Genomic DNA, 61,133 nt, shown 5'->3' with positions numbered 1-61,133 from the left:
GTTATGAGGCAGTTGACACAAATAGGTTCTATCTTGTGTTTCAAGATAAATACTGGCTCAAAATTTTCCAATCAAAATGCAGGCAGTGCCAAATTGGATACCTTGCAAAATAGTCAAGTATAGTGGTGCCTTGGCTCCTGAACTTAGCTTTTTGCTCTATTCTGATCACAGAATTGGACAAGAACTGAATCAAATTAAGTGCTTAGTTTCAATGTTGACTTTAGGGGCAACTTGATTGAATTCTTGTCCAATTTAGTTTGTGACCAGGATTGTGGAAAAAATTAAGCGTGTGAACTGAGGCACCACTTGTACCAGGGTATGACTGCACCCCTTTCATCAAGAAGGGGCAGAGACTTGTTCCCACTGCAATAAGCACACATTCTTATGTGGATTTGCCTCTTTGTCCATGATACTTCTGCTAGAACCACCGTCTAGAGATTCACCCAGTGCCTGACCCACCATCATGAGATTCCCATAGCAGTACTTCTGACCAGAGCACTCACACAAAACACAGCAGCAGGCTCGTGTTCATGCAAATGGTTCATTTAGCCACATACCCCATCACCTGAGCATAGTGGGCTCACCGAAAGGTGGAGCAGCTTACTGAAGGCTCAGTTTCTGTGTTATTTGGGATACAAGACCCTGAAAGGATGGGATTCTGTCTTGTCAGATTCGATGCAGTATATCCTCTGAATAATTATTTGGTGCTGTTGCCTGAATAAACCAGAACATATGGATTGAGAAATCAAGTGTAGAGGCGAAGTGACTCCATTTTCTGTTATACCCAATAACTCACTAGCAGAAATTTTTATTCCTGTCCCAATAATCTTGAGCTCTACAGATTTGGAAATCCTATTTTATAAGGTAATGGTGGGTGAAAAGAACATTTCAGTTAGAGGACATGGCAAGCATTGAATGAATTGAAAACTGGACTTTCCGCTGGGAATTTAGCTCAGTGGTATAAGCACCTGCCTTGCAAGCAGGTGGTTGTGAGTTTGATCCCCAGTACCATAAAAAATTAAAAAAAAAAAAAAAAGAAAGAAAGAAAAGAAAACTGGACTTTCCATCTTGGAGGTCCATGTTACCAAACTGAAAAACAGATTACTTTACTGGATTAAGCTATTGATACAGACTGTTGGGATATTGGGTTGCTACTTTATAGTGAGGTATATTTGCCTTCTGTTACCAAGTAACAAGTTACCACAAATTTAAAACAGCATATGTTATTATCTTCCAGTTTCTGTAGGCAGGAGACTGGTAGAGTTTATCTGGATTGTTTCTTTAGGATCTCACAAAGCAGCCATTAAGGTACTGGCCAGACTGCATCTTAGAGGTTGGAACCTTAAATTGGAAAAGAATTCTCTCCAAGCTAATTGGGATGCTGGCAGAATTCATTTTCCTTTTTATTTTTTTACTTTTTATTTTAAAGATAGTAAAATACAACAGAACAAGACAGAACAAAGCCAATCGAGACAATGCAGTGAAACTGGTACAGAATTTCAGAGCAGGTTACCGGGATAACAGTACTAGATGCCATAGTGAGATATCATTTATCTTCATGATAGTTGTCCATTCAATCAGGTATAGCAAAATCAAATAAAAAACAGAACATTATAAAACTTATCAAAACAGAACATTGAATAGAGCAAAACAGTTAATCAGAACAAAGCAAAACAGTGAAAACAGTATTTGCCTTCAAAGAAAAGATAGAAGGAAATGCCCTATATTTGCTATATTGCATAGTGTTGGGAGCCGCAGCCCCGAGCCCGGTCGCCTCACTTGGCGGACGTGAGGCCTGTAGTAAAGAGTAAAGCCTGAGGTAGATTACCCCTCCCATCGAGCACGTTAGTTTCCTGCTTACCGCGTAAGCAACCCGCTCAACAATATAGTCTGCCTGGCAACTGATGATGTTAGCCAATCAGCTTGCCTTGCTTACTTTAACATGATTGGGCACTGTATCTGTATATATACTGGTGCCACCCCTGGGGGGGAAGAAGAAGCCCGGAAGTAGAAGCCCAGAAGGAGCCGTGGGGAGCGGACCAAAGGAGGCTTCGGCTGGGAGCGATCCCAGGGCAGGCTGTACGGAGAAGGAAAATAAAAGAAAAGGTTGTCCACTGCCAGACTTTGTCGTGTGTCCTCCCTGCCGGCCGGGAGCGACATCGACATTTGGTGGCCCGCACGGGGACTGATCACCCCCGAGACGTGACAGCGGACAACGCTCCAGTACAGAGCTGCGAGACAGGTGAGTTGGGGATAAGCCTGGGCTCTGGGTGGCGCGCACCTACAGGGCTTTTAGACTCCCCTCAGGCTCACGTGTAAGTGGCGGATTCCTTGGGCCTCACGCGGTGAGTAACATTAAAAGATGGGAAACATGCTAGGTAGCAACACTAAGAGCGAGGGTGGTTGTGGAGAAAGCTCTCAAGAGCTTACAAAAGTACGCAGGGTATTTGAGCAGGCCCAGTCAGGGAGCTCCTGAGAGGGGCCCGTTAAGGGGAATAAAGATGCTAAGGAGAAGGACGGGGCTCTAGCCTCGGAGTCGTCTGACTCCGAGGACGAGGGAAAGTTGAATGGCAAGGAGGCCAAAGAGACCAGCTGTCAGGAGCCTAAGTCGCTCGATAAGGAGTCGCAGGGTTCTTTCCCAGCGTTGCGCCACGAATTGCGCTCCGCTCAACTTGGTCTGCGGAGGAGTAGAGAGCTCCTGAGCGCTCCCCGGCGCGAGAGGGAGGCGAAGCCTTCCGCCCCACCTTGGGGGCTGTTCCCGGAGGCGATCCCTCGCCGCGAGGCGGCCGCCCGGGAGCTCCCTTCCCCTTCGCCAGAACAGGAAGTGATGCACGGGCCCCCATTTTCCGCCCAATCATGGCCGCCGTCTTATGCTCCGCCGCCGGCGGGTCGGTATTTTTACAGGCGGCTTTGGCAGGGGGGACGTTTGTCTCATGAGGTACATCCACCACCTGAGATAGATAGTGGCCCCTACGGGATATTTCCTGTACAAGTAGCTATGGGCCAGGGACGTAATGCATGGGAGCCTTTTGAGATAAAGCAGATTAGAGAACTTAAAAATGCAGTTACAACCTTTGGGCCGACTGCGCCTTACACCATTGCCATGCTGGAGAACCTGTCTTCTGGGCCCCTCACCCCCGCGGACTGGGTTCAGCTGGCAAAGGCGTGTCTGCCCTCGGGTAGTTACCTGGATTGGCGAGCCTGGTACGCAGAGTTCTCTGCAGAGCAGGCTGAGAGAAACGCCAATCGGGGAAACCGGGGGTGGAACAAGGAAATGCTTATGGGAGAAGGTCGGCACGCTGATGATCAGACTCAGTTCCCCGGCGCTGTCTATGAACAAATCAATGCCATAGGGCTCCGCGCCTGGAAGCAGGTAAGTGGTGCCGGAACAGCCTCCTTGTGTCTTTCAAAAATAATTCAGGGTACCACAGAGCCATTTGTTGACTTTGTGGCCCGAATGCAAGATGCTGCCGATAAGATATTTTCTGATCCGGGAGTGGCTCGACCGCTGGTAAGGCAGCTGATTTTTGAGCAATGTACAAAGGAGTGCAAGGCAGCGATAGCTCCTCATAAGAACAAGGACCTCAACGCCTGGATTAGGATATGCAGAGAGATAGGGGGGCCGCTCTCCAACTCGGGAGTGGCTGCTCTCCTGGCCGCGGCTGTACAGCAGAGGGGACCCCGCGGGTTAGAAGGGGAATGTAAGGCTAAAGGGTGTTTTGCCTGTGGGGAGCCAGGACACATTAAACGTCATTGCCCAAACAATGCAGATGCTAGGCCTCGTCCTAGGAATGAAGAACCATATGTTTGTGGGCGATGCAAGAGGGGATCACACAAAGCTGAGGAGTGTAGGTCGGTCTTTGATGCTCAGGGCAACCGTATTTGTGGACGAGATGCTAGAGAGCCAAAAAACGGCCAGAGGGGGCCCCCTTCACAGGCGGGCCCCCGCCCCAGAGACAGGACAGCTCAGGATGGCAGCCTTCAACAAGGGCCACCCCTGGGTCAGCAGGTGTGGACCTCAGTGTCGCCTCCAGACTTATATTAGTGCCTGATATGGGTGTTCAAGTGGTTGAAACCACCTTTAAGGGACCGTTACCCAAAAATTCCGTGGGTCTGGTGATCAGGAGATCCTCCATGGCCCTTCGGGGTCTCATAGTAGTCCCGGGGGTCATAGACTCAGACTACACAGGACACATTAAAATTATGGTTCAATCTCTTGTGGGTACTATGGTAATCAATAAAAGAGACAAGATAGCGCAGCTCTTGCTGCTCCCCAGTCTCCACAAGAGATTCCCCTCAAAGCAGAAAATTAGAGAAAGTCAAGGTTTCGGTTCCTCAGGGGAAGTCTTCGAGGGACTCCATATAATACTTGATAAAAGGCCCATGCTCTCACTTAAGGTCAATGGCAAGAATATAACAGGGCTCCTAGACACAGGAGCTGACCGTTCCATTATCTCTAAAAAGGATTGGCCCTCCAACTCGCCCACCAACACTGCAGATAACACGCTGCAGGGCCTGGGGATGGTGTCAGCTCCTCAGGTTAGTGCTTCAACCCTGCTCTGGTGTGATGAGGAGGGTCATCAGGGCCATTTCCAACCATTTGTGTTACAGTTGCCAGTGTCTCTATGGGGAAGGGACATCCTCACTCAGATGGATGTCACGCTTACGTCAAACTGCTCCCCCCAGGCTAAGGATATACTCAGGAACCAGGGATATACCCCCGGCAAAGGCTTGGGCAATGCCCTACAGGGTCGGACATCCCCAATACCAGTAGAGAACAAAAAAGGTAGGCAAGGGCTGGGTTTTTCTTAGGGGCCGCTGAAGAAGCTCTCCTACCCACTTCGATCAAAATCACCTGGAGGTCAAATGATCCGGTTTGGGTACCTCAGTGGCCCCTGCCTAAGGAGAAGCTATTAGCCTTGTCAGAAATAGTCAGTACACAACTTAGATTAGGACACATTAAGCCGTCAACCTCCCCATGGAACACCCCCATTTTTATAATTAAGAAAAAGTCTGGCAAGTGGAGGCTGCTCCATGATCTAAGGACGGTCAACGCGCAGATGCAGTCCCTGGGGGCGGTCCAGAGGGGACTGCCAGCTCTCTCAGCCATCCCTCAGTCCTGGCCAGTTTATGTTATAGATCTTAGAGACTGTTTCTTCTCAATCCCCCTGCATCCAGAGGACACTCATAGGTTCGCCTTTACTTTACCCACCATTAACCAAAAAAGCCCTGATCTCAGATACGAGTGGATAACGCTGCCCCAAGGTATGGCCAACAGTCCCACTATGTGTCAGATTTACCTTGATTCCCTACTGGCCCCCCTACGGAAATCCTTTCCCAAGATAAGATGTGTGCATTACATGGACGACCTTTTACTCAGCGGCAGGGACCCAGACATGCTAAATAATATGCTCGGCCAGTTGGTCGAGGCCCTGAGACAAGCTAATCTGCATGTTGCCCCCGACAAGATTCAGGGAGGAGAAATGGTGACCTACTTAGGCGTGAAAATCTCCCCTATGCTAGTCTCTCCACAGAAGGTCACCATTAGGACGGATGGCGTTAGGACCCTAAATGACATGCAAAAGCTATTGAGAGACATTAATTGGATTAGGCCATATTTACATATACCAAATTCAGATCTCAAACCCCTGTTCGACCTTCTAAAGGGAGACCCAGATATAGCCTCCCACAGGAGGCTCACTCCTGAGGCAAGAGCTGCCTTACAGAGAGTGGAAAAAGCCTTAGGTGGGGCTACCTTACACAGAATTGAACCAGGGCGACCCTTTGATGTCTGTTTGCTACAGACTAGTCTACAGCCCACAGCGGTGATTTGGCAGAAAGGACCATTACTGTGGATACACCCTAAGGTCTCACCTGCAAAAGTCATAGAGCATTACCCGGAGGCAGTCGCTTCATTGGCCCTTGAAGCGCATGATAGAGCTGTCCAACATTTTGGCTCAGGACCACAAGCCATCCGAGTACCCTATACCGCCAGCCAGATCAAGACCCTGGCTGCCTGCATAGATACGTGGGCCATTCTGAGATGTGTTTTCCATGGGGATATAAACAATCAATACCCTAAAGACCCTATCTTGTCATTTGTCACTCAGCACCCTATAATTTTTCCAAAGGTTACTGCCTCTGAGCCATTAGTCCCAGCAACTACAATATACACAGATGGCTCCAAGACGGGGATAGGCGCCTATGTGATCCTAGGCAAGCCCCCGGTTACCATACAATTTAAACCTGATCAGCCTCAGGTGGTAAAACTGCAGATCGTTAAAATGATTCTTGAACGGTTCTCAGAAGCCATTAATATTGTCTCCGATTCTAGGTATGTGGTCAATGCTATGCAAGTGCTTGAGACTGCCGGTTTAATTAGATCCACTTCCACAGTGGCTGGGCTGTTCCTGTCTATCCAGACATTGCTTCAGAACAGACACCATAAGGTCTTCACCACCCACATAAGAGCACATACATCCCTGCCGGGGCCCATGGCACAGGGGAATGCGGCTGCTGATACTGCCACTCGCCCGTTATGGATTTTTACCTTACTAACACCAATCGAGCGAGCCCGTGCCTTCCATGATAAGTTTCATGTCAATGCCAGGACACTAGCAAACCATTTCCATGTTTCCAGAGCAGATGCACGAGATATCGTGCGACTATGTGACTCCTGTGCCACATACAAACCTGCCATACCGATGGGAGTAAACCCTCGAGGTTTGATCCCTGGTGATGTTTGGCAGATGGACATCACACATATACAGGAGTTTGGGACTCTTAAATATGTTCATGTTTCCACAGACACCTGTTCTCACGTCATATTCGCAACAGCAGAAACAGGTGAAAAAGTGTCTAATGTGATCAATCATTGCCTGGCGGCTTGGGCCGCATGGGGCAAACCAAAAATATTAAAAACTGATAATGGACCAGCCTATATAGGCAAAGCCTTCAATGAGTTCTGCAAAATGATGGAGGTTCAATTAAAACATGGTATCCCATACAATCCCCAAGGTCAAGGAATCATTGAGAGGGCTCATAGAAGCCTCAAAGAAATTTTACAAAAACAAAAAGGGGGAGTAGGCCAAGGCCTGGCCCCAAAGGCACGATTATCCATGGCACTATTCACACACAATTTTTTAAATTTAAATAATGATAATTGCTCCCCAGCCGTGGAGCACTGCAACCCTTCCCCCAACCATAAAGGGTGGGTGAAGTGGAAAGATGTCCTGACAGGACAATGGATGGGCCCGGATCCAGTGGTCAGCTGGAACCGAGGCGCGGTTTGTGTTTTCCCACAGGAATCGGGACGAGAACCACTGTGGGTACCGGAGAGACTGACACGGGCGACAAAGCCCTCGACTGAAGATCAGACCTGCCCTACCGGAGATCCATCACAGACCAACCAACAAGATGAATAGAAATAGCGGTAGCCCGAAATGGACAAGAAGATCCTCAGGCATATGCATGGCTCGCTCGCCTAGCCTACGACCGAGTCTAGGGACGGTGAGCTTCCCACACTCCTCCTCTAAAAAATTATGACATAGCTGGGTAGGAGAGTCAATGACGGGTAAGAGCGTACTCCCCCGGTGCGACTCAACCTAAGCCAGGCCCTACCCCATTCTGCACGTAAGCCGCTGGACTGTTAGATGCTGCCCAGGTCTAAATTTCTCTCCGAGGGGATTTCTTTACGGAGAGGAAATGAGTGCAAGCTTGTGTGCATCCAGGTTCCATCCAGTTTGTGCCTGGCCCTAGAAAAAGGACGAGGGCCTCAGGGCCTTGGCGGACCATGGGACGGCCGACCAGGGTCTAAGCCAAGGACCTACGGTGGGCCTACACGTAGGGCATAAGCCTCTGCACCCAGTCCAGGAAGGGCTACGATGCGCACATTCATAAAAAATAAAAAAGGGGGAGATGTTGGGAGCCGCAGCCCCGAGCCCGGTCGCCTCACTTGGCGGACGTGAGGCCTGTAGTAAAGAGTAAAGCCTGAGGTAGATTACCCCTCCCATCGAGCACGTTAGTTTCCTGCTTACCGCGTAAGCAACCCGCTCAACAATATAGTCTGCCTGGCAACTGATGATGTTAGCCAATCAGCTTGCCTTGCTTACTTTAACATGATTGGACACTGTATCCGTATATATACTGGTGCCACCCCTGGGGGGGAAGAAGAAGCCCGGAAGTAGAAGCCCAGAAGGAGCCGCGGGGAGCGGACCAAAGGAGGCTTCGGCTGGGAGCGATCCCAGGGCAGGCTGTACGGAGAAGGAAAATAAAAGAAAAGGTTGTCCACTGCCAGACTTTGTCGTGTGTCCTTCCTGCCGGCCGGGAGCGACATCGACAGCATAGGATCATCCTCCCAAGAGATGCTCAGACCTCTGGCTCCCCAGTTGTTAATGAGGGGTGGGGGTGGGGGCGGGGTGCTTTCTTGCTTAGCGCAGTTCCAACATGGCTGGATCTCCGGACATGATGACTGGTTCTCTTCTGGGCTTACCTGCTGCTCGCTTGTGAGAATTCATTTTCTTACAGCTGTAGGACTGAAGTTAGCTTTTTTTTTTTTTTTTTTTTTTTTTTTTTTGGCTAGCTGATGGCTGCCCTCAGCTCTGGGAGGCTGCCCATAGCTCCTAGAGTTTGCCACCATTCCTGCCACATGTGCTTCCCCAAGTGTACTCCATCAAGGCATCAAGGAGAGTCATTTTAAGCAAATTACTCAAAAAATGAAGTCTTCTACAATGCAGCATAGGGGCTGGGGATTTAGCTCAGTGGCATAAGTGCCTGCCTTGCAAGCGTGTGGTCATGAGTTTGATCCTCGGTACTGATTAAAAAAAAAAAACTCTACAATGTAGCATATGATGAACACTATTCCATCACCCTTGCCATAGTCTGAGCTTCTTTTGGTTAGAAATAACTCAAGGGGCAGGCATTACACAGAAGTGTGAATATTTGGAGGTAGACATCTTGGGGAGCCACCTTAGATTTTGCTTGCCATGTGTTAGTAAGGACTATGTCTAGAAACAGAGCATCTTCCAGGGTATCCAGTTATATCCCTGTACCTAGTAGTAAGCATTAGTGAGAAACCGCAGCACCCTGAAAGAGACACAACGACTGAACAGGTAAAAAACCCGGACCACCTGAGGTTTTGGATAAGACTAGGGAAAAAATGGAATAGGTGATGGAAGAAAGAGCTATGGATATTGACTATGGCTAGCCTTGTGACCAAGCATTAGCCTGGACTTGTGACCAGCCACCTGGGCTGTAGCGCTTTCACAGTATTTTTTCTTGTTTGTTTATATATAACGTTATGCATAGATGGTATTATTGTATTTGCCAGTTTTCTTAGTCCATCTGAACTGCTATAACAAAATATTATAGACTGGATAGCTTTTCAATAGTTTATTTCTCACAGCTTATTTCTCACAGTTCTAGAGGCTGGGAAGTCTAGGATCAAGGCCCTTGAGTATTTGTTGTATGGTGAGGTCCTGACTTCCTGGTTCGTAGGGGGCATCTTCTTTTTATGCCCTGATACGGCTGAAGGCTGGAGTCTTTCCTCCTCTCTCAGCCTCCCACAGTGCTGAGATTACAAGTATGCATCTCCACATCTGGCTTGGAACCTGCTATACAAGGGCCTTTATACAACTCATGAAGTATCAGCCCTAGTGACCTAAAACCCATCCCTCCAAAACCCATCTCCTAATACCATTATCTCCGGGGCTGAGAAATCAATATATGAATGGGGGCACATTCAGACTACACTAAGCCTTTTCTCTTTCTCCTTTATTTTTATTCTATATGAAAGCTGTTGACAGTTAATGCTACAATTAGTCCTTAGTTAACAGAATATTCTATGAAATTATGACAGTATGTTTTTTGGGTCTTGGTCATGCTGGGGATCAAATCAACTCAGACTTTTATTTATATTTTGCAAGTACTTGACTACTGAGTTTCCCCCCGCCAACCCACAAAGTCTGTAACATCACCAGTGATACAGTAGTTGTTGGGAATCTGTAGTTCTTCCTTTTGGAGACCAGGTAAGGACTTCTTGTAAGACGGCTGTACTTCTTTGGGTAGAAATACAGTTGTTCTGTTGTCATATGGAAGTTCTGAGTGCATATGGAAAGGTATATATGGAAACTCAGTCTCTAAAGGGGTTGATGTGCCAGTCACCAGTCTCTCACTTTGCAGGGGTAAATCAGTCTTTCACTGTGCTCTGTGACAATGGAGGCAGGCCTGTAAATATTTTTCTCTTCAGGCCAGCAGGGCTGAGTTCTGTCAGTAGAGAGGGCTGCAGGACATGGTGGGAGAGAGTTCTCTCTTGGATGCTGGTGCTCTGGCGCCCCAGGCAGCTGGCTGGCTCCTCCAAACCGCTCCTGGAGCTGCCGGCTCCTGCAGTGGAGCTCTATTTCTCTAAGAATCAGCTAATCCTGGAACACTTCATCCCTTTGCTAGTCTCAAGCTCCTAGGAGGTCAAGGCATCATAAAATAGAGAAAATATTAAAGCCACGATGATTACATAATCACTGGGACACAGCATAGAAGCAGTGGTTTGTTTCAGCGCCAAGGTGTCTGGACTTGAGGTGCAAAGTTTTGAGGCCTGAGACTGACTTGGAGTTTGGGGCCAGAATTTGAACGCTCATTTGTTCTACATCTGGGGCCTGGACTGGGGACTTGAAGGTTAGAACTGCTGGCTAGAGAGCTTCTTCTCAATGGCTTCTCATGTGGCCCGGTGCCCTCAGAGTAGGCAGACTTTCCTAAAGGTGGCTCAGGGCTACTAGTGTGATTTTAGGAAAAAGACAAAAGCTGTGCTGCTTTTTTGCAAAACCTCAAAGTCTCCTGGGGAACTGAACTCAGCGAACTCCAGGCAGAGGCTTCTCACAGGCCTGAGGACTGGAGGGCAGCAGGCCTTTGACGCTTTCCTTTCCTGGACAGAGGCTGAAGCCTGAGATACAAAGCTGCATTTGGAAACAAAATAGCTGAATTCCATTTCTGTCTCTACTAGATGTGTGGTGTTGGAGAATTCATGAAACCTCCTTGTGCCTCAGTCTCCTCACTCTAAAGTGGGGATGGTTTTAAGGGTTCTTACTGCACAGGGCTAATGTGGAAAGTAAATGAGACAAGGGCAGAAAGCAACGGCTCCGTGGCTGACACAGTGTTATTTCTGCTGAGCCACTTCCATCCCTCCCTGCTCCCCGCCCGACTGGCAGGGCGGTGGTAATTGCCATCTGTTTTGGTTGAGGGTCCCGACCACTCCTCCCCTCAACAGTTCATCCACTGGGCCCCCATCACAGCTTCAGCAGGAGGCCCCCTTAGCACCCCCTGGGGCTCCTCCCATTGGTCTCAGAGGCACAGGTTAGCGTCAGAGGACCCCTGTGGCTCCTGACCTGGTCCTGTCTGACCTCTTGGATGAGGGGTGGAGTTTGAGCTCTGCCAGTCAAAGGCTTTTTCCCCTTTCCCAGGCCCAGACTGCGGACCCTGGCCTCTGAATCTGCCAGAAACTGCCCAGGGTCCCCTGCTTCGTGGCCTCTTTGGGGCCTGAATTAATTAGTCTTAGAGCCACCAAGATTCCCATGTAGCACCTCCCCAGCGGGAGTTTACACACCCCCTAATTAGCCTCCTTTCCCTGGCTCCGCAGTACTTCCCTACTGAGTGCCCTGCCCAGAAGCTGTGTGGGTGCTGTGGCAGAGTGAGCAGCACTGGATTGAGAGTCAGGAGACCTAAAGTCTTTTTGTTGTTGTTGTTTTGTTTTGAGACAGGGTCTAACTATGTGGCCCAGGTTGGTCTTGAACTCATGGCGATCTTCTTGCCTCCCTAGTGCTGTTTACCTGTGTGTGCCACCACGCAAGAGATCTAGATTCTTTTTTTTTTTTTTTCTGAGACCAGTTTTCACTATGCTGTTGAACTCACTATGTAGCCCAGACTGGCTTTGAATACATAGCAATCCCTCTGCCTCAGCCTCCCAAATACTGGGATGATAGGTGTGCACCAGCAGGCTCGGCACAAGAGATTTAAATTCTAATTTGGCATTAACATGATCTAATCCCCATGTGACCTGGGCCAAGTCACTTCCCCTCTCTGGGCCTTTGTTACCTTCTCTGAAAATGAGAAACTTAGAATAAATGGCCTTTCAGGCTTCTTCCAGTTCAGGCATACATTGTAACACACTGCCATTCCACAGCAGATGTCCAGAGAATGTTTGTCTAGTAATTTAATTATAAGATTCAAGGTGGACTTCTGTAAGTCTTGGTACCCACCTGCTTTCCTTCAGCTGATTTGTGTGAAGTGCTTGCCCATGGCCTGATGCATCATGGGTGTTAAGCGTGAGCGGAGTCTGTAACTCTGTACCTGTGCAGTAGCCTGGAGACTGAAAGCAGAGCAGAGCCTCACTCTGAACAGGAAGCACTGGTCATGGGGTCTCAGTGTGAGCAATGTGTCCCTCCTTGCCACATGCATCTGGCTTTCCTTCCTGGCCACACTGAGAGTTACCGCACTGGGACTTGGAGCATCAACCAGCATTAGCCTTGTCCCCTGAGCCCTGCAGGCTTTGCTTTTGTTCAGACTGTTCCCTCTGTCTAGAACCACCAAGCAGCAGGAACCAGGATTTTATCCTACTGACAAGGGAGTAAGTCAGCCTAGTGCTATTGAATTGCTGCGGGTAGGTGACACAGGATTTCCGAGTCAGAGGCAAAACAGCAGACATCATAGTTATGCCTTTTCTTTGTCCTCAACCCTCCCAGGGCAACATAAGCCCAGACAGACATTGTACATACACTGTGAACTGGCTAAGAAGCACTGAATATGAGGAGTCTGCTACTCCTCCCACACCACCATTCCTATTGTAAGCAGCCCTGGTCTTTGCAGGAAAATCCTCCTTCAGCTCTCAAGGGTGCTGGCTGTGGGCACAGCCCTGAGGAGTGCTTGGGTAAAGAGCCATCATGGCCTTGCATCTTGGTGTACCCATCAATAGCCTTCAGGGATCGCTGCTCCCAGCAACAGCTATCTCGAACGTCTGTTCCTCCATCTCCTGTGCATCCCCCAATGACACCTGTGTTAATGATTTCCATACTCTTTCCCTCACAATGCTCTCTCCTTCCCTTTTCTTGGTTTCCTTATAACCATCATCTATGGTTCTTTTTTTGTCCACAACAGTGCCTCCACTTCAGCCGAATGCAAACCCAGGACTTTTAGATCCTCCTCATTTCTGCTTGCCACATGTAGGGGTTTGCAACTGGCAGGTGCTTACGTCAGTTGTTCAGTTGGACAGAATCAAGCTCTTTCTGCATGGTTATGTTTTTCCTAAGTCTGCTCCACCGCCCTTTGAAATGGTTCCAGGATTCCAGAGGCTAAAAATAACGCCCCAAAGCCACTACAGAGAACTTCCTTCTAAGGAGCGGCATGATTCCTGAGGCTCAAAGTTTATGTCCACCAGGTGGCGCCCTGACCCGCACATCTCCTGATACCTATTTTAGAAGATGGAAAGAATTCTCTCTCTTTTTTTTTTTTTTTATTTAAGAGGAAAAAGAGAAAAACACAAAACAAACCAAAGCGGCGTAAGGGTACACGCAATACAGAACTACAAAAACAAAACAAAACAAAACAAAACAAAACAAAAAAACATAACAGTAAGAAATCACCTGCTAGTAGATTACACACTATCTTCTTGAAAATAGTTCCTCAAATCACAGTATCAAAGAACACAAGGTGGACATTCAAACAGGGAGACTGCAAACAGCTGTGTTCAATGTTCCAAAAACATTGACAAAGTCAGCTATTTAACACCCCCAAACACACTTGCTGTTATATCCGTTAGAGCTCTTTTTCTTTTTTTTTTTTTCCCTCTCTTTTTTACAACAAAATTTACACATCTTGGATTTTATTACTCCTTAGTGCTTATTACTTTCTTTGGGGGGGGGAAGAATACAGTCAAATATGGCAAAACAAAGCTGTCAGTCAATACCAAGGATAGACATAGCACATGGTGTAGAACAGAGTACAAGGTTATCAACAATGGTTATCAACGTTGTCCCTTGTTTCCTTAAAAAGAATTGTCTATCTTATTAGATATTATAAAGTTGGACAAAACAGTAGAGAACAAGACCAATAAAACTTAGGCATTGTAAACATTACAGGACTTCCAAAGAAGACAATAGTCAAACCAGAATGGGTATCTTAGTGAATCTTATTGTCTTCAAAGTAGTTGCCTATGTCTTCAAACTTGATACTATCATATAGAATGGAACAGAGTCTAATCAGTCAAAACAAGATCGTGGGAGTACTACAGGACTTCAAAACAAGTTAATAGGAAATCAAAAAGAGTTACTATTTATATATCCTAATTTTTTTGAATTTTTTCTTTAATTAAGACAAACATAAGAAATGACTAAATAATTTTTTTTTGAAACAATAAGGGGGAGATTGAGATAAAACAGGACATAACAATATAACAATAGAGGTCACAGCATGACTGTTTCAACAACCTAGTACTTCACCACCTTATAACCTGACTTAATAGTAGTTACCATAGTGTCTTTTTCCTTGAAATATTTGGATAAAACTTCATATACTCTAGCTTCAAATATTTTCATATCAAGAAGCCCAGAATAAAGCCTTTCTAATTAATGAGTGAAAACTTTATAAGGCTTCAAGGCCACCTAATGGGGAATCATGATTACCACATATTTTTATATATTTGAATCATTATTTACATTAGGGAAACTATTTGGTATTCACACATGCGAGATTGATTTATTTCACTAATGAGTATGGTCTCAAGCTGCGCCCATTTATTGATAAATATCTCAATGTGATCCTTCTTTATAGCTGAATAATACTCCATTGTATAGAAATACCACAACTTTTTTATCCATTCCTCAGTTGATGGGCACTTGGGTTGTTTCCAAGATCTGGCGATTACAAATTGTGCTGCTATAAACATAGGTGCACATATATCACTGTGGTATGATGCTTTCAGTTCTTCTGGGAATATGCCTAGAAGTGGAATAGCTGGAATAAATGGGATTTCCAGTCCCAACTTTTTGAGAAATCTCCAGACAGATCTCCACAAAGGCTGTACCAGTCTACACTCCCACCAGCAGTGCAGGAGAGTTCCTTTTTCCCCACAGCCTCTCCAGCATTTGTTGTCGGTTTTCTTGAATTCTCTTAATGTTTGTTCCCTTGGGTCTCCTGCTCATAGAAATAACGTCATCACCAACTGGGAGAGGTTCTGCATGCTTGTAGTTCTAGCACTTGGGAGGCTGAGACAGGTGGGTCGCCATGAGCTTGAGGCCAGCCTGGGCTACATAGTGAGTTCAAGGCCAGCCCAAATATCATAGTAAGACCCTGTCTTCAGAGCAGATGGCCTGAAGAATGGCTTCTCTGTTTACAACACACCCAACAGGAATCTAGGGTCACTGTGACAAGGGGCACAAAACGTGTGACTTCCCTTTGAGCAAATGTCCTACACATGTCACCCACATGGCTTCTGGATAGTACAAATGGGACAAGACTTAGGAATGGGAAAAAGCTATTGCATTTAGTGGCGGAGGTGGACATTTTGAGTCTGTCCAGTGTATCCATGGATGATCTGTTGGTAGCTCTAGAAGAAAAGCCTTTGAATTTCTATTTTCAATAAATTTTAAAAAATAAAAAAGTGAAAAAAAAGACGCTGTCTCAAACACCTTTTTCATCAGTTCAGTACCCAGTTGCAGTCCCTGGCTGCCCATCTGACCCTCAGTTTGAGGGAAAATTAGCATTCAGAGGGGACCGAGAATGTCCCTCCAGACTGTACTAAGGGCTGCTGAAGGAAACTTTGGATCCCTGAAACTGGGATCCAAAGACCTAGGTACAAGTCCCAACACTGCATTTGTAGATGGAGTTAACCCGTGTTTCATTGCTGGGACATACCTGACATACACAGCTTAAAGGAAGAGAGGCTTATTTTGGTTCACGGAGCTTTCAGTCCGTGATCAGCTGGCTGTAAAACAGAAACAGCCTAGAGGGAAGACATGAAGGAAGGCAGAGCCAGAGAGGAAGGAGCCAGCAATGAGATAAACTGCCCAAATCAAGCCCCGCTAGACCCTTCCAGAAGTGCTTCTCAAGCCAATCAAGTTGATAATCAAGGTTAACCACTTTAAAAGTTGAATTTCTTTAGGTGAGTATCTTAAATTTTTCTGAGTTCCTGTTATAAAAGAAAATGTGGGAAACACATGAAAGTATTTGGAATGTGTAGTCAGTTCCCTGTTTAAATGGTCCCTACTAGTTCTGTGAACATGGTCAGTTTCTCCAACCCTATAAGCCTTGCTTTCCCTATCAGTGAATTAGAGCTAATAACAAATATTTTACAGAACTCGTGTAAATATTAAGTAGACACATGAATATAGAGTGCTTCTCATAGTGCCTAGTATACCGTGGCATTTGGTGAATAGAAATCACACATGTATTTTGTGTTCCTAGCCCCTAAAACGGCCTCCTGCACTTTTTTTTTTGTACTGGGGATCAAACTCGACCACTTTGTGCATGCTGGGCAGGTGCTCATGCCACTGAACTAAATCCCTGGCTTGGTCCCTGCACTTCATAAATGTTCAATCTCAACATCTGCTTGCTGGACAGAAGAATTTACAGATGAATAAACTAAGACACAAAGAGGTTAAGTAGCCCTTCCCTTCAGGTCCTGGCAGAAGTAGAGAAGCAGTGATGCACAGCCAGACAATCTGACTCCAAGCCTGTAGCATGCTGTGCTAGCTCACACAGATGTGGGCTTAAACATCACCATTTGTTCATTAAAACAGACAGAACTTTCTCAAGCATCCGTATGTGGGCTGGGTTGGTGCAGGAATTAGCCTCCCACCAAGAAACCAGTTTTTTTCTCCAGTCAGTCTGCTGGCAGAGACCTGCTCAGCCAGGCCAGGGCTGTTACATTCATCTTCATGCCTGGGAGAAGAAGGACTAGCTCTGCAGTGCAGAAAACAGCTGGAGCCCAATGTAAGCATGGTCCCAGCGCAAGAGGGGCCCTCTTGGTTCCACTGCTGTTCCTGCTGCCACTCCAACCTCTACTGCACTTTTATTTGCAGGGGATGGGGGAGGTGTCTCTTACATACCTGGCCTGGATGGGTTATACCCAATAAGCAACAGTTGCTATCTGGAAGTCTCAGAACTACTGCAGCAGGATAGTACACATGGAAGCTCAGGCAAGCAAATAATTAAAAGCTGAGGGTCGCAGTGTTGCGAACTCAAGCTGGAGGCCTTTAACCTGGACCCTGAAAGAGAAGCAGGAGTTTTCTAGACAAGTTGGGTCTAGGTGTCTGGGAAGCAGAGGTTATTTGGGAGAATTTAAGAGGACTGATGGTGTTGGCATCTGGGGCGTGGGGAAAGGGAAAGAAGTGGAAATGGAGTATAATGAACGAAACGAAAAACCAGGCAGTTGGAAGTTGGCTGGGGACAGATTGTGAAATACACCACCTGGAAGAGACAGAACTCTATCTAGTGGTCAGTGAGGAAAGCAGTGTAATGAATAACCTGATCCGTTTCAGAAGGTTGTGGAAGCACACAAAGGTTGGATCTGGTCAGACATGGTGGCACATGCCCCCAATCCCAGCACTTGGGAGGCCAAGGCAGGAGGATCACTATGAGTTCAAGGCCAGCCTGGACTAAATAGTAAGACTCTATCTCAAACAACACAAAACAAAAAAGTGCATCAGAAGGGGTGAGCAAAGAGATCAGTAATAACTAGTTTGAGGAAACGGATCCCCTCCAAGCTTTGTTTTGCTGTTCACAACGAGAGAAAACTTTCCATCTCTTGGGCAATTCTGAGGCTTAAAGAGAACCATAACAAGCACTGGCACAGCACCAACAATGCAAACACGCAGCCCTGGAGCTCATCACAGGCTTGTTGGCCGATTAGTGAAGCACATGGCCTTTGTTACCTCTTGGACTGGGTTTGTGTCCTGGCACGTGACAGTTGGTACGTTTTTAGTATAGGCAAGATGAGAAGCAGCCAACATGGGGTTGGATAAAAGGGTGGGGTTGCCATGTCTTGTGCCCGTGGGAGGTAGAGTGGAGCCTCTGGTGAGTCAGGATCCTTTTCTCAGACAGATCAGGAATTCAGGGACAAGTCTGACTGTGGTGTAGGACAGGAGGAGCTTGCAGTGGGCACGGGCAGTCCAGGACCAGTGCTGGTCTTTTCCCTGTCCAGGTAGGGTCAGGGGTGCCTGACCAGGGCAATGACAGGACAGAGGGGTAGGAAGTGGGCCCGGCTAGAGGCCTGGAGAACTCTAGAGAAGCAGGCCTCCCCCTCGAAGCCAGGCAGGGTGAGCTGGAGGACGCGTAGGGTGGACCCAGATGTGCCAAGCTCGGCATGCGGCTTGGGCGGGCCCAGTTAGTGGGTGCGAGTGCGCTGCGTCCTACCCCTGGGGATGAAGGGATCCGAGCAGGGAGTGTGGAGCGAGGGAGAAAGGGAGTTGTCAGAGCGGGAAAGCGGGGATCCAGAAGGAGAGACAAGGCAGGAAGCCGGGAGGAGGCGTCGGGGTGGGGGCGGGCCGGTGGGTGGGTGGAGACCGAGGCGGGGAAGGGGAAGGGGAAAGGGAAAGGGCGGGTAGGGTGGGTGGAGAGAGGGAGAGAGGACCCGGGCCGAGGGAAAAAGGGTGGGGACTAGCAAAGGAGCCGAAGAAAGGACCGGAGCGAGCCGGGGCGCAGGCCGCGGGGGCGCACGGGACCTCGCCAGCCGGGCCGCCCCGCGGGCGAGCAGGCGCCGCCATTCCGCTGCTCGGGGCGCCGCCGTCGCCGCGCCCGGGGGCCATGCTCCCGCCGCCCCCGCGCCAGCCGCCGCCCCAGGCGCGCCAGGCCCGCGGCGCGGTGAGCCTGCAGCGGCCCTTCCTGCGCGGCCCGCTGGGCGTGCTGCGGGTCCTGCAGCTGCTGGCCGGCGCCTCCTTCTGGATCACCATCGCCACCAGCAAGTACCAGGGCCCCGTGCACTTCGCGCTCTTCGTGTCCGTGCTCTTCTGGCTGCTGACCCTGGGCCTCTACTTCCTCACGCTGCTGGGCAAGCACGAGCTGGTCCCCGTGCTGGGCTCGCGCTGGCTGGTGGTCAACGTGGCGCACGACCTGCTGGCGGCCGCGCTGTACGGCGCCGCCACGGGCATCATGATCGACCAGACGCAGCGCCACAGCTACTGCAACCTCAAGGACTACCCGCTGCCCTGCGCCTACCACGCCTTCCTGGCGGCCGCCGTCTGCGGGGGCCTGTGCCTCGGCCTCTACTTGCTCTCGGCCTTCTACGGCTGCTGCCGTCGCTGCCAGGGCAAGCAGGAGGTGGCCTGAGGCCGCCCGTGCGCCCTGCGGCCGGATCGGCGCCTGGACCTTCCGGGCCCTCCCGCCGCCCCTCGCCGGCGTGGCCAGCCCGCCACCCCTGTCCTGGTTCCCACTGCCACCCGAGCCCAGGATCCCAGGCACGCCGTCCCCGCAAACCGCAGCGCCGTCGCCCTGAGTCCAGAGCGCAGCAAGCTGGGGCTGTCGGTCTCCGGGACCGCGCAGCGACCCAAGCGATGGACGCCAAGCGCACACTGCTGCCCGGCACTCCCTCAACCCTCGGCAAAGCTCAGCGGTTCTTCTCCTTCCCTGCTGAGAGCAAGACGTGGACCGACGCCGCGTAGATCCGGGGAGGCTCCCAAATTGGAACCAGTGGCGGGGCTGCGCCACTACCCGCCTCCTTCGCGTCCGCGGTCGGAAGAGCTGCCCTTCCCCGGCCCCTCTGCAGCCTCGGTGCTTGGAAGGCGGGCAGGCAGCTGCGGGTAGAGCTGAGGGCAGGCCTCTGCCCGTCCGCGATGGGTTTAATCTGAGATTGTGTGGGGACCCTGCATAACGCCTCCCTGCCCATCCTTCGGTGCGTCGAAGTCTTTGGACGGGGCCACTCTTCAGGGGTGGGGATGGGTAGGAAAGGCCCACGGGCAGCTCTCTTCCATCTTTGGAGCCTTGGCTCCCCTCATTCTCAGTCTCTCTTCTTGTGCCTCTTACAAGCCAGTCCCAATCACACTAACTCCCCTGACCTCCAGTAACTTTAGTTTTTCCCCAGACTTCTACGCCACCACAACCCTCAGTAAGTTTGTAGTAGGGATCCCACAACACCATCACCGAATGTTAGGGGGAGGCCCATCCTCTTTTTTTACAGATAGAGCCTCAGTTCTTGGGAACAGCCAATTTAAAATGAGAGCCTTGGTCTTCAAAACACTCCCGTTTTCAGGAAAACTGAATGTTCCAGAGCGTCTAGCCCAGGGGCTGATTTTACCTAAAAGACATTGAAGGTCCAATGAGCTTGTCAAGTACTGTCTCCCCTTCTTGGAATGTGGAGATGTTCATTAGCATAGCAAGGACTCTCAGATCCTGGTCCCAGTAATTTAGTTTACTGCTATTAATACTTCTGGGTCCTGATCAGTGTTTTGCCACCTCAAAGTTCCAGGCACCTCTGTGCTGTCCCAGTTCCTGTTTGCTCCTGCAGTCTGACCTGTAAAAGACTTTGGAAACTCTTCTTTCCAAGGGAGTTTTTTTTAACAGAGGGACCCAGCTAAGTGAGGAAGGAGCTTGCTGCCTCTTGCCAGCCAGAGACCTGGGAACTGGTGAACTCAAGCATTCCCTTATATTGATGGAGAAATGAAACCAAGGTTATCCAGATGTTTTCCCAGTTGAAAGTACTGTCAGCTGTGAGAGACCCTCGGATTGACTGTGAGCTGCTGGCGTGCTCACCAAAAAGAAGACAAATCTCTGGAGCCAGGGTGAACAGCCAGCCTGCCCCTGAGGTAAGCAGTTTTCTGGTAGTGGGTGTGGATTTTTGAATAAAAACCACAGAGCTTTCTTTTCATAAAGTTAGAAAGGTTTTATTCAGAGCAAGTTTGAAGGGATGACAGTACCCACAATGTCTATAGAGTTGTGAAAATACATCCTTTTTTGCTAAATCCTTCAAAGGTCTGTCTGCTCTTTGAAAAAGCTAACCTTGTCTGGACTCCAAGCCTTAATAGGGGAGACTCCTTGCAGGGATGGAACTCAGAGTGGCATGCATATTAGGTGAGTGCTCTACCACTGAGTTACATCCCTAACCCCTGGGGGCTTGTGTTTAAAACTTAGGTGTGAAGTGTTGAGTGCTCTCCCGCCCCCCTGATGAAGTTGGTCTTTGAGATGGGGGTGTAGGGCAGGTGTGCAAGTTTTGCATGGCACGAGACATAGCCCTTCTATGTGCTTGGAACTGCTGAAATATGTTACATGTCTTCATGTATTCCCCCAATAACAATACTATTGTGATGGATTCTAGTCTTTTCCCATTTTCTGTATGAGGAAGATGAGCATGAGGGAGGTTACATAACTTTGTCCGAGATTTCATGGCTGCTGAGTGGTGAGCTCAGATGTGAACCCTGCCAGTCTGGCCTCTGTAGCATCAGGCTATACTATATATGGTGGGAAGTCAATACATGTTTGATATTGCTAATGTAGTTATTTAGATATTATTTTCCCGAGGCTGGAGCTGTGGCTCAGTGGAACAGCATGTGCTTAAGCACCCTGGGCTTAATTCCAGTACAAATTTTTTTTCTAAATTGGGATGAAATATATGAATTAGGATAAATTTATCGTTTTAACCAGTTTAGCTACACAGTTCAGTGGCAGTAAGTGCATTTACACTGTTATGCAACCATCACCACTATCCATTTCCTGAATTTTTTAATATTGCCAAACTAAAACTCTACTCATTATTTTTGTTATTTTTTTCTCTCCTCTGGCAAGTCTCAGAACGCTGAGCCCCACAGTCCCAAATCCTTTGATGTCTTGGTAGGCAGGCCCCAATGTTGTGCTCCAGGAAGAGTCACTGTTCCCTTGCTTGGGAGCAGAGATGGACCTGGCCAAAGCCTGTAGGGCCGGCCTCACTGGGCCACTAGGGTGCCCTGGAAACCTGGTGACTTTCATTCTTCTCTTGCAGGCTTCCATGTTGCTGAGGCCATGGAGATTTCCAGAGTTGTCCTGGCTGGCAACACCATTCTGGCCTGGGCCAGCAGAAAGTTTCAGTGTCTTTACTGGCAGTTGGGGCAGGTGGGAGAGGCAGTGACCTCTGCCTAGCAGCCTCCTACACCATTCAATGGAAGATTAATTTAACTTCAACCCAAGAGAATTCCTGATTCCTCTGGTGCTGTGATTTGGGCACAAGATTCCAGGCATCTGGAATAGAGCTCTGCACTCCTATACCCTTAACAGTGGGTTTTGTTTCCCATTTTTCTTTTACCTTTTTTTAGATCACCATTAAGTTGCATCCTCAGCTCAAGACCCACCCTTTCAGATCTCTTTCTTGGTCCCCCAGCCCAGGTCTGTGGCCAGGTGACCTTACTCAGGTACTCATGGTGCCTTAATCTCACTGGCTCCTCCAGCTGTGCCTTCCTGCTTGGCTTCCAGCGGCTGCAGTCCCTTCTGCCAGATATGAGAAGGATGGATAAGATGATGGCCATATTCACCCTTCCTCTCAAGGGCCTGTGCCTCGGTATGGCCACCTGATTCAGCCTAGAACTTTTGGCTTCTGGAGGTAGTCTCCCAGGCCTCCCTCCTTGACACCAGGATTCAGGTCACCCCAAGGTCATAGCCCAAAAGTCTGCGACCATTTGTGTATCTAGGTGACATTTTTGACAGTGTTCTGCAAAGGCCACAGAGAGAGACTCCTTGGGATGAGTTGGGGGCAGTAAGAGCGGAGGACTGATGTGCCTTATTCAGTAGCTTAGTAGTGGTTCCATTATGCTTTTCTCAATAAAATGTGTCGTATCTCATCTTGGGCTTTGTGTCTTTTATTCTGGTCCTCCAAAGTAACCTCTGTGCCAAGTCTCTCCCAGGTTCCCCAGTGTCCTTACGCCACACTGCCCTGCAACCCTTGCTTCTGTCTTCCCTTCTCCTTCTGAGAGAAGGGAAAATGAATTTACAGACTTCAGTGTGGTTAGGAGCAGCGGACAGGGGTTGTCTGAGGTCAGGAACCAGAGGAAAGAAAACTGTCCCTGGCTGAGGCTGGAGGGAATTCCAGAGGCTCCTGGCTTGGCTTTCAATGAGCCTCTGTTGGGAGCTTCACTCCCTGTCCTGCCAGCACAGTGTTAGACCACGGAGGTAGAAAAGCCCTGTTCTAGTCTAACTACCATTTTACAGAGGGGAAGCAAAGTCCAGGGCACCAGGACAACTTGCCTAATGCCTTATAGCCAATTTGGAGCAGACTTGGGGCCCCCTAAGGGGCCCCTTAGTCTCTTTCCTGTAGAAAGAGGCTTGTTCTGTGGCCCTGGTTTCCCTAAGGTGGTTTTCCCAGCCAGCCTTTGCCTGCTGAAGTGCTCTGGGAAGGACCCAAGGGCAAAGGCAAGAGGCTTCCACGTCCCTCCTCTTTCCTGTGCCCTGAGCCTGATGTCTTCAGTGAGGAAGCAGCAGGTCTCAAAACTTACTGGGAACTGGTCCAGGGTAGGTTCTGCTGCTATATGTGCTCTGTATCTACTGTTGTAAAGAATACTCTGTAAAGAATACTCCCAGGAAAAATACAAAAACATGAATGCATAACACTCCACAGCCTCTTTTTTGTGGTTTGGTATTTTTAGGATGGAGAAAGTACCACCAACTGCTGAGTTCCTATTTTACTCCCCGCTTCTCTCTCCATTCTACAAATTTCATGCAAAAAATTTTAAATGGTGCAGCTTTGTCCAAAAGCTGGTAAACCCCCTGCTTGGCTTTAGTTTGGTGGAGCATTTTACAACTGGAAATGTGCTTTTACCTGCATTATCTTATTTGATAGTTGCAGTAGTATCAGATTGGCACTGTTACTCATGATGCGGTAGAGGAAATGGAGCCCCAGAGAAGGAAAAGGTCTTATCCAGGGTCACACAGTAGTCTAGTGGCAGGACAGATGCTGGAGACAGATGTTCTCTTAAGCCCTTGTGGGCCTTTGCAGGATTAGAAATCTAGGTGGATTCTGGTTTTCTGTCCTGGAGACCAGGTGTTCAGGAATGGTCTAATCTGGCATTTCCTCTCTCTCTAGGGATACAGCTTGGTGTGAAAGTCCCGGTCCTGCCGTCACTAGTCAACTAAGTAACTAAATAACATTTTCTGGCATAAAAGGAAAAAGGGATGGGAAAGAAATTTCTAGTGAGTATGATTTATTTGTGTTTCATTTGTTGCAAGTTATTTTTGAACTAACATAGTAACATACAGTGTATATATTAATATATGATAGCAATATATACCAATTTTTAAAATGCAAAAAAAAAAGTTGGGTTTTTTTTCATACCAGGAATCAAACTCACAATCTTGCACTTGCCAGGCAGGTGCTATACCACTGAGCTAAATCCCTAGCCCGCTAAAATGTAAAGAAAAGTTTGCAAAGTAAAAAGATAATTCATGGGACTAGGGATTTAGCTCAGGGGCAAAAGTGCCTGTCTGACAAATGTAAGGTCCTGAGTTTGACTCCTGGTACTGAAAAAAAAAGAAACAAGCAAAAGATAATTCAATCATTCTAATCTAACATCCTAGAGATAAAACCATTAACTATTTAAATCTTTTAAAAATAACTAATCAAACATATAAAATGAACACACATATATACACATGTAGATTCTCCTACAATTTACTTTTTAAGTTTGATGATATCATAGGTCTATTTTTTTCTGTATGTTCATACATAAACAGTAGTCAGGGACTTCAACAATTCCTCGGTGCTCCTGTTCAATATAGTACTTGAAACATTAGCCAGAGCAATCAGGCATGAGAAAGAAATGTCAATGCATCATTATTTGCAGATGACATGATACTCTACAAGACTCAAGACATTCAACTAAAAAACTACTAGAAATAACTACATTCAGCAGTACAGCAGGGTACAAAGTCAGCACACAAAATCATAGAGCCTCTACCCACTAATAATGAACCTACTGAGAAAGAAATTAGGAAAGCAATACTATTCACAGTAGTATCGAGAAAAATTAAATCCTTAGGAGTTAACCAAAGCAAAGATGTGAGAGGCCTCTACAAAGAAAATTGCATCACTCTGTGTAAAAGGAGACTGAACAGAACATCAGAAAAAGGAAATATATTCCATGTTCTTTGATAGGCAGAATCAATATACTCAAAATGGCTGACTTCCAAAACTGATTTGTAAATTTAGCACAATCTCAATAAAAAATACCAACAGCATTCCTCACACATCTACTGAAAACAATCCAAAAATTCTTATGAGAGAGAAAAATCTCTTATCATGAGACCCAGAATACAAAAGCAATTCTGGGTAATAAGACAAAATGGGAGGAGTAATAACCCCAGACTTGAAGTTATAATATAAAGATACAGTGATTAAAAACAGCATGATACTGGCATAAAACAGATACGTAGCCAGGCGTGGTGGCACACTCCTGTAATCCTAGCACTCAGGAGGCTGAGGCAGGAGGATTGTTGCAAGTTCGAGACCAGCCTGGGCTACAAAGTGAGCCCAAGGTCACCCTGAACTGTGTAGTGAGACCCTGTCGTGAAAAGACAAAAAAATAAAACAAAACAAAACACCCAGATACGTGGATCAATGGAACAAAATGGAGAAACAGAAATAATCCCAGGCATATGCTGATATTTGATCTTTGACAAAGGGGTCAAAAACTTACTAAAGGAAAGAGAGCCTCTTTAATAGTGCTGGAAAGAGGGGCTGGCGGTTTGGCTCAGTGGCATATGCGCCTGCCTTAGAGGTGTGTGGTAATGAGTTCCATCCCTGGTACTGATAAAAAAGAAAAAGACAAAAACAAAACAAAACAAAACAAAAATAGTGCTGGAAAAACTAGCTATTCATAGATGACTGAATCTAGATCCATGTATCTCACCCTATACAAAATTAAAATAAAAATGGATCGAAGATCTATCAAAGCAGAAAAAATCTGCTAGAAGATAAAACAGATAAAACTCCTGAAGACATAGGAGTAGGTAAGGACTTTCTGAACAGAACCCCTGAGAATCAACAAAGGAGATCATAACAAGATAACAATGTTTCTGCATAGTCAAGGAAACAATTAACAGAATGAAGAAACAACCTAAAGAATGGGAAAAAAATTTTGCCAGCTGTTCATTGGACAAGGACTAACATTTAGAATATATGAAGAACTAAACAAAGTACCCTCAAATAAAAGACCAATCAAAAATTGGCAAACAGAAATGTATAGACTCTTCTTAGAAAAAGTATAAATGGGCCATAAATACACGACAAAATGTTCAACATCACTGACCATTAGAGAAATGCAAATTAAAACAACACTGAGATACTATCTTTTTCCAGAAAGAATGGCTATCAATAAGAAATCAAATAATAACAAGTTCTGGTGAGGCTAGGGAAAAAGGAACTCTTCCAGAATGATTGATGGGGATGGAAACTAGTACAATCACATGGAGAACAGTATGGGGATTCCTAAAAATAAAAATTCCATTTAACTCAGCTATTTTCCTTCTAGATACCTTCTCATGCTTGTAGTAGCACAATTAAGAAGAGCTAAATTGGGGCTGGGGATTTAGCTCAGTGGCATAAGCACCTGCTTTGCAAGCAGGCAGTCATGAGTTCGATCCCTGGTACCAATAAAAAGGAAAAAGACAAAAAAAAAAAAAAAAAAAAAGAGCTAAATCTTGGAAACAGCCTATGTGTCCATTAACAAATGAGTGGATAAATAAAATGTGATGTTTATACACAATGGAGTACTGCTCTTCCCTAAGGTTAAAGCTTGGCGGTATTTGTAGGTAAAGGGATGCAGCTCAAAACCATAATGTTAAGCAAAATTAACACACAAGTTTAAATGTGACATGGTTTTTCTTACAATGGAAACTCAAAATATAAATGAAGAACAAAATAAAAGATAGATAATAGGAAGTAGGTAGATCTTTTTCAAACGGGAAGGGGAACAAAAGATGGCCAGAGGGAAAAGAAAAGGAATTTAAGAGAGAATTGGAAAAAAATGAAAGTAGAGCTTTTACAAACGGGAAGGGGAACAAGAGTTGGAGGAGCAGGGAAAGTTGAGAAGGGAAGGGGACAAAAAAGAGTTAAGATGTGTCCTATACATTGTAAACTCTATCGCAATAAATGTAACCATTGTGTACTACAAACCTGTTAAAGAAAGCACCCTGGAGCTGACTGGAGCCTTTGGAACTCTTACCGTGTTAACTGCTCCTCCTTTGACTACTTCCTGCGGGGAGCTTAGTAAAGCGTTTAAAAGGAGGGCTGGTCCTTTTTATTGATGAGGAAACTGAGGCTTAGTGGGGGTGAAGTTCTTCCTCAGGTCTTTGACCTCTCTACTCCTATCCTGCCAAGAGTGGATACAAAATCAACACTCAAAAATCCGTAGCATTCCTACACACTAATCATGAAAGCGCTGAGAAAGAAATTAGGAAACACTACCATTCACAGTAGCATCAAGAAAAGTTAAATACTCCCGGCCAGTCTTGGAGAAAGGAACTCCAGGCGGTAGGATTAGTGGAGGCAGGTGGAACAGGGTGAGGGGAGCCCCAAGATGTTCTGGCTTCTGTGGGGCATGGTAGAGGGAGCTGGGGTTGGACAGAACCGACTCCATGACCACATCCCTTTTGAATTTAGGATATTGCAGGCACAAAGTTGTGCCATGTTTCCTTTTGGGGACAACTAGCTGCCAGAGACAGTTTCTCTTAAGTTTCGCGCCTGCGGGGTTCTGGCGAGATGCAGATGCTCCTGCATGCTGTCTGCAGGAGTCCTGAAGAGGGCGCTGTGACTCCTTTAAAGTCACCGGAGTCAGGCAAAGCGGGGAACAAGGAGACAGAATAAATCTTTGGCAATGCCTGCTGCCAAGAAGGTGATGAATACTTCGTGCAGCTTACTCTCTCAACCCCGTGACACACACAGGTGTTCTCTTTTTCTTTTTAGCCCTGGGGACTGAGTCGAGCCTTCAGACTGAGCCCACCCCTTTCACCTCCTCTCTGTCTCCCTGTCTCTGTCTCCATGTCTTTCTCTCTCAGCCCCACCTTTTCTTTTGAGATAGTCTCACTTAATGCTCAGGCTGGACTCCAGTTTACAGCGCTCCTGCCTCAGCCTCCCTGAGTGCTGGGACTACAGGTATAAACAGCCCAGCCCGGCTGGAGTACCGAGTTTAACACTCAGGCTCCAGGCCAGAGGGATAAACTGCCTTGCCCAGGGTGCTAAGTGGCTTAGTGACAGCAACAAGATCTGGGCAACACGCCATGCTGTTTCAAAGATTTTCCAACAGATGGGTTTTTCCCAGCCATCCAAAAACTTTATCCAAAGTTAGTCTGAATTTTGAAATATTTATATATCTTGAGCTAAAGCTGGAAGGAAAGACTGACAGGTTATACTGTTACAAATCTGAATCACCTCGGCTTTTCTACCCCAGTTCACAATGAAGTTCTAATGTTCTGTGCTGAGCGCAACTCTCTGTTCCCTGAAGACTGTCCCTCTATCTGCCAGAAATGCGAATATATGCAGACTGACCCTATACCTGACCCCCTCTTCCTTCTCCAGGTCCTGAGCCATTGGTCTGCCCACCTGATCTAACCCTGAACTTTCCTGGGTCCTGAACCCGCCACCTTTCCCAATCCTGTCTCCTATGTGGTCAGCTCAGTGTCCTTTCATGTCTCTTAGCATTTAGCACGCCTGGCTCAGATTTCCGGGTGAGCTCAGCCTGTGGCGTCAGAGGCGAGCCCAGTGTCATATTAACTGTTTGGTTTGAGGCAATTTACGAAACCTCTCTGTGGCTCAGGCTCCTCAGTGAATGCCAGGGTGTTAATGCCAACCTTGCGGAACTATGTGGAAGGCAGCGTCGGCTGGTGTTGCCAGAGCAGAGCGCCTGGCGCTTTAGTGAATGTGGTGCAGCCCGCAGCTGTGTGACGTCCCCATCCTCCTCCGGAGGCTTTTGTAAGAGTGTGTGGGTAAAATGCTAAGCCCAGAGCCTGGCCTGTCGTCACAGTGGCCATGAGTGTGAATTTCCTGCTGTCTCCCCCGTTGTGCATTCTCCCTGAGGAATGAAAATCCCCCCAGCTAAGATCCCCGTCTCTTTTTTCCTGGTACCTTCTCTGCTCTCTTCTTCTTCCCCTCCTCCTCCTTCTGTTCTCCTCTTTGTCTTCCTTCCCCCTCTTCCCCCTTTCTCTCCTTCTTTTTTTTTCTTCTGACACAGGATGGTTCTAGGACTTTCACACTAGCTACATCCTGCACACTTTTTCTTTGTTTTAAATTTTGGGACAGGCTCTTTGTAAATTTCTCAAGTTAGGCTAAACTTCTGGTCCTCCTGTTCGGCCCTCGCAGCGTTCTGGGACTGAAGGCATGTGCCAACATGCCTGGCTGCTCTGCTGTCATATGTCTTTCACTTTTCTCAGCTTTATTTCTTCCTTTCTTCTTTTTCACCCTCTTTATTTATTTTTCCCTTCCTCCCATATCCATTCCCTGTTTCCTCTGAGCCTTCTGGGGTTTTAGTCCATCTGAAGAACCGGCTTTGGATCTCAGGTGTTACAAACTCCCCTGATATGTGTTTTCAGGTCTCCCATGATTGCATTTAAACAAAAATGGATCAAAACAAAGAGGACGTTTCCCAGTAACTTGGCTTCCCTGGCCGTTGTGTATTTGGCATTTCACAACATGATTTTTCTCCCTTATTTATCTCCTCTCTGCCATCCTAGTGAACTTGCTAGGTTACTTCTTTTTTTTAGGTTTACATGTCTTGAAATTATACGAATGAACTACCTCAGAGATCTGAGCCTAGAGTGTGTATGGATTTGGTTTGGCATGACTGCAGCCATTTTGAGGCATAACTGCCATGGTTGCTCATGAATAAATCTAGCTCTCTTTCCCCCTGGGTTGTTTTCCAGAAAGCCATAAATAGATGAAAACTTTGAAGTCACATGTGGGATTTTATTATCAGACCCTAGTTCCAGGAATGCACCTGATCACTGTACTGCCTTATAATAAACCATGTGCGTTCCAGGCAGGATGAAGTCATTTTTGTCCTGACTTATAAGTATGCCCCTCTTTCTGACACAAATGGTGGGGATACAACTGGTTTCACTGCTCCCCAGGCCCATGCTTCTGTCGTAAGTCCCCCTGGCATTGCACTCTGCAGTCCTAGGTTTCTCTGCCTCGCTTTCTGTTGTTCATAATAATAGTGTTCATATCCTTTCATATTTAGAGCTTACAATTTTTTTACATTTTTATTTCATTCTCCAACCAACAGAAGAACAGTATAGATAATGACATTTGGTAGGTGAGGCTTCATTGGTAGATGGTTGCTTAGATACCTTTTTTTTTTTTTGTCTTTTTCTTATCGGTACCAGGGATTGAACTCACGACTGCTTGCTTGCAAGGCAGGCGCTTATGCCACTGAGCTAAATCCCCAGCCCTAAGGTCCTGACTTTTAAAAGTCTTGGTCTGCACGTGACAATCAACACTCTTGCTCCTCCCCTGGGAATCACTTGACCTGACTTACACCAAAGGACCTGGGAAACGTAGTCCCTGGCTGGACAGCTGTTGTCCAGCAAGATCTCTGTACCATGAGAGTGGTGGAGGAGGGTGGAGAGGAGTGCTTTTGGCAGACAGTTAATTGTCTCTTTCAGGGAAGGCACAAGGCTTTCTTGCTGAGGCTTTCATTGCCTTGTTCTGGGAGACTTTTCTTGTGCCAGTGTTTGATGAATGGCTGTTTTCATGGCTGCCAAGTGCTGCTGAGTAAGAATGTAACTGCAGACATTAATTTCCTTGCTGTGTTTGTCCAACAGCTCACTGTCTCACAGCTGGAAAGCTCATTACTCATGAGTACTTCATTTCCAGGTATGAGAATATAAAGATGTATTTATTGAATACTATTCAAGGGCAACGGGACCAAGTCATTGATCCAAGAATATACACTGACCAAATATTAAGTTTAAATTCTAGAGAAGTCAAAATAATAAAGAGAATCTAGGGGAACATACCAAATGTTAACTCATTTTAAAAATAGTTACATAAATCATGGAACATAAAATTTTATATAACAATTCCCATATTAAAGTGTACAGTTCGGTGGTTTTAGTATCTTCACAAGATTGCCCAGCGTTCACCACTCGTCAGTTCCAGAATAATTTCATCATCTGAAAAAGAAACCCTGTACCTGTTACCAGGAACTCCATCCCTACCCTTCCCTCGTCTCTGGCAACCCACATTAACCTGCTTTGTTTCTATGGATTTGCCAAGAATGGGCATTTCTTTAGCATAAGGTTTTAAACATCTGCTTATGTTGTAGCATGCATTGTGCTTCATTCCTTTTTATGATGAATCATATTCTTTTGAATGAATTGACTGTTGCTTATCATTCATTCATAAAAAACTTCTAAATTGTGGCAAAATACACAACACAAAGCTCGCCCTCTTATCCGTTGTAAGTGTACAGCTTCGTGGTAGTGAGCGCACTGATACTGTGGTGAAGCCATTAATCACCATTCGTCTCTAGAACTTTTCTCATTTTGCAAAACTTATTTTGAAAGTCTGTGCCTGGGGATGTAGCTCAGTGACACAGCGCCTGTCTGGCAAATGTAAGGCCCTGAGTTTGATTCCTGGTATAAAAACAAACAGCCAAAACAAACAACAACTGAAATTCTGAGTTCTTGAAATGATAACTTCATTCCCTCTTCCTCTAGGCTCTGTCTGACAACCACTATTTGACTTTCTGTCTCTGTGAACTGCACTATCTAGATACTTCATGTGAATGGAATCATATAGTATTTGTCCTTTTGTGGCTGGCTTATTTCACTTATCATGATGTCCTTCAGGTTCAATCAGATGTAGTACTGGCCAATGTTTCCTTTGCTTTTAAACTTGACAAACATCCCACACTATGCATATGCTGCATTTTTTTATCCACTCATCTGTCAATGGAGCCTTGATTTGCTTCTACTTTTGGTGTAAAAAATGCTGCTATGAACATGGGCATGCAAATTCTCTTTGAGACTCTGCTGTCAATTCTTTTAGGTAAAATACCCAAAAGTGGAATTTCTAGATTATATGGTAATCCTATTGTCATTTTTTTTTGGAGTAAGCAGTATATTGCACCATTTTACAGTTCCACCAACAATGCACAGTTTCCAAATTCTCTACATCCTTGTCCACACTTTTTGTTTTGTTTTATTCAGTAATTTTTTAAACAGCCAGAGTATGTGTTATGCCAAGAATATTTGGTAGAGATTGGTGTAGACTGCCAAAATGCTCAGTCTCAGGGTCTTTCTCTGGGACTCAGACAACAGTAGGGAAACAGGGCAGCAGATGCCTGTGGAAGTGAAACAGAGTTCTGTGTAAACACAGAGAAAGAAGTGAGGGATCAATTGGGAACGCTTTACAAAGGGGCTGACATTCAGCATGAATGTGAGAAGGGAGGGGGTGAGTGGAGGGGGAAATGGTATCTAAGCTGATCACACAGTGCGCAGCAGCCAGTCTCCAAGAAGGCCTCCAGGATGGCTCCAACTATTCCCATCTCCTTCATCCTTTCATATAATCTTTCCACATATGGAGTAGGACCGATCTGTAAAACCAATAGGATATTCCTGTGGAAATGATGGTATGTGATCTCGGAGGATATATTGTAAAAGATTTTTGGCTTCTTGCCTTGTTTCCTGTTGATCTCTTGCTTTGGGAGAAGCCAGCTGCCATGTCAGGAGGATATTCAAGAAGCACTCTTTGGAGTAGTCTAGCTGAAGAGGAACCAGAACCGTCTGTGTCAACTCATCAGCCATGTGAGGGCCAATGCTCCATTGTTTGGCTCTGCAATTACTGTGACCAAATACCCAACATAAACAACGTAAAGGAGGGAAGTACTGGGTCCTGATGCAGGGTGAACCGACTCTTGGTTTTCAATTCTTTGTGCCTTTGGTGAAAGAATTCAGTGTAGACACATAAGCTGCTGTGCAGAAGTATAGGTAGATACTATTATAAAGTATTATTATATTATTATAAAGTACTATTATTATAAAGTAGATATATGGAGAGTTATACCTTCAAGGGAGAAGATGGGCAGGGCCACAAAGACATCTTCACCCAGTGAAAGTCTGGACACTTTTCACACACAAATAACAAATAGGTATCCTGGAGGATCAGAGATCTGGGGTAATTACAAGGCTCATCAACATTTTACTTAGAAGTTATTCTGGAACTGCAAAACATCTTCTTGTCCTTAGCTGGTCAGTGTTATCTCAGGGACTTTAATCATGAAGGAAACTTATGGGAGAAATTTACGAACGGTAAGTTCTTCATTTCAACAGTGTACCAGCCCAAGGCAAGGGGGTCTTTAAGAACAGTTCCTTTCCTGGTATCATTGGGCCGTAGGCTACAGCAGCCAGGAATGCAGTATTCCTTGTTCTGGAGTTAGACAGCCCTGTGACCAGATATTGGGAGGAATGTGCACAATGTGTAGCCTTAAGATGTCACTGTGCCCTGTGGAGTCTGAGACCTAACAAATTATTACAAATGTATTCTATATTGAAGTCTTTCTTTAATTAACTGGCGATACATGCTACTTAGGATGCTTTTCCCTTTGTATCTCTCTGGCTCGCCAGGTCTAATTACCTGCCTAACATTAGGTTTGCACTAGCTGTTTCAGAGGTTTCAGTCCACGGTTATTCGGCTCCCAGGTAGGAACACAACGGCAGGGGGGCATAGCGGAGGAAAGCTGCTCCCTCGATGGTGTTCAGGAAGCAGAACAAAAGGGAAAGATCCAGAAGGAAATGAAGAGGCCGGGCATGGGATACACAGCACCTTTCCACGGGGCTTCCCAGTGACCTACTTCTCCCAGCTGGGGCCTGCCTCTGACAGCCCTATGAAAGCCCCTGAGGCAAAGAGCCTACCAAGCCATCTTTGATTTCCTGACCCAAACCCAGCAGACCCCTCCAAATCGTGTGAGATAATGTATGTTTGTTGTTAATTAGGACTTTAAATTTTAAATATTTTGCTATGCAGCAAGACACAGCTAATTTATCCATAAATGTGAAAAGATCTGACATAAGGAAATGGTGACAAATTAATGGAGCCTGCATGATGTATGATAATCAGAAATTTGTTCACAGAAATGCCTCCGAAGCCCCAGGAGTTCAGGAAGAGTGGGAGAGGGCGCCATCTGGTGGCAGAGGTCTGCTTAACCATTCCCCCTTTCCTTTTTCTTTGTCTCTCTCTCCCTCCCTCCCTCCCTCCTTCTCTCCCTCCCTCCTTCTCTCCCTCCCTCCTTTCCTTCCTTCCTTCCTGACAGGATCTCTATAAATTCCAGGCTGGTCTTGAACTCACTAGGTAGCCCAGGCTGGTTTAAACTTGTGGTAACCCTTCTGCCTGAGGCTCCTGGGATTAAATGTGTGAGCCACCATGCCTGACATTTCCAACTCTAGCTTGTTTTCTTCAGCACTTTTACTTCCAAGGGCCATAGCGAGTTTTATGACTCAGTTATATGGGCCATAAACACACTTGCTTATGGATGCAAAGACTAACCTCCAAGAAATGTCAAAGTAAGGAATTGATTACTCTCTTTATGTTTTCTCCCTTAGTCTTTTCCACCTATCTGCTAGACACCAGGATTTGAGACAGAATGAAGACTCAAAAATGCTAAGGAAAAGAGTGAGCCAGAACTCAATTACAAACCAAAAAACAGACAAACAAACAAACAAACAAACAGGTTAGGGTTGAAGGTGTTACTCAGTGGTGGCACACTTGCTTAGCACGTGTAGTCTTTTGGGTTTGTTCCCCAGCATTGCTATCAATCACTGCCATCAATTAATTGATCAGCCAGTCAATTAGAATTAAACTTCCAAACTTGAGTCCACCGGAATCTCTCACTACCAGGGAGGCCTTTGTTCACTGATGTTTACCATAACTGTTGTCTCTTTCTGGTCTTTAGAATTGTCTTACATCTTCCACTATTCCTCCCAAATAATGTCTACAAGTTTTAAAAAAATATTCCCCAATTCAGACAGACTCAAATAGTATAGTTAGAAATAAAAGAGCTGAGTGAAAAGTCACTTCTTTCCTCTATCCAATATTTATTCATGCTTTCATTATTCTAATGCTTAAAATGAAATAAAAGCCCAAGAGATAGCCACAGCCTAGGTGGCGCAGCATGGGTGCCAGGGAAGATTCAGTGAGAGATGCCAACGCCAGAGGGATCTGGCCTTTAAAGTTCTGAAAGCTCCCCGCCATCAAAAAACATAAAACAAAACACAAAACAAAACAAAATAAAGCAAACAAAAAGCCCTCCAAAACCCAAAGAACAGAAAACAAAAAACTGAAAGCCTAAGTTACTGGTATTCTTTTCCCTTTTCTTCTGTTGATCTTCAGTAAATGTAGTTGCTACTACTTAGCACTGGGTGTATGCCAAGCAATTCTACTCATCATACACAATAACCTGAACTGTTATTGGTCCATTCAACTATAACACAAGGAGGAAGAATGGCAAAGAACGTGAAATTTTCATTTGCAGTGAATTATTTAGGGTAGATTTTCAGGCATTTAATACATTGAAGTCAAAATTATTCTTCTAAGAAGGGAAGGATCTTCTTGGAAGAAGTCTACCATAAAGACTGGGAAAGGCTCAACCTAGGGGAGAAGAAGCGGAGTCCTGCAGACAGCTTTTGGTGGGACCACAGTGGACTTCTGAATATAGCTTAGTGGTGTGTGTGTGGGATTTGGATTGGGTTACATTCTAGCCCTTCTTGTCTGATTTCTGGGCTGGGGATGAATGATGATAGGGTTTTGAATAAAAACAACAATTGCTAACCACTTTTGAACACATATACCTGCAATTATTATTATTATTTTTTTTGTACCAGAAATCGAGCTCAGGACCCCACACTTGCCAAGGAGGCACCATAGCACTGAGCTATATCCCTGGCCCTATACCAAGAATTTATATCCATTAGCTCATTTATCATTAGCCCATTTGCCCATTAGCACAGCCTTGTGAGCTTGCTATAACTCCATTTTATAGCTGGGAAAAGAACTAAGGAACTCATCCAAGGAGAAGTCCTCCTGCCTTACTCATGTCGGGACTGGCATAGTCCAGTTAATTGAAAATGTTGACTAAAGCAAGCAGCTATAAAAAAAAATTCCCACATAGTATAAGCATTTGATTTGGAACTAATTATAAATATAGTTATAAAGAATAACATAAAGATATCCCATGAACTGTCCCCCAATGGTGACATCTTCAAACCCTTTTTTACAGAATGCCTACAATGTGCTAGATGCTGCTCCAGTTGGTTGCTGAAGAAATAGATATGAAAAATATTAGTAGACAGAGTCCTGAGAATGAATGATCCTAGGGAAAGACCTGAAGGAAGAAGGAAGGGGGTGAAAGATGGACAGCGTCTGAAGGACAATAAAACACCAAAACACCCTAGAGAGTCAGGTAGCCCAGCAGCATGGAGGAAAGCAGGACTTTGGTGTAGCGAAGAGTGACCATATGGAAGCAAAGGTAGAAACAGTTCCAACTAGGGCAGGCAGAAGGCGTAAAGAAAACGTTTGTGTGGATTTTTTTTTTCCAAGACAGGGTCTTGATATGTAGCCGGCTGACCTTGAATTCACAGCAATCCTCCTGCCTCAGCCTCCAGAGTGCTGAGATTATAGGCATGTACCACAACACCAGCTTTCACGGATTTCTGTGTCTAAGATGTATGGTTAGAAGTGTGGATTTCAGGGCCAGCTGGACAGTACAAGGCCTCAAGAAGTAAGAGGAGTTGGAATTTTGAATACAGCTGAGTCCTGGAGGAGCATGGCAGTTTTCTGAAAGGAGATACTTACAGGAAGAGATGTGGATAAATGTTTGTGTTGTTTTGAGAGGGAAGTGATTATTTCCAGCGGGGACAACTGGGGATGGCCTGCAGATATTTGACTCTTGCTGAGTGGACTGGGTTGGATCTGTACAGAAATACAGGTGTTAGAAGGGTATTCCAGGCAATAAAGGAGTCAGGAGCTCAAGTGGTATTTGAAGGTAACAATAGAGTGGTTCAATTGGCTGGGACAGAGGCTGCTAAAAACAGTATCAGGGACGAGGCCAAGAAATGCAGGTGAGATTAGGTGTCAGTGTAGGTATAGCTGGGGTGGGGGTGGGGTGGATGACACACGAGGAGGTTCAAGTCTCAGCTCCTGGTTGCTTATTTGCCATGACACTGGAAATTTCCTTAACGTATGTCGGATATTTACTCTGTAAAATGGCGATGATCCTAATGAGGTTATTGAGGAGGACTACATAATGCCTCAAGAGACTTTAGGTTGGTGAGCAGTGAATAAATAAATGTATCTGTCATTAACGCAAAGCTATTGCACGTGTAGTTTAAGGGCCATCACTGGGCTGCACAGTGTGAAGGGGATTGGGCTGGCAGAGGCCTGCACAAAATCCTGTGTACAGCAGGAGACTTAGAAGAGCATTCTCTGTTCTGTGCTGGCATATAGGACATGTAATGTTGTTCCTTTCCTGGGTTCGTCATCTCAGGGGCCCCAGTTAGCCAGGTAAGCGCCTACCAAAGTCGCGGTGGGGGAATGATGTAAATTTTTCAGTTGTGCATGCCAGAATCTCACAGCGAGGAGGGGTAGCCACAGCCAGACGTACGCTTGCAGGTTCTACATTATTTTTGGGGTCTTGGTCGCACAGTTAAGAGAGCTAACTCAAAGAGGCGCAGAGGCGCACAGGCGCAGGGCAGAACACCATGCTCACCTATGTTTGAGTGGGTGGAACTAAGCCTGGCGCGGAGGCGAGGGGCGGGGCCGGCGCGATGACGTCACGAGCACGCCGCCGCAGAGCGAATCACGTTCCGGAAGTGGTGGTTCCAGAGAAAGTGTCCCTCAGATCTGCCGCTTCTGAACGGTCCTGGGAGGCGTCGCAACGTAGAGGTTGGGTGAGCCTGAAGAAACTGTCGGCGGGACACTGGCCTTCCTGGGACCTCCGGCCGTTCCTGCCCCTCCCCCCAACCAAGCCAGCGTCCGGGTAGGTGAGGTGTCACTAAGTCCCCGCTTCCTTGTTCCCGGTACAGTGCACAGTTGGGCGTCTGGACCCCGCGGGTTGGTCACCTGCTGGATAAGCCACCTTGGGCGTGGCCTTCATCCGGCCTCCAACAGGCTTCCTGGGCTGCGGAAGTGGCGGTCCGGGCATCTGCTAGCGTCAGCCTGCTTTATGCCTTCTGAGGCTCCCACGCCCCGCCTGAAACCTATAGCCCAGAGTTTATGTGCAGAGATTTTGGTCTCCCAACAGTCCCTTTGTTGTCTCCCCACCTCCAGCTGCAATTTATTGGCTGGGACTGGCTGCGGAGTTTCCGCTTCATAGTTTGCTGCTTAGCGCTCAGGGTGGTAGGATTTTGAAAGTAGGGAAAAAGCATGAAGCTTCCTGTGGCTCCCTTCATCAAAAAAGGGAGATGGAAATGGGTGTTTTGGAAGGTATTGCTGCGATATGGGCCGGACTGGTCCATGAAATTGTAAGGAACAGAGGAGAGGAAGGATTAGAGACGATAGGGTAAGGTAGAGATGTTAGTCTTGGATGAATGTAGCTCATTTACAAATTTAGCAAGCCCTACTGTGTTCAGAAACTGTAATGAATAGAGGCCAGCCAAATAGTAGGGAGAAACAGGCAAAGACTTTCCAGAGCAGGGAATGGTGCTTAAGCTGACACTAGAAGGTTTAATAGTAATTAACTGCTAAAGAATGAAAGAAAAGCCAGGCACTGTCTTTCAATCCCAGCACAGCCTTCCAGTTTGAGGCTAGCCTGGGTTATGTAGTGGGACACCGTCAAAAAGAGGAAGAAACTATATTCCAGGACGTCATTTCTCTTGAGAGCACAAGCTTTCTTCCTCCAGCAATCTTGTGTACTTGGCTGTTGCATCTTTCGTTCTTGACAGGTCTGTGGGGGAAAGAGCTAGTGCTCTCAGATGGGAGTCTGAAGAAAGGATTTTGTGTCCCCGTAGTTCATAACTTCAATTTTCTTCTCTGTGAAATGGATGTTCCACATATGATCCACCTATCTCACTCTGTTATAGTTACCACATGAAGTAATGCAAGGAGAAGTGTGTTGGGCCTGAAAATGCAATATATACAAATGTTGGAAATTATTGTGGTTACAGGATGCAGATAGCAGAGCATGAGGGGAGTGGGTCTGAAGCGAGCCCCAGCATGATGCCTGGGGCTCTTCCGGAGTCTCCATCTGCCCCTCAAAAGACCCCAGCGTTTGATCTTTTCAACTTGGTTCTGTCCTACAAGAGGCTGGAGATCTACTTGGAACCTCTGAAGGATGCAGGAGATGGTGTTCGATACTTGCTCAGGTACAGACTTCATAGAGTTGTTTTGGCCTGCTGGGACCTTCTGCTTCCCTGCTCTGAATAGTGCTGGCTATTCAGGCAACGGTGGGGCTGTCTGATGAAGACCGTTCTGGATAGTTTATTTGGCCTCTCGATTTATCCAGGCCTACTCTGTGTCTCAGCCCCTACTCAGGAGAAGCAGGAAGTGGGAAATCATCTGGCTTTTTGACCAGGCTTTTTTGTAACTAGAAAAGTCGTGTCTTAGGACTGATAGACATCCTTTGCATTGGCCTTCTGTAGCTTTTTAAAAACTAAAATTTTTACAGTAAGATTTTATTGGTACATTTTCATTATATATAATGCTCACATTCATCATAGAGAATTTGTACTTGTATGTGATACAACTTTCTTTTTTTCCCCATTCCCCTACGCTCTCTCCAACACCTCCTCCCCTCCTCATTTATAAAAGCTTTTCCATTTTTTCTTTTTCTTTCTTTCTTTTTACTTTTTCTTCTTTCCTGGTTCCCCCCCCTCCCCACTTCCTTTGCCCTCTCCCAACCCTTTTTGGTACCAGGAATCAAATTCTGGCCCTTGTGCTTGCCAAGCAGGTTCTGTGCCACTGAGTTATATCCCTGGCCCTTCCCTCGCCATTTGAATGTTCCCTTCCTATTTCACAATACCTGTTCTACATTTTTTTTTTTTAAGCACACCATGTTATACATTATACAAAGTGTAAATCTACAAACACAAGTGTATTAAGTAGAGTTGTTTCTCAGAAGCACATTTTCCCTCCAGTCCTGAGGAGGAGGAGGAGGAATGGGGACAGGATGGTTTTCCTTATTCCATTATGCCTTTTCATGTCTTAAAAGTCTGTAATAACAGTCTCAGTAGCACAAACAATTTCATATGAAACCAGAAGCTGTAAAAATAAATTACTTTTGAAGAGACGTGGGTTCCTCTATCTGCAGCTCAGAATTCATCATGTCGTACTAAGGCCTCCCCGAAATCTGTGGCCTGGCTGCCCACAAATAAATCATACTTGTCAACAATCTCCTTCGTAAGCTTGCCATCCTTATTTTGGTCTGACTCATAGACTAGGTGCCTAGCTTCTGCCTCTGCATGGTCATAGTCTGAGGGGAGGATCCAGTCTTTGGTCTCTTCCTTGTCCATCTTCCCATCTCGGTTCTTATCTCAAAACTCAACAAACTGTCCTCACTCTGTCTTTACCCATTCTGGCTCATCGGCATTTCCATCGTGGCAGTATCCTCACCAATATATTCTTCTAGATCAAGGAAACCATCAGCATTCTTACCTATATCCTCCATTGTTTCCTGTACTACTATGTCTTTCATGTAGTCATACTCTTCAGGGTGCAGGAAAGCTGTGAATTCCTCCTTTGTGGCAATGAGGTCTCCATCCTTGTCTGCCATTTTAAACCTCCTCTTGTCTCTTACCATCCTCTGTAATTAAATCCATCATCAGGGTCTGGATCATCCCAGCCTTTCCTTGCTCTCTTCTGGTGTGAGCTGATCAAAGGTCTTTGCTTCTTCAGCACCCAAGAAGGCATCATGGTCATAATCAAAACTGAGCATCGTCATGAACCTTGTCACTCAGCTGAGGCTCATGATGTACACAGTCCTTCTTTTCTGTAGGCTTGCTCAAGGCAAAGGCTGTACACAGGGACAGGCACATAAGAAACTGTAGGTCCATGATTAGATCTGTCCCGGTGTTGACCCAGCCCAGGATACTGCGGCCGCTGTTCACCCCAGGGCTCAGCTCCACCTGTTCTAGATTTTGATCCTTATTTACATTTTTGGTTTCTTACACTAGGGAAATAGTGCTGTATTTATCCATGTGTGTATGATTCACTGGCCCTCTTTTAGGAGGGCCTTCCAATTTTAGCATAATTATTAAAAATAGGATATAATTTTGAAAAAAGTTAGATACAAATATTTATGATCAAATAGGTACCATTTTCACTAACTGCTTGGAACTATGGGTGTCTTTTTTCCCTATTCTGCTCTGCTTTCCGTTCTCTCTAATCTTTTCTTCTTCTTTCAGCTCACTTTGTTTCTTAAGTTAAAAGTATATTAAATTATGTATACCTGGCCTCTTGCTACCTGAATACTTGTTTGTATCTCTGAATAATTAAGGACATTTTATTTTATCATCAACCTCATATCTAACATAATTAATTGATTTTTTTTTTATAGTCCTATTCAGATTTCCCTACTTTTCCGCAGAAATGTCATGAAGAATTGCTTTGGCCAAATCAGGTTCCAATGCAGAACCATACCTTGTGTGTGATTAAGACGTAAGAAGCATAAGTCCCATAAATATTTCTTAGACTGAACTAATCACTTGTTTCATCCATGCTGAAGAGACTGAGTGAGCTAACTGCCTTGGAGAATTTCCCAAACTGGAAAGTAGATTTAAAAGTTAGACTATGTTCAAATAAAAAGATATTCTTTTTTGGCAAAGATAAATATTGTGTCTTTATTATTGTGTCACATTAGGAATTTCCTAAAATCTGATTGTCTTAAAGTGCAGAGGTTCTTAGCTTGGAGCCTGTTGGTGAATTTTAGGGAAATGGTATGTAAAAATTATATGTGTTCATGCACGTTGATTTTGAAGGAAAAACTTCTAGTTTTATCAGATTCTCATAAAGACTTTCAACCCTCTAAAATGCCTGAGAAGACTAGTGGGAGGCGGGGTAGGCAGAGTTAGGTTACTTCTGAGACTGCTGTTGAGTCTTCATCTTTGCCTCAGCTTAGAAATAGTGGGCCATCATCATCATCATCGACATCAGGAGACAGGGTCTTGCGGTGTTACCGGTGTTCCAGAGTCATCTTCTCTACTGTAGATTACTGTGCTCTTGGTGCAGGAGGTAGGGAGGAGGAGGACATGAGGATATGGTGGGATTGGTTAGAGCTAAAGTTAAGTGAAACGTCGCATCTAACCCCTTCTCTCCCAACTAGTGGTTTCCACAGCTGGCCCAGGGAACACTGGTCTTGAAAGTGGCTGTCAGATAAATGTGTACTTTTGATTATTCTTTTCTTAGTGAAGAGGATTTGACTTTAAAGAGGAACCTAATCTTGGGCTTTGGCTATTAGGTCTGAAGCCTGAGGCTGTAGGCAACTTTTAAAAGACTTTTTGGGATCAACTACTCCATTATGTAGGTCTCCCAGAACCAAACATTAGGAAAATGGATGAATTTTGGAAATGAAAGTGACTTCAGTGATGGTTTGTTGTTTGTATTTTAGGAGTAGGGCTGGTCTTAGATCTAGTTTCTGTTTACTCTCACCCTCTTAGCAGGGTGGTCTACTTAGAGAAACACAGGTAGAGTATTGAATTTCAAGAGAAAGGCAGAGTGTTATTTCATTCCTTTCTAATTTATATTAAAAAGTCTCCCATAAACTAATGTCGTTTAGCCAGGCCTGGTGGTACATGCCTAGAGTCTCTGCACTCAAGAGACTTCAGAGGATTGGCTTGGGTTTCAGGCTGGCCTGGGCTACATAATGGAATTCCAGGCCAGCCTGTACTACACAGTGAGATGTTGTCCCCAAACCAAACCATATCAAACCTATCCAAACTAAAACAAAACAGCAACAAACTAACCTCCTAATTAGAGCTAATCAGAGCATAAGAAAATACATTCGAGTTCTGAGTGAATTGTTTACTCCTGTTTACCTGTGTTTCTGGTGTTTGTCTATGTTGGCTCACCTTGTATATATTGACACTGCTTTAGAATTTAGGTATCAATAACTTCATTATCACATCTGTGCTCTTATTTCCCTAGTAAAAGGGACTAAGCCAGCAGTACTAAACCTCAGCAATCTGAACTTCTGGTCTTTTTTTCCCCCGCTTTTGGGAACTGTTTCATTGTCATTTGGTTCTGATGGGAGCTGTGTCTGTATATCTGCTTCTGTCTGTTGCAGTTCATAGCAGTGTGTTTGCTGAGTGAATCCTGTATTCTCGTTTCATCTTCAGTTTTTAATACATTAAAATAAAACCTTTATTGTTTTCCCTTTTTCAATATTCAAGATAAACTCTTAGATAAACTCAGACTCAAAATACAGATATAAGATGATAAAGTCACAAATGGACACAAAGAAATCCATAATTTGTTTTTTCTTAACTTCAGAATTAGATCAATTCTTAAGCAGTGGTCATAAGTTCTTACCAAGTGGTGAAAAAAAAGGGAAATATTAAAGAAGAATGTTTGTCAGTTTACCTGTCAAGGAGAATAGACCCTAATAGAACACAGGGAAAACTGGGCATAGTGTGGTGCATGCTTCTAATCCAGCACCCTGGGGAGCTAAGGCAGGAGGACTGCAAGTTGCCCAGCCTGGGTAATTTAGTTACTTAAGGAGGCTCATTCTTAAAAGTAAGAAAAAGGGCTGGGGATGGGGTATAGCTTATTTTGAAGGTCCTGGGTTCAATCCTTAGTGCTACAAAAAGAACAAACAGGTGAAACAGTATTAACCAGGCTCCTTAACAGAAACCTTCTGGGAGGAGGTTCTACAGGTTTAGTTTGCTTACTCTAGGCCTAATCTGTGACCTCTTCTGTCTTCTCTTGGTTTCCTATCCATGAGCCCCGGGCTCACTTTTCATTTCTCCATGGTTCTCTGTGCCCAGAACCCTTCCTTATCTCCTCATTTGGGTGTCCCACCTTTGCTTTTGGGGCTTCCCCTCCCAGCTGGAGGCTATCTGTTGATCAGGACTCTCTTTTTTGTAGATGGCAGACACCGTTGTGTTCCTTGCTGACCTGCCTGAGCCTCAACATTTTGTTCCTCACCTTGAATGAGGGTAAGAACTGCTTTCAGGGCAGGTGGGTTTTTGTGGGTGTCTGGTGGAAGAATACTGAGATGCGGCTGTGTTTGCAAGGGCCCTTCTTCTTGCTCTGGGTTAGCTTCTCTCTGTATCTGCTTGGAGTCAGAACACAGACTCTGGAGGGATGATTCAGGCTGAGCTGCTGGGGCAACTGTGAGTAAATTATTTAACCCAGATGTTGAGGCCTAATATTCCTCCTCTTTAAAAGAAGGATGATAACAGTGTTTTTCTCATGGGGTATTTGTGAGGAAGGAGATAGTCTCACGTGTAGCACTTTGCACAGTGCCTGGCATAGAATCAGCAGCCAGGCCAGTGTAGCTGCTACTATTATTATTGCTTCCTTTGTAGCTGATTGCTGATGAACTGACCTTTGTTCGTTGTGCTTTTCTAGCTGATTCTGGAATCACCTTGGGACATGGCATTGGGGTAAAGGTATTAGGAAAATGAGAAGAAATGTTTTGGAATAAAAATTCCATCATTTTTGCTTGTCCATCAGATAAGCCTGGGTTTCAGTTGGGCAGTCACCAGCAGTGAGGAGAGGCCTGCAGTCTTTGAGAGAGATGTGGACAGGTGCACAAATGTAGGGGTCCTAGGTGCTAATGTCTCCTGCAGACTTCCTGCTGCAGTGATGACCCACTGTTTCCCTGATTGGAACTGGCAGATAGTGGAGAAAAAAATAACCCCTTCAGGGGAATGAGTAAAGGGTCTGGGCAGAATGTTCTAAGGAGCTGGTCCTTTATATATGTATTCTTTCTTGTAATAGAGTATTCTGGAGCAATAGAGAAGTATAAAATGAACAGGTTTATTGAGTTTAGGATGTAGGAAGGAGCACACAACCCATGGCAGCTGTGCTCTCTCCTTCGGTGGAATACGGGTACGGGACATATGTAACCTTTGACTGGGGGCGGGCATTGATGATGCGTGAGGAGCTGATTGGAATTTTCTTCTCATGCACTGGGAAAGGAGAAAGGACGTTGTAATAAGGGAAGGAGGAATTGACCTCAGGGAAAACATCCCTGATTTGACCTTCCACCGCCATAATGTCCTGTAACTTATTTTAGGGTAAAACTCTTTCATGTATAGTGAACACATTCTCAAGTGTCTTCTTTTTTTGCTCTAGACATAGGGATTCAGTGGGTTGAAAATGAACCTAGTTCCTTAAGATCTCATTCTTTTTCTTGGATTGATCAAAGCTTGCCAGGAGGTTAGATTTTCCTGGTTATATTTCCAGAATAAAGCAGTTCCTATGGTAGGTATTGAACAAGCATTTACTGTAGGCCTGGTGCTCCTTACCTTGCTGTTGGAATATCATGTTCATGGAAGATGTTTCTTTAATGTTGGCCTCTATATTTCTTAATCCACAGTGTCCTACAGTACCCTAAAAGATAAAAGACTTTCAACCTGTCCTAGTGACTCAAAGACTTTAATGTTAGTTATTGTCAACTCTCAGCAGCCAGACTCCAGGCATGAGCTGCCTACTGTGTGGTAGTGGCATTCTTTTTTGGGGGGGAGGAGGGAGGGAGACCAGGGATTGAACTCACAACCACACGCTTGGAAAGTTAGCAGCATTTTTTAATGTATTGAAAATAAACCTAGAACTGGGCATAATGGCATACACCTGTAATCCCAGACTTGGGAGGCTGAGACAGAAAGATTACCAAGAGTTCGAGGTCACCCTGGGCTAGTGAGTTCAAGGTTAGCCTGAAATATAAAGTGAAATCCTGTCTCAAATAAACAAACAGCAACCCCCCCACACAAAATAAAACAAAGCAAAAAGTTAGAGCTACATCAGTGACTGATGGACAAAGTGCCAGTCCTTCTCAAGAGCTTGTATTAACGGAGGACATACTAATTTATGAAGAAAACCAAAGCTGGGATAAGGAGCATGGGAGTGTATGGGGAGATACCATGTCTTACTGGTGACCAGGAAAGATTGTTTAGGCAGAGCCCTGGAGGAGTGAGGCAGCAAGCAAGTGGGCATGGTGGCCAGGCTCCTAGGGTTTGCTTACCTGTGCTGCCTGCAATGTTCTTGGTCCCATAGGTGCCTGGTACTCGGTGGGTGCCTTGATGATTTCAGTGCCCGCCCTGCTGGGCTACCTTCAGGAGGTTTGTCGGGCACGGCTGCCGGAGTCTGAGCTGATACGAAGGAAGTATCACAGTGTAAGGCAGGAAGACCTGCAGAAAGTTCGCCTTTCCCGCCCTGAGGCCATGAGTGAGGTGAAGAGCTTGTGAGTATGGGAAAGCATAGGGGATGGGAACAATCAAGCCCAATATGAGAGTAACAGCGGCCATCACACTAAGCCTGTGGAGTATTCAAGTGGCTGTATGGGGAATCTTGTTAACAGCTCTGCACAGTGGCTTCTGTTCTTATCCTCCACTTGTGATTGAAAATGAGAAAGCACCTGCCTTGCAAGCAGGCAGTCGTGAGTTCGATCCCTGGTACTGATAAAAACGAAAAAGACAAAAAAAAAAAAAAATAAAATAAAAAAAAAAAATAAAAAGAAAAAGAGAAAGTGATGAGGTTGGGTGGCTAGGCTCCAGATTCAGGTATTTCACAGCTGTGTTCTTTTTCCTAAAGAGATGATCTGGAGTCGTGACTAAGCATGTGGCTGCAGGAGCCATTATCTGGGTTCAGATCCCATCTCTGCCACTTGTGTAGCATAAGACAAGTCACTTAACTTCCCTGCACCTGAACAGATTTCTTATCTGTTAAATGGATTGATAGGGCTCACTTACAGGGTGGTTGTGAAGATTGCTTGAGTGTCAGGTACTCAAGAAGTGCTCAGTACATGTTAGGTGTTTTGCTGCAGTTTTGAAAAGACTTAAGAAGCATCTTAAGACTGTTGAGGAACATTAACTGTGATGACTTCAGGGGATCTGTGTAGGCATTTGACCAACAGTAGGAATAAAAAATGTAACAAATGAATGCTGGGGCCTGACCAGAAATTCTGAGTCACTGGAGAGGTGATTGCACTCAGTATTGGTTGTTTTTGTTTTAAAAAATCCTTTAAATTTCTAGGGCACACAAAAAAAATGAGCAGGAAGTAGAGAGAGTTCTCATATCCTCTTCCTTTTACCCAGATCTCTTGAGCTTCACCATTGTCCACCACAGAGATACATTTGTTACAACTGGTGAACCTACATTAAGACCTGATGTTCACACAGTGTCCTTGGTCTACATGAGGATTTCCTCTTGTACATTTTGTGTTTTGACAAATGTAAAATGACATGTATCCATTGTATCATACAGAGTACAATCACTATCCTCAAAATCTTAAAAAGTAGGGACTATTTCATGAATTTGCATGTCATCCTTGGGGAGGGACCATGACAGTCTTATTCCAATTTTAGGATATGTGCTGTCGAAATGAGGACTCAGTATTTTTTAAACAATTTTTATAAAGTTTGAAATAATTTAAATTTACAAAAGAGGTGCACAAATACTATAAATAGTTCCCATATATGCTTTAACCAGATAGAAAATTATTCTCTTTTATAGTTACTGTACTATAATCAGAATTAGGAAATTTAACATTTGTAACAGTAACACTAGTACTATTATCATATATATGTATATTTCATAATCACATTATAACAGTTTTCTTAATAAAGTTTTTTTCCCTTGTCCTGGAATCATACCTAGGGTCTTAGACATGCTAAGCATGTGCTCTATCGCTGAGCTATACTCCCAGCCCTTTTTAATAAAGCTCTTATTGTCAGTTTGCCTTCTATCAGGATCTAGTTTGGGATCACAGATTACACTGAGTTTTTCTGTTTTGTGTTTAGCAGTGTGGGGATGGAACCTGGGGCCTTGCATGTGCTTTACTGAGCATATCCCCAGACCTTAACTTTTAGCTTTTACATCTCTTTAGTCTTCTGTAATCTGGAGCAGCTCCTCAATCTTTGTTTCTTACAACCTTGAAATATTTAGGATGGGGGCTGGGGGTTTAGCTCAGTGGCATAAGCGCCTGCCTTGTAAGCAGGTGGTCGTGAGTTCGATCCCCAGTACCGATTAAAAAAAAGGAAAAAGGAAATATTTAGGATGGCTTTTTATTTTGTAGATGCTCCTCAGTTTTGGTTGTTTGGTTCCTGATTAGATTTAGGTTATGGATTTTTGGCAGTTCTATTACAAGGGATGTTCATTGTCATGACTTCCACATGGACCTGTGATGTCAGAAAATATTAACAGATCAATTGTTTAAGGTTTCTTCACTGTACATTATTTTATCTTTCATTGTTAGTAATCTAAGAGGAAATACTTTGAGATTACATTTTGTTCCTAATCAGACATTCACCAACTGCTTTATTTTTATTTATTTTTAGACAGGGTCTCAGCGTTTCAGGCAGCGTTTCACTGCATAGCCCAGGAGTTCATTGTCCTTTGCCTCAGCCTCCCAAGTGCTGTAATTTCAGGCATGTGTCATCTTGCCTGGCTCACCCACTGCTTTAAAAACCATGTTAACCAATGTTAACCATTGATTAACATGTTCACGATGGGGCTGTTGTTCGTATGACCTCGCTGCTGAGTGGTTTGTACCAGTGAGAGTACAGACATGACTGTCCCATTGGGTGGTTTGTACAAATGGCTCTAATCACTTGTATTGATCTTTTTATTAATAAAATTAATAACAGCCACCCAGCGGGGCAGTCATGCTTGAATCACTGTAGTTCAAGTTAGTGGGAATGTTAATTATGGTGGTTGCAGAGATCATTGGCTGTTACTTCATCTACTCTTGACTGACATACTAAGAGGAGAAGGAGGAGCTCTTTCTTATTTATTGTTAGTGTGCACTCAGAATTTATTTTATTCAGTGGGATATAATCTGTCACTGTCATTATTTATTTTGATACCAAAATTTGGCCAGTGGGATGGCTTTTGAGCTGGTTTTTGTGTTCTTTCTATATATTCCCATCATTTTTCAATGCTTCCTCATCATTTTCAAGTACAATAGGATATTTAAATTCACTTAATGTCTTCCCTGTCTCAGCTCTAGAAGCATTCATTTCTCCAAGGAGTCCTTCAGGAACCTGCATCTGGGTGTGGGATGCACTCAGCGGTATCTTGGGTACATCCACATTTGAAACAAAACGAAATTCCGCAAGGAGGCTTGCCTTACATTCCAAGTAGAGAAACCATGGTCTGCATTCTGCTGTTGATTTGCACAGCTGCTGTGCTGTGGGTCTTCTGATCCTCATTTTTCAGATGAAAAAACTGCAGCCCTGGAAAGTTTAACTTTCCTGAGCAAGCGAGACCAAAGACTTTTAGCTGTTCCCGCTTCAGTGGGGGGCTTCAAAGAGAGGGCAGAGACAATTGTGGAATGGCTTGGCTAGGCCTTACTTCCTATGTAACGGATCCAGCGTGTTACAGAGGTTGGCTTTGCCTCTCCGGAGCTTCCATTCTGCTCACCCACAGAAACTCCTGTATTTGCAGCTTGATTCAGTTGGAGGCCTTTTTGACCCGCTTGTGCTGCACCTGTGAAGCTGCCTACCGTGTGCTGTACTGGGAAAACCCTGTGGTGTCCTCACAGTGAGTGGCCCTCCTCTCTCCACAGCTCTAGAAGTTTGCAACTTAAAAACACCCTAAGCACAGCCAGCTGTTTTAAAAGGGCTTCTGGTGCTCCTGTTTCAGAGGAAGAGCGTGTAGATCTGTGTTGTGTGCTCATGGGCTCTACTGTATTGCTTTTGTTTAGGTGCTTTTAAAAAAAAATGTAGTAAAAGGACTTTAATAATAGATAACTTACCATGTAATCTGTCACAAAATAGCTTCTAGTGTTCAGCTTGCCTTGTGGAGTTGGTCATATGTGTATGCTCTATGGATATACAGCTTCATAATGTGAAGTTCCTTTCTATTTTTTATTACATCTTAAGTGATTTTTCTTGTTGTTACAAAGCCCTTACATTATTTGTAATACAAAATTAATATAGACTAAGACTTATAAGCCATTGTGTTACATGTTTAGTCAATTTCTACTTTTCATTACTATCTCTACAGTGAGTATATTTAGCTTTAATCTTTTGAAGTTTTTTTCTTAGAATAAATTCAAGGATAAAACTACTAAATCAAATGGAATAGATGTATTGAGACTTTTTTTTTTCTTCCAGTGGTACTGGAGAGTGAAGCCAAAGTCTTTGCCCTGAATTACATCTACACTTCTTTCCAATTTTAAGACAGGGTCTTGCTAAGTTGACCAGGCTGAACTTGAAGTTGTGATCCTTCCGCTTCAGTCTGCCAGTATACTGGGATTACAGGCATGTGCCTCCATGCTCTATGAGGCTGTATATGAGAGTCATAATTAGGGCTGTTAATTTATCTAGTCTTTACTTAGTGCCAGGCACTATGCTTAGTCAATACTCTAAATAGTGTCTTACTCTCCATGGTAGTCCTGTGAGTTGGCACTGTTTTAATTTCCATTTTTCACATAAAGAAGTGATGTTCAGGGAACCAAGGAATGTGACACAAAGAAAAATGACAGATCTCAATTCAGATTCAGTCTGGCAGGATGTGGTAGTACATGCCCGTAATTCTACCACTCTGAAGGCTGAGACAGGATTGCCACAAGTTTGAGGTCTGCCTTGGCTACATAGTTAGTTCAAGGCCAGCCTGAAATACAAAGTGAGGGCCTTTAACCAAAGGTGGTGGGGGATCCAGATCCACTCTACCTCTTGACTTTAGAGTCGAGACCCCGAGAGCAGTGACCATTGACCAGAGCCTCACCAGCATCAGTTGTTAGCAAACAGTGACTTCCAGGTACCTTTGAATTTTTCTCATCACTGTTGCATTTTTGATTAGCTGGTTTGCTGTTTTATTAAGTGAGGCAAAAGCTAGTTTTCACCTGGACATCTGTGTGAGTGCTCAAACCTGTTTCCTTCTGACTTTGGGAATTTCTGATCTTGTTTTTCTTTCCTCTGTCATTCAGGTTCTATGGAGCGCTTCTGGGCACAGTTTGCATGCTGTATCTGCTGCCACTCTGCTGGGTACTGACCCTGTTAAATAGCACACTCTTTCTGGGGAATGTGGAGTTCTTTAGAGGTAAGCCCTGGGGAGCTTCCCAGCTGGAGCCCAGACTGGCTCTGAAGACCAGTTTAGGCTCCCTGGTTCTCACTGTCCAGCTAATTGGCTGTTCGCTGTGTCTTCCGCAAGGGGGCAGCACCACACTAGGGCTACAGTGAAAGTCTGTCTCTGAGATGTTAGGAGAGGCTCCCACAAAGAGGTCCCTTCTCTGTTCTCAAGGCAGGAGAATCATCCACAGATATGCTGGTTTCTGGGGGGTGGGGGAAGGTGGTGTTTTCTGAAACCTGTCACCTGGAGTTTTGTGATCTCACAGTACCCACTTGATCTCATCTCTTTGTGATACCCTAGTACCCACCTGCCTTCTGGCTTCTGAAGTGCTGAGGGAGTCTGGAGTGGCCCAGGTGGCATGGTAGAGGTTTAGGCCTGTACATGTGTTTGGATGATGCTATATTTGTATGGTAGTAATAGAAGTCATAATGAAATATCTAGCAATCTGGGGTAGGAGGCGATATCTCTGTTTTGTTCACAAAGTTTAGGTTAGGTGACTTTCTCAGAGTTAGGAAAACAGCTCTTGCTGGGAGCAGAGGGTGAGGTGTGGAGGAAGTGACCTGTCACTTGTAGAAGTGGACACTCTTAGAGTGCTACTCATTCTGTTTTGTATCTGCCCCACCCTCTTCTCCCTGTCCTGGGTAGTGGTGTCTGAGTACAGGGCATCTCTGCAGCGGCGGATGAACCCTAAACAGGAAGAGTGTACCTTTGAGAGCCCGCTACTATTGGATGCTGGGGGGAAGGGTTCCCTGCTGGACAGCACACCTGCTCCCACGCCCACTGAGGTGAGTGCCTGGACCATCAGCAAGAGCTGGCTGCAGGCAGATGGGGGTCTTCCTCTTACCTACTTGTTCCTGCTGCATAGCTCCCAGATTGGCTTCTGTCCTCCTGCTTCCCAAGCCTGATCGCATCTGAAGTGCTTAATAATAAAGATAGCTACCCTGTGTGTTGTTGAGTGCTCATTCTGTGTTGATGCTGTTCTTATTGCCTTAGAGATAGCCTCATTGAGTGTAGGTTGTATTGAGAAAGATTATTCTCAATGGCAGAACAGAATGGTGAGGCATAGAGTGGCTTCCAGGCTTCACAGCTAGTAAGGGAGCCACCAGGTCCTTGGTTCCAGACCTCTGCTCTTGGCCACTGGAGGTCCAGCTCTGGTGCTATACCCATCACCCTGGCCCTGCGGGGTTAGAGATTGCTCTCTTTCCTGTGACTTCTTTTTTGTTAGAGTTGTGCCGTTTCCTCTGGGGCAGGAACAGGTATTTTGGGAGCCTGGGTCCTGGCTTGGGGAGGTAGCCCCATATTATGAAGAGCAGGACTGCCATCCATCTCCTTCTATCATGGACTCTTTGTTCCTAGGACCTCACCCCAGGCAGTGTGGAGGAGGCAGAGGAGGCTGAGCCAGATGAAGAATTCAAAGATGCCATTGAGGTGGGTGGCCCTTCCCCAGCACCCTCTACTGACCAGGCCAGAGGTTGGGTGATACTAAATAAAGTTGTGGGGGTTTTTGTTTGTTTTGTCTTAATTCTCTTGCATCCAAATGGAAAGCCAAAACGTGGCTTGAGCTGGGTAGAACTTACTGGTGGGAAGGGTACCATTGTCCATCCAATTAACACATTCCCCACCAGCTTGAGCCATTGGTACCACCAGTGGTTTAAGCTGGCAGGAATGTAACACATTCAAATCAGTTGCCAGACAGTGAGGCATATGATTAAGACCTGTCATGAGTGTGTTAAATGTCCTGGGCATTCAGGGCAAGGAGGGCTCTAAAAGTCCCCGGGAAGTGGCCTACTCTGTGGAGTTGTGTGGCTTCTTACTTTTACAGCAGACACTGGGCTCATCACTTTTGATATAGGGTGGCAGATTTGTAAGAGGCTGCTCCTCTGCATCTCTTTTTGCAGAGTTTGATAAGGTGTTCCTTGAGAGGCTGGAGAGAGTGGTTGTATGGCCAAGCTATAGGTCAGAAAATGTTCAACAGTCTTTCTTGATTTTAGGGCAATTCTGGTAGTTTGCAAAAGTGTTTGATTTGACTTATAAACTTAAAAAATTTTTTTTCTTTGAAGTCAGTGTTAATAAATGGGGAAATCTTAGAGTTATATTTTAGTTTCTCTGGTGTCCTGGTCTGCAGTGGTGAGTGTAGCCAAGGCACCACCAGCTCCTTTAGACCAGTCGCATGCTGCAGTTACGCGTAATGCCCTACACTCCCTGTCCTCTCTAGTCTGAGGCCTAGTGTCAGTTGCTGCTTATTACCACAACTGCGTTACTGCTTTCCTTAGAGTAATTTTGTTTCCTTGTATCTCTGTAAAGTGGTAAGTTGAGGTGTAAGCAGTGAGGCTCTTGTGAGTTTTTATCAGGTCTGTGGTTAACACCTGGCTTGCTTCACTCTTAGCTCAGCCTCATCTTGTGGGTGTTTAATTTTTGACTGCCATGGGCTTTTTCCAGGACTGATACATGATTCCAGGCTATGACTCTGGGGATAGTGGAGATAAGTATAGCAGGGGCTTTTAAGCATTTGTGTTCATGACCCACAGTGAGGAGCACATTTTGTATTTTGATGCAGTTCAGAGTTATGTATGCCTGCAAAATAGATAAAACTTTAGAAGAACACAAAGTTTCCTGAAAGATATTGTAAGGGATATTTTCTCCCTTATGGTCTGTTCTGTTTGAACAATGAAAAGTACATGTGAAAAGTACATAGAGCTTTCTCCGAACTTCTTCACTACCCAGCTCCTGGCAAGGAGAGCATCTATTATGCTCACCTCCGGGAAGTGTTCAGAGTGCTGAGTTCCCTTTTGCCTGGAGGCCTAGCACCTTCTTTCTCTTGCTATCTCTTTTCTGTGTTTTTTCCCTTTCTCCTCTGCACCTTGGGAGGCAGGAGACCCACTTGGTGGTGCTGGTAAGTAGGAATGCTGGTGAGGTGGGCAGGGGCGGGACTGGGGTGGGGGACAGTGGCGGAGCCAGCTGTGCTGCATCTTGTGGGGTCTGCTGTGTCCAGGTACCTCTGCATGCAGGTCCTAGCCCTTCCCAGTGGGGAACAGGACTGGAAAGAGCTATTTTCACAGGAGGACGATGAAGGCACCCCTTGCCCGGCAGAGGATGAGCTGGCTCTACAGGACAATGGATTCCTGAGCAAAAATGAGGTGTTGCGCATCAAGGTGTCACGACTCACAGAACGACTCCGAAAACGTTATCCTACCAACAACTTTGGTATGGCCAAGGGAGCACAGGGTTGGGGCAGGATGGGGTGGCCAGAAGGGAGTTGATGGTACTGGGGCTGGGGCTGGGGCTGGGGCTGGGGCTGGGGCACACTGGCTGTAGGAATAGAGTTTTATAATTACGGGCATGCACTTGTGACAAGAACAAGGAGCAAAGGGAAAAGAGCAAATACCCAGTGGAAGAGTTGAAGGAATGAGTGTGGGTTTCTTTTTGTCCCTGTCTTCTTGTTGAGCATTTACTCTTGGGAAGACGACTAAGTTTGTGAACTGCCATCCTAGGACTGCAGACAGCAGGTGGTGCAGCAGACTGGCTAAAAGAAGTGGAGTCTGACACTTGGTAGGAATCTTAGTCACTGGGTGCCCTTGAGGAAATTATTTCCAATCCTTGTGCTTCCATTTCTCTTCCGTAAAAGGAGTAATAGTTCTTACAGGGTTGTTCTAAGACTCACATGTGACAGTACTTGTTAAGGGCTAGCATGGGGCCCAGCTGTTTTGTTGATAGTGGTAGTAAGTGGGTACCATTAATACAGCAGGCCCTGGGCAATCCAGCTAGTTCCTGGGAGCCTGTCTTGATTTCTTTGATCCAGCTAGAAGGAATTTGGAGTAAATGGTATCTTCCTCCAGGCAATGATAAGGTCTTGTTACTTCTCTCAGCCAAATTTGTTGCTTGACCAATCGTTCATGTTACTGGGGTTCAGATAGGTCAAGGAAAGCAGCGTGGAGGAGGGTGGACTTGCCTTGGAGCGCATTTTGGAAATCTGGATCAAATCAAGAGCTCTGGAGCAGTGCCAGATCAAATCATGGTGGAACCCTAGAGTAGCTGGTGACCTAGCAGCTACTGTGGTCCTTGTACTGTGTGTTCTGGTGTGCAGTGAGTTCTAGGTCTGTGTCTGGGGTTTTTGTTAAGGAATTTGACCTAAGGCTACAGGGCCAGCTCTCCTGTGCCTGTGTTAAGCAAGCTGGTAGTTTTCTTAGGATTAGAGATCTAGATCTGCTATTTCCTGTTGCCATGTAAATGTCCCCAGCATTTTAGTTCCCTTTTTCATTAGTGCTGCCACTGGCTTCTGCAGAGCATCTGTGAGCTCATTGTACTGTACATATGTGAGTTTGGTCCTGGTGGTGGATGTGACAGGAGGCAGTTTTATGGGTCCAAGAGCAACCAGGTTCCAGTGGTCTCATGGGACACTATAAAAGAATGATTGTTTATGCATTTCAAATAAAGGTATTTAAATGTTCTCATTTTACAAATGAGTAATGTGAGATAGATTTGCCCAAAGACTTTGCCAACAAATTGTAGCTGTAGGCCTCAAATCTGGATCGTTTGATTTGGCTCCTGTGTTCTGTGTATCTCATGACCCTTACTCTCCAGTTTTCCTTTGCTTTGGTGTTATAGGTACTTTCTAGTACTGAGACACAATATCAACACCCACAAATTGAGGTGGAGAGGTTTATGTTAGCTCACATTTCAGTCCATGGTTGACTGCCACTAGGGCAGGACAGCTTGGCACTGGGGCATGGAGAAGGAGAGTTGCTCACAGTAGGGTAGACAGAAACCAGAGAGTGACTTAAAGGGAGGAGCTGGGTAGAAAAGTAAATCCTTTAGGCCATACCTGCAGTAACTACTTCAAAAAGCCCTGCCCTGTGAGTGCTTGAGGCTCTTTGGAGACATCTATATATAAACCATAACACCTGCTGTTTGCGGGTTCCTGTTTTGCAGAAAGGCCTATTGGGTTCCCTCAAGGATGGTAAAGGCAGAACATGTTTGTTACCGTAAGCCCAACTTTGCTCCTCATCCTTCAGACTCTTAATTTTCTCTCTCCTGATATGTTCTTGCACTCTGCTTCAAGGGCAGGGTTGGTGGGCTGCTTTGGGGACTGTCTTAATTCTGTTTGGGCTGCTTTGACAAAATACACTTCACTCTGTGTCTTGTAAACAACAGACATGTATCTGTTCTGGAGACTAGAAGTGCAAGATCAACGACCAGGGACTGGTGAAGGCCTGCTTCCTGGTTCATAGATACTTCCTGCTTCTTGCTGCCTTTTCAGATAGTAGGGTGGGCAAGGTAGTCCCTGACATCTCTAAGGGCACCAAACCCACCATGAGGTCCTACCAGTCACCTCCCAGAGTCCCCACTTTATAATATTGTTACTGTGCAGTTCAGGCTGGCCTAGAACTCACTTTGTAGCCTAGGCTGGCCTCAAACTCGAAGTGATCCTCATGCCTCAGCCTCTGGAGTTCTGAGATTACAGGTGTGCCATATCTGACTAGATTGGAGAGTAGGACCCAACATGTGAACTTTAGGGGTAACTGTAGCTGTTGCATTCTGCTTGTCAGTGGATAAAGGTATGCATTGGAAGAATGAAGACCAGTTATTAGGAGCTTTTCTGTGGCCTCCAAGTGGGTGAGTCCTGGTGATGAGGGCCCCTTCTGTCCTGGAGGCTACGTGACCATTCCCTTGGTAGATTCTCTAGAGCATTTGACTCTTACTACTTTCATTGTGTTGTTCACACATGGCTTCATCACATGGTTAATCAGCGTGGATGAGGCTGGGCCTTTGCTGAGACTGAGGACAGAAAGTGTGAGCACACATTGGGAAGAGTAGGGTTGCTCCTGTCCTCCATCTGCTATGTAAGCCTATCCCATAGCCCTCCTTGGCCCCAGGCCCCTGTGTTTTACAGGGCCCATGTCTTCTGGGTGCTAGGCCCTGGCTCTTAGAATTTGAGGAATTCCAGGGCATGGACCAGAGTGTCAGTGTTTGAGTAGCTCCTTTGCCCTGCCCCATTCTTCTGCACCCTTGCAAAGAGGAGGTAGGGGCAGACTGTCTTCCCCCAGCCCTGAGTGTAAAGGGGTGAGTCTTGCAGCTGGTTTCCTGCCCCATCAGTGGGCATGGCCTGTGCTTTTCTCTCCTTACATCTGCCAAGCCTTGTGACCTGATCAACAGCAATGAGTGTTTACCTCTAGTACCTCTGGTGGCCTCAGTCCTCCTGGCTTTTGCTATTTTTCTTTCCTCAATCCCAGAGAAGCTTCTGTAGCAAGAAGCGTGGGTGATTCTGGCAGGAAGGAACCACTTGGAGCTGTCAGTGTAGCTGCAGGGCTGTTGTGTGAAGCTGGAGCCCACCCTTTTAGCTGACCACACACATGATGTGGGAAACACAGTAGTGCTCCCTGAAGCTGGTCTTTTGGCTAGATTATAGCAGGCCTCAGACCCCCATGTCCAGAAACCTCCTTCCCTCTTTTCATCATCCTTATATTTCCCAAACCTTCTCCTAGCCGTCTTCTGAGTTCCATCATCTTGCCACAGAAGTTTTGTTGTCTTGCCATTTTTGGTTATTTAGGCAGAATCATTTTCATCTGTAGCCCTCCATCTTGCCTGCCATTCATAGTGCTTGAGCATTCTGACCTTTGGGTCTTCTTGGAAGGTGCTAGTTCCAACGTTTCTCTCTTAGAATTCTTTGACAGAAAGTAGGAGTCTTCATTTTGAGGAGACATTTTCTGTTTATCCTACAGATAGAATATTTGTAAGAGAAGGGGTCAGGTTGGACAGATTTCATTTGCAGATGCTGTGGTCTGGTTCTTGCCAGCCTTGCTGGGTTCCAAGGCGTAGATTCTCTGACTGCTCTTTGATTTCTGCTGGACCTGTGAGTTGGGCCACTAGGCGCAGGCAAGGGCCTGAGCCACTCATGATCTGGGGAGAGCGGTTCCCAGGCACCATCTGTCAGTTTTTTCTGCTAGCTCTGAATCTGGGTGCTGCTTCCTTACTTCTGTACCCAGCTGAGGAGCTGGGCTGGGCTGGTTCCCTTAGTGCCCCACTGAGAAGAGTGAGAAGCAGGTGAGGGTTGAGAGGCCTGGTCTGGGTCAAGACTGAACCGTTGCCTCTCTTTCTCAGGGAACTGTACAGGCTGCTCTTCCACTTTCTCAGTGCTGAAGAAGCGGGTAAGTCTCTGGAGAATATTTGCTGGGCAGTGTGCATGTGACCATGGGTCGTGGGGCAGTTGAAGGGAGTCATTGGTGAAGTTTGACTCCTCAGGTTATATGGGCCTGGCACCTGTGATTTGCTCAAGCAAGTACAGGACGTCTCTTCCTTGCTTGTGTGCCGCCCTCCTCAGCCTTCCTGTGTGGTGGTCCGGCTGTTCTGCCTCACCGGGGTGGGACTGGCCAGTGGAAAGGAGAGGGCTTCTGGTGCCTGCAGTTGGGACTATATCTGATGTGAACTTTGGTGCTTGTCCACAGCGGAGCTGCAGTAACTGTGGGAACAGCTTCTGCTCGCGGTGCTGCTCCTTCAAGGTGCCCAAGTCCTCCATGGGGGCCACAGGTGAGTGGTGCTGGCAGTAGGTCGGTGTGGAGCTTGGCTGCGTCCTGCCCCTCAAGTGGTGGCCACATTGTAGGGAAAAAGGCTGAAGTCCAGTCTAAGGCCTACATCCTATTTAACAAACAAAGAGCAAGCATTTGATATGGGCAAAGAATATGTATGCTGTATCTAGAATTAGGAAACACATTAGCAAGATGAGTACCTGTAAGTGCTTCTGAAAGTTAATGAACAGTGCTTGCCTCAGTCCTCAGAAACCGCAGTCCTCAGTTTGGTAACATTTTAAAATTTAAAGATAATTTCTTTTCTTTATGAAGGCTAAATATACTCATACACTTACGTAAGTAAAATATATAGGTGAGTGAAATGAAAGCGAATACTCCTCACGCGTTTCAGAGACAGTGGTTGGCTGTGGGTCCTCCCTGTCTCAAGCAGGGTGAATTGCATGCACATGTTTCTGAAAAACATGATCACTTGCTACTTTGTGATATGACAGTGAGCTCAAGTTTTTTTTTTTTCTGATCTTGCAAGTAACGTGGCTGTTAACTAGAAAATTTGAAATTACTGTACAGAAGAAGGAAAACAAATAATCGTGTAATCTTACCACCCAGAGATAACCACTGTTAAAATGTTTTGAGAAAATTTCCTCTGGTATTTTATTTAAAAAACACTTTTAAAGATGTTCTGATAATGTCAAAGGAATTTCTAATACATAGAGCATCTGGGAAAGGCTACACCTGGCGTCATTACCCAGAGGCCTCAGTTCCCCTGGAGGATGTGTCTGAGGGCAGGCTAGTGCTGCGCTGGGTCAGGGAGGGCGTAGCCTGGGAGGTGGGTGGTCTCTGGGTTTTAGTACTTGTGGCTATGAGCCAAAGGGCATAAAGAAGTATCTCATCAAGTTCTTCCTTTTCAGCCCCTGAAGCGCAAAGAGAGACTGTGTTTGTGTGCGCCTCATGTAACCAGACATTGAGCAAGTGAGAAGAAAGGCCAGGCTCCAATCGGAAGCAGTCCCGGGGCCAACAGTACACCCCTTCTCCCCTGTGACTTGTGCTGGGCACATCTGGCCTGACCATTCAGTAGGCTTCCCCTTCCTCCCCCTGTGTGCCACTCTGGTCCGAGCTGAGGGAGAGGTATCCCAAAGGGCCTGTGTGTTTTGCTCTGCCCTGGGTTAGTGAAGTGAAGTTGGCTGGACATGGAGCTAGGCCTGGCTCACCTGAGCTGTGATGATTGGGACCAATGTGGCCAGGCCTAGAGTTCCCAGGAGACCGGAGCTTGGGAAAAGTTCTTCCTCAGAGCACCAGCAAGACAGCGTAAGAAAGCTCCATTGCAGAGTGGACTAAGAATCTCAGCCTGTGTGTTGCCCTGGTGTCCCTGTCTCCACCTTGGCAGCTGAGGGACCTGCAAGTGCAGGGAAACCTTCCTGTGATCTGGTGCCACTTCTCCCTTCTCTGTCCTTTGTCCCATGCGGGGTGAGGTCAGATAAGCAGAGCAGAGGTCCAGAAGCTCTTGATCTTTAGGTTCCTGGGAAGCGTAGGATGTCACTTGGCTGGGTCCTAGACTGCAAGACTTCTTTGGGGTCCCCTTGGTCTCCATCTTTCTGATAATTTCATATTTCCTTTGGATGCTGAGGGTCTAGTGTCTTTCCCAACGCCATGAGCTGGCTCAGCACCCACCCCTAGCTGCCCTGCCTTTTCAAAATATTTATTTTATTTATTTGATGGTTCCTGGGAACATATACAGCACAGGGGACTGGGGTGAAGCATATGAGGGTCTTCTGCCTAGGACTCTTTCCTGGGGTCATAGGCTGCCTGGAACCTCAAGGCGTAAGTGGCTGAGGTGTTTTCACCCCCTAAGCATGGACTAGAGGCAGTATGGGGACAAGTGGCCACTCTAGGCCTGCTTTCTTGCCAGGCTAAGCTATTTGGTGAGGGCTTGGCAACTGGGCCCTGAAGGCACCAGGCTTAGGGGAATCAGGCAGGCTTCTGGATCCCCACTTTGCCTTGTTAGGAGATGAGGGTTAAGTTTTTTATGCTTATTTACACTGGGGAGTGAAAGGATCTCTGTGTATGGAAAATTACCAATAAAAAATTCCCAGCTCTTACTTTGCCACATTGTTGCTGTCTTGTTGGCTGTTGCTCTTCCAGGGCTGGAGGGCCTAATCTCCCTGCATTGCTGTTTGCAGGGCTGCCCTCACTTGCTGGCTCACTGTGGGGAAACCCTTTGAGCACCCTCGGGCGGCAGAGATGTGGGAGTGGCTGCCTCGTCTGGGTGCACGCTTGGGCTGAGAAGAGGAAAGCTGTGCCTTGCACACAACGCTCAGCATATGTTGGCCGAATTGACTGGAGGCTCTGTCTTGTGACCTCAGTCAGAGCTTGGGGTTGAGTTGGGACCAGAGTTTGACAAATGCTAAACAATGTGGGCTTTAGAATGACTTTAGTTAATCCTGAGAAAGCCAAAAAGGGTCAGA

The 61,133-nt window shown here is 45.8% G+C and overlaps 2 protein-coding genes, 1 long non-coding RNA gene, 1 other non-coding gene and 2 pseudogenes across 11 annotated transcripts; 3 read left to right on the top strand and 3 right to left on the bottom strand.

The window, feature by feature from the left end:
- The first annotated feature begins 15,330 nt into the window (after window positions 1-15,330).
- Window positions 15,331-15,456, top strand: LOC111754520 (small nucleolar RNA SNORA11). The gene has a single exon (XR_002789198.1). It is a non-coding gene; the product is annotated as a small nucleolar RNA SNORA11 (small nucleolar RNA).
- A 3,161-nt stretch (window positions 15,457-18,617) lies between these two features.
- Window positions 18,618-22,778, top strand: Marveld1 (MARVEL domain containing 1). Of its 2 annotated transcripts, XM_023561477.2 has the most exons (3): window positions 18,618-20,777; window positions 20,944-21,042; window positions 21,947-22,778. In XM_023561477.2, exon 1 carries the CDS (start codon window positions 18,784-18,786, stop codon window positions 19,303-19,305), a length of 522 nt encoding a protein of 173 aa, XP_023417245.1. In that variant the 5' UTR covers window positions 18,618-18,783; the 3' UTR covers window positions 19,306-20,777; window positions 20,944-21,042; window positions 21,947-22,778. The 2 variants fall into 2 exon arrangements, with proteins under 2 accessions (XP_023417245.1, XP_023417244.1); XM_023561476.2 differs by lacking the exon at window positions 20,944-21,042.
- Window positions 20,590-60,767, top strand: Zfyve27 (zinc finger FYVE-type containing 27). 7 transcript variants are annotated; one of them, XM_063245097.1, is made up of 14 exons: window positions 20,590-20,777; window positions 24,017-24,123; window positions 39,082-39,279; window positions 43,994-44,064; window positions 46,130-46,316; window positions 49,520-49,615; window positions 51,006-51,118; window positions 51,794-51,933; window positions 52,505-52,576; window positions 54,021-54,041; window positions 54,208-54,352; window positions 58,247-58,293; window positions 58,591-58,672; window positions 59,580-60,767. In XM_063245097.1, the coding sequence occupies exons 3-14, from the start codon at window positions 39,083-39,085 to the stop codon at window positions 59,642-59,644; spliced, it is 1,236 nt and encodes a 411-aa protein (XP_063101167.1). In that variant the 5' UTR covers window positions 20,590-20,777; window positions 24,017-24,123; window position 39,082; the 3' UTR covers window positions 59,645-60,767. The 7 variants fall into 7 exon arrangements, 6 of the variants coding, with proteins under 6 accessions (XP_063101167.1, XP_003479827.3, XP_063101169.1 ...); XR_010046307.1 differs by lacking the exons at window positions 20,590-20,777; window positions 24,017-24,123 and adding exons at window positions 37,757-37,955; window positions 54,640-54,697; XM_003479779.5 differs by lacking the exons at window positions 20,590-20,777; window positions 24,017-24,123 and adding an exon at window positions 37,758-37,955.
- Window positions 30,800-37,818, bottom strand: LOC134475253 (uncharacterized). Its single transcript, XR_010046308.1, has 2 exons — window positions 37,686-37,818; window positions 30,800-32,688 (listed from the first exon to the last, which is right to left on the bottom strand). It is a non-coding gene; the product is annotated as an uncharacterized LOC134475253 (long non-coding RNA).
- LOC106025707 (calumenin-like) lies at window positions 39,963-40,971 on the bottom strand (annotated as a pseudogene).
- LOC111754548 (U6 spliceosomal RNA) lies at window positions 47,366-47,463 on the bottom strand (annotated as a pseudogene).
- Window positions 60,768-61,133: the final 366 nt, after the last annotated feature.

Source organism: Cavia porcellus, unplaced genomic scaffold (genome assembly GCF_034190915.1).
Source record: "Cavia porcellus strain 051 isolate PalLab524CR breed Dunkin Hartley unplaced genomic scaffold, mCavPor4.1 scaffold_2, whole genome shotgun sequence".
In the NCBI taxonomy this organism is placed as follows: Eukaryota; Metazoa; Chordata; class Mammalia; order Rodentia; family Caviidae; genus Cavia; species Cavia porcellus.
Note: the sequence above shows the minus strand (reverse complement) of the source record. Positions and strands in the feature narration are given on the sequence as shown.

Bases quoted from the DNA above. Each gene is read 5' to 3' on its own strand.
- Marveld1 (XM_023561476.2), top strand. From the start codon at position 18,784: ATGCTCCCGCCGCCCCCGCGCCAGCCGCCGCCCCAGGCGCGCCAGGCC.
- Zfyve27 (XM_063245097.1), top strand. From the start codon at position 39,083: ATGCAGATAGCAGAGCATGAGGGGAGTGGGTCTGAAGCGAGCCCCAGC. The intron at 51,934-52,504 runs GTGAGTGCCTGG...CTTTGTTCCTAG, and splicing joins CTGCTCCCACGCCCACTGAG to GACCTCACCCCAGGCAGTGT. The intron at 52,577-54,020 runs GTGGGTGGCCCT...CTTGGGAGGCAG, and splicing joins AATTCAAAGATGCCATTGAG to GAGACCCACTTGGTGGTGCT.